At 33.7% G+C, this 72089-nt stretch overlaps 3 protein-coding genes and 1 non-coding gene across 4 annotated transcripts; 2 read left to right on the top strand and 2 right to left on the bottom strand.

Moving 5' to 3' along the window:
• Positions 1–49414: 49414 nt before the first annotated feature.
• LOC108453126 (RNA demethylase ALKBH10B-like) lies at positions 49415–54297 on the top strand. The gene is made up of 7 exons (XM_017751060.2): positions 49415–50510; positions 51967–52097; positions 52183–52300; positions 52740–52856; positions 52980–53095; positions 53182–53336; positions 53420–54297. The coding sequence occupies exons 1-7, from the start codon at positions 49970–49972 to the stop codon at positions 53904–53906; spliced, it is 1665 nt and encodes a 554-aa protein (XP_017606549.1). The 5' UTR covers positions 49415–49969; the 3' UTR covers positions 53907–54297.
• Positions 54298–54434: 137 nt separating this feature from the next.
• On the bottom strand, positions 54435–56082 carry LOC108453127 (uncharacterized). The gene has a single exon (XM_017751061.2). It carries the CDS (start codon positions 55981–55983, stop codon positions 54652–54654), a length of 1332 nt encoding a protein of 443 aa, XP_017606550.1. The 5' UTR covers positions 55984–56082; the 3' UTR covers positions 54435–54651.
• Positions 56083–60283: 4201 nt separating this feature from the next.
• On the top strand, positions 60284–61060 carry LOC128296656 (uncharacterized). Its single transcript, XM_053032095.1, has one exon. The coding sequence runs from the start codon at positions 60284–60286 to the stop codon at positions 61058–61060; it is 777 nt and encodes a 258-aa protein (XP_052888055.1).
• Positions 61061–63679: 2619 nt separating this feature from the next.
• On the bottom strand, positions 63680–63786 carry LOC128279942 (small nucleolar RNA R71). Its single transcript, XR_008270126.1, has one exon. It is a non-coding gene; the product is annotated as a small nucleolar RNA R71 (small nucleolar RNA).
• Between the last annotated feature and the right edge of the window lie 8303 nt (positions 63787–72089).

The following is a 72089-nucleotide window of genomic DNA, read 5'->3' as shown; positions in this document are numbered from 1 at the left end:
AATCATAAAGTCCATGATAATATGTTTAGATTGATGAATGTTGTATTTGTGATTAGTTAAGTTTATATTATATGAGCTTACTAAGCTTATTAGCTTACTTTGTGTATTTTTCCCATGCTTTATAGTGATATCAAGGCTAGCTCGAATCTGGGAGTCCTCAGGAACATCATTGTACTATCAAACATCTAAATTGGTACTTTTGAATTATACAATTATGGTATATGGCATGTATATGATAGATGTGGTATTTTGGTTGTGATCATAGCTGTAATATCCTAATTTTGGGCCTAGTCGGAATAGTGGTTTCGTGACCAAAAAATTCGAGATAGAAATAATTATTTTATGATTATTTTAAGGTATATGATATGATTGCATGATTGTATGAAAATTTCGTGAAGAAATTTTATGCATAAAGTGCTTAAATTGAAATTAGGGACTAAATCGAATAATTTGCAAAACTTGCATTCTAGAAGTTTCTAGTATGAAATTGTTTTGAAATATTAATTAGGAGGTCTTAAATAGAAATTTTACCAATTTCTAAGTCTATGGACAAAAATTGGACATGGATGGAATTTTTGGAAAGTTTAGTAGTAAGGGCATTTTGGTCATTTAGGGTAAAATGAATTAAAATACAAAATTAAAGCCAATTTTGCTCATCTTCAACCCCATGGCCGAATATAGCAAGGAGAAACCATGGCTAGGGTTTTCAAGCTTCCAAGCTCGATTGTAAGTCCGTTCTAGCCTCGTTTTTAATGATTTTACGTTTTTAGAGTCCCTCAGAGCTCAATTTAGCTTATGCTAGCAATAATTTAACCTAGGGTTTATATTTGGAAAAATACCCATAGGTGAAATTTGTGTATTTTGGTGTTTTATGATAGAATATGAGGTTTTAAATTATGTTAGACAACTTGTGCTACTCGGTTTTAAGTGAAAACGAGCAAATGGCTTAATCGGTAAAAATACCTAATAGTCATAAGTACATGTTAGAGTGAGAATTTGATGTTGCCATAGAAGGGAAAAATGATCAGCATGTCATAAAACATAAGAAGATAGGCTGAAGTTTAATTTACGAGCCTTGGGGAAAAAGTGTAAATATGCAAAAGTTTAGGGGCAAAATTGTAATTTTTCCAAAATATGATTTGGGGTCAATTTGAATAATGTGAGTCCTAATTAGACTATATTTTAAATGATAGAGCAAGGAAAACTAAAATTCGGGCTAAAATGGGGAAAATACCAAGTTGTGGACTTAAATGGTAAAAGTAGCCATTTTAGCATCACGAGGTAAGTTCATGTGTAATCAGTAGTAACATAATTGTCATTTTAAGCAATTTAATGTTGTTTATATGATATGATGCTGATTATTATCATGAAATATTATGCTTTGTGGTTATTGTTGAATAATATGTAATTATGTGAATTACTTGATGAGTATGAACTATCACCGAAGTATCAATTTTGATATTTCGTGGAAGATGGCAAAGATGTGTGATCGAGGAAAATGCCCGTTTGAACCTTAGGAATAGATTAGGATACAAGTGACATGTTACTAGGATGTTTGGGCATCCGAACTCGTTGAGTTGAGTCCGAGTTCACTTATGGATGCAAATGTCCGAACTCGTTGAGTTGAGTCCGAGTTCGTGAGATGTAACTAGGCATCCAAACTCGTTGAGTTGAGTCCGAGTTCACTCATGGATGCGAACGCCCGAGCTCGTTGAGTTGAGTCCGAGTTCGCTTATGGGCGGGTTACATAGTAGCTTGGCTACATATGTGGCACTTATGTGCAAACTTTCCATGTATCCGAATTATATTCCGATGTGTTCAACGGGTAAAGTTCTACTCAAATGGAGGAATACTCAAGATGAAAGGGACGTATTGGTAAGTGTTGTGAAATGAATACTTTGAACAGGTATGTACTTAACCCTCGGGTTGAAAACTTGATATAACAACAATATGGTAAGATGATAAATGAAAATGTGATATGAATGTCTTGGTGATGATTATGCAAATGATGTTTTATGTTTGCTTATATGGTTATGTTACTTGCTATTTGCATGTGAACTTACTAAGCATTTATGCTTACTCCCTCCTTTTCATTCCTTGTAGTGTTGACAAGCCAGCTCAGAAATCGGGAACGGTCGGAGGCATGCTCACACTATATCCGTATACCATCTTGGCATAATGGCTTGCATATTTTGAGTATGGCATGTATAGCATTATAATCATTTTGTATATATGGTCTTATGATATTGTTATTGAGTGGTATGGAAATGCTTGGTAATGATTAGCCATTGGAATGGCTAATCATGATCATATTTGGTGTTATGTATGCTAAATTACTAGCTAATCCATGGAAAACATGAAATAGGTAAAATTTACCATAAAATAGATTCAGACAGCAGCAGTGACATGAGTTTGAAAAAAATCACTAAAAATAGTAGAAATGGAATTAAATAATGAAGAAGTTATGTAATCGAAGCTTGATGAGTATATTTTCATATGGAAGAAGCGAAACAGGTATATGAGCTATATTTTATGAGATGTTTAAATTTTTGTGAAACAGGGCCAGAGCGATTTCTGGATCCCCTGTTCTGACTTTGGAAATTCACCATAAATTTTACAAAGATAATTAGAAGTCATGCTTTATATGTACAGATTCCTTATTGAGTCTAGTTTTATTAGAGACAAACGGCATAGTCATTGAAGCTCTGTACAGGGAGATATCTGATTCGTAATACAAAGAGGTCAGAGTAGTCGAACCCTGAAACAGGGGAGACTTTAACTAATAAACTGTACTAATTGGCCAAACCAAAAATTCTAGAAAAAAATTAGTAGATAGATATATGAGTCTAGTTTCAGGAAAAATTTACGGAATTAGATTTCAAGTTTCAGAACTCAAGATATGATTTTTAAAGCGACTGTGATGCAGTTAGCCAGCTTGTCTGGAAATTTTAAAATGAATTGTATGAGCTGTTTAATTAATGAATTAAGTCCGTTAACACCTCGTGTTCGACTCCGGAAACGGTCTCGGGTACGGGGTGTTACAATAGCCATGAGATTTGGCTTGTAAAAGATGTTAATATTGATATGTGTTTGTCTATTTGAAATGGCTTATAAATGTATATGTTTTGGTTTGTATATTTATAGCCATGAGTGATGGCTTATTTTGGTATGTTTTGGTATGAATGTGGTTATGGTTTATAATTGCTCAAATGGTTATGTAAATTGTGGTAAATGGACCATATTGTTTGATATATTTTTGGCATGTATTTGGCTAAGTAAATGATGGTGATTCGAGATTTGGAATAGGTGAAATTTTAATGATATGAATTGTGCATTTGGTTGATGATTTTGGCTGCCAAATTGTATGATGAAATGGTACCATTTTTCCTTGTGTAGGTACATTGAAGTTGGGGTGGCAAATTGGCCTTGCAAATAGCCTATTTTTATCCACACGGGTAGAGACATTGGCGTGTGTCTCAGCCACGTGTGACACACGGTCATTTGACATGGTCGTGTGTCCCCTGGAGTTGAAATTGAATTGAAGTCAGTATGCTCCACACGGTCTCACACACGGGCGTATTGTAACACCCCTAATCCATAACCGACATCAGATTAGGGTTACGAGGCATTACCAGACAGACAGAACATTTTAGACCCATACAGAATAACATATATTAAATATCATTAATACAGAGGCATTCATCAACAATTCATTTATTAATACGGTCTACGGTACCTAAAACATACATTTAAGAAAGGTCAGAACTAAAACGAATACATTTAGAATTTTCAGAACTTAACCAATTCTTTCAAACTGTTAAAGTCACATGCCCATGCGACTAGGCCGTGTGTCAGGGCACTAGACACGCCCATGTGAACCAGCCGTGCCAAAAATAGGTCCTATACTGACTTTTTCACATGGCCAATAGGCACGCCCGTGTACTATGGCCGTGTGATACTTAGCTAGCCACTGACTTTAGCCCACGGCCATATGACACGCCCGTGTGTCAAGACCGTGTGGTTCTTAGAAGAATACTACTTTTCTTACACGGCTACAAGGCACGCCCGTGTCCCCTGACCGTGTGGCACCAAGCAGGCTTGGTTTAAGCCAAATTTTCCACCCCTTTTTGGGTCCAATCCTACAAGCAATAATATACAACATTCATACCAAAATTTCCAACCAATTCCATGTTCAAAACATGCTTCATTATAACAAAAACATATTAGCTCATAAAACACTACAACCATACATCATTTGGCACCATCAACCAAATACCAAAACTATATACAACATTTCATTTGCTACCCAACTCCTATGGCATAATATATACACTTCAAAACTTATATACATAGACCTTCTAGCCTATACATGCCATACTTTAAAATATGTACACTTTCAAAAGTACCAAAATGAGATCGATAGTGTGGTGACGATCCTCGACTATCCCCGAGCCTTCAATAGCTACGATAACTGTAAAACAGATAGTAAACACATAAAGTAAGCTACAAAGAGCTTAGTAAGCCAAATACAATTGGTCTAACTACGAAAGTATATAAGTACAATTCAACCATAAAGATTCATAACCATTTCATAGAATAATTCATAAACTTAACTATGCTCCTTTGTTTGCATATATGTCATGCTTTATTTCCATACATATTTCACAGAGACAGAGTCTTTCATATTCAGAAATTTAGTACAATATAAACGTACCTGCATAGGTTATACATTTCATATACTCAATCTCAGATTTCGTACGCTATCATCAGACGGGTTAGAAACGATACAGATCTCATAAACAAGTACAATGCCGACATCTTGGATGTGGTCTTACATGTAATTCAATATCGATGACTCTGTCCCAGACAGGGTCTTACACGAAATTAGATACGATGCCGATGTCCCAAACATGGTCTTATACGTAAATCTCAATCGAAGCATATGTCCCAGACACGGTCTTACACGATGTGTCAGACAGATGTCAACTTTTTTTAGAAACATACAGAGCTTTTTAGATATTAACTTTACTCCAAAGATATTCATCAAGCACTCAAGGCCATCCAATACAGACTACAGTTTATATGTACAAAATTTATTTCAATTAACACATAATTGTAATTTGACTTACCTCAGACGGATTTCGTACGGAACGAGTTGACTATTAGATTATTTTAGACTTTCCTTGATCTAAGTTCGATTTTCTTTGTTCTTGATCTAATACAATACAAATTCAACCATATAATCATTCATTTCATTCAAAATAATCCATGAACACATATTTAGGGCCCTTTACATTTTAGCCCTTACATTTTCACACCTTGACAATTTAGTCCATTTTTACAAAATCACAAATATGTAAAATTCACCAAGACTATAGCTTGGCCGAATATGCATGGCTTCCATACCAGCCCAAATAACATATTTAATTAGCAATTTAGTCCTTTAAAATCTCATTTTCACAAATTAGCCCAATTAGCTCTATTTCATTAAAATTCAAAGACAAAGCTTATACATCATCTACCAAGCCTTCATAATTTATCCAAAAACATTTCAAAACTCATGATATCAACAATGGCGTCTCATGAAATCTTTAACAGAAACAGAAATTCAGACATGGGTTTTGAAGAACACGAAGCAACGATCACAGAAACATAGAAATTATCAAAAATCAATCAAAAGAACATACCTAATTGATGTTAGCAAGTGTCGAAAACCTAAAGCTCTTTTCCTTTTATTTTTCCTTTGATTTTTGACAAACATCCCGCATTATGAACACATTTCATGTTTTATTTTTATGTAATTATACATTATAAACCATTTTCCAATTTTGCCCTTTAATTAACAAAGAAAAATTCCATCCACTAATGTCCATACTTGTCCATGCATTAGTACAATGGTCCAATTGACATGCAAGGACCTTTATTTTAAAAGCCAAACCAAATAAGTGCTTTAACATTTAGCACTCAACTTTTACACTTTACGCGATTTAATCATTTTTCATAATTAAGCATAGAAACAGACAAATTAAATCACAGAAATTTTGTAGATATAAATTCACATATCTCAAACACAGAAAATAATATTAAAATATTTTTTAGACTTGAATTTTTGGTCCCGAAACCACTATTCCGACTAGGGTCAAAAATCGGACTGTTACAATTCTCCCCGCTTAGGGATTTTCGTCCCCGAAAATCTTACCGTTAAACAGATTCAGATATTGCTGTTTCATTGAATCTTCAGGCTCCCACATTGCGTCTTCAACACCGTGTCGATGCCACTTCACTTTAACTAACAGAATTTTCTTGTTTCGCAATTCTTTAATCTCGCGAGCTAAAATACAAATCGGCTTTTCTTTGTAAGTCATATCAGATTGAATCTCAATTTCAGAAGGGGATATCATATGGGACGGATCAGATCTATACCTTCGAAGCATCGATACGTGAAATACATTATGTATCTTTTCTAACTCAGAGGGTAGCCTCAATCTGTAAGCAATCGGTCTAACTCACTCAATGATTTCATACGGTCCAATGAACCTCGGACTCAACTTCCCCTTTTTACCAAATCGAAGTAGTTTCTTCCATGGAGATACTTTCAGAAACACTTTATCACCGATCTCAAATTCGACGTCTTTTCGTTTTAAATCAGCATAAGATTTTTGACGATCAGAGGTAGCCTTTAGACTATCTCGTATTATTTTCACTTTCTGTTCTGTTTCTTTTATCAAATCAATACCGTAAATCTTATTCTCACTGAGCTCAGACCAATATAATAGAGTTCTACACTTTCTACCATAGAAGGCTTCGTATGGTGTCATTTTAATGCTCGATTGAAAACTGTTATTATAAGCAAATTCAATTAAAGGTAAGTATTGTTCCCACACACCTTCAAACTCAAGAATACAACATCTCAACATATCCTCAAGTATCTCGAATAATGCATTACGATTGACCATCGGTTATGGATAAAAGCGATTGCTAAAATGTAATTTAGTACCCAGAGCATCTTGTAATTTCTTCCAGAATCGCGACGTAAATGTCGGATCTCTATCTGACATTATCGACAATGGCACACCATGCAATCTCATAATATCAGAAATATACAACTCAGCTAGCTTATCAAGCAAATAATCAAACCGAGTCGGAATAAAATGAGCTGATTTCGTCAAAAAATCAACTACAACCCAAATTGCATCTTTCTTTTTCAGAGACAGAGGCAAACTCGAAACAAAATCCATGGTCACTCAATCCCATTTCCACTCCGGAATCATAATCGATTGTAATAACCCAGATGGTACCTGATGCTCAGCTTTAACTTGCTGACAGATTAAACATCTCGACACAAAGTTAGAAATATCTCTTTTCATTCTCAGCCACCAATATAGTTGTTTCAAATCGTTATACATTTTCGTACTTCCCGGATGTACAAAAAATCTACTACTGTGAGCTTCACTCAAAATTATTTGAATCAAACACGGATTTCTTGGAACACAAAGTCTATTTCTGAACCTCAGAAAATCATCATCATCTATTCGAAATTCAAAATCAGAATCAAAATTACACTGAGTTTGTTTAGCCATAATCTCATTATCAACCTTCTGAGCTTCAATAATCTGTTGTAAAAACAAAGGTCTCGCTTTTAATTCAGCTAAAACTAAACCATCATCCATCAGAACCAAATGAGCATTCATTGCACTCAAAGCAAATAACGATTTTCGACTCAAAGCATCAGCAACAACATTTGCTTTTCCCAGATGATAATCAATCACAAGTTCGTAATCTTTTAACAGTTCTAACCATCTTCTCTGTCACAGATTCAAGTCTTTTTGCGTCATTAAGTACTTCAGACTTTTATGATCAGAAATCACGTGACATTTCTCACCAAATAGATAGTGACGCCAGATCTTCAAAGCAAACACAATAGCAGCTAACTCGAGGTTGTGGGTCGGATAATTCTTTTCATGCGGCTTCAGTTGTCTCGAGGCATATGCTATAACTTTTCCTTCTTGCATTAAAACACAACCGAGTCCATTCAACAAAGCATCACTATAAACAACGAATTCTTTACCTGATTCAGGTTGCACAAGTACGGGAGCTTCAGTTAACAGAGTTTTTAACTGATCAAAACTTTTCTAACACTTTTCAGAACATTCAAATTTTACATCTTTTTGAAGTAACTTTGTCAACGAAGTTGCTATCATAGAGAAATCTTTTACAAATCGTCTGTAGTAACAAGCAAGTCCCAGAAAACTGCGGACTTCAGAAACATCCCTCGGAGGTTTCTAATTCAAAATAGCTGAAATCTTACTCGGATTAACTCGGATACCAGAAGCTGATACAATATGACCCAGAAAACCAACTTCTCGCAACCAAAACTCACATTTACTGAACTTTGCATATTACTGTTTATCTCGCAGAGTTTGTAGCACTATTCTCAAATGCGTGGCATGTTCAGATTCATCACGTGAATAAATCAATATGTCATCAATAAATACAACAACAAACTGATCAAGATACGGTCTTGAATTGAAATCGGAGTAGTACCAAGTACTAATTCAATGCCAAAATCAACTTCTTGAATTGGAGGCAAACCCCGTAGTTCTTCAGGAAACACATCAGAGAATTCACAGACAACAGGCACTGATTCAACTTTCTTATCATTCACTTTTGAATCTAACCCATAAGCTAAGTAGGCTTCACAACCTTTCTTCACATATCTCTATGCTTTCATTGTAGATATCATAGCTGGCAGTCCATTCAGATCACTAGACTCAATTCGAATTATCTCATAATTCTTACACCTTAATCAATGACTTTTCGTTTGCAATTCACAATAGCATCGTGCAAAGTCAACCAGTCCAATCCCAGACTTATATCAAATTCGTCGAAAGGCAAAAGTATCATATCAGCAGGAAAACAGATATCTCGAATCAATAATGGGCAATTCTTGCAGACTTTATCAACCAAAACACTTTTGCCTAAGGGGTTTGATACTCTAATTACGAATTCAATAGACTCTACAAGCAAAGCCTTACTGTGCACTAAATTCATACAAATATAAGAATACGTTGATCCATGATCTATCAATGCAATCACAGAAGTATCATAGAGAGTAAAAATACCAGTAATCACGTCTGGAGACGAGGCTTCCTCACGAGCTCGGATAGCATAGGCTCTGGCAGGTGCTCTAGCCTCAGATCTAACAGCAGTATCCCCAGTAGCTTTTTGACCACCACTTGCGTTTCTCAAATTTCTGGAAGGTCTACCTCTAGCTGAGGTATTACTCGGTCTCTGATTCTGTACATTCTATTGCTCAACAGGTTCAAAAAAATCTCTTACACAATGATCCAGAGATCCACATCGAAAATAGGCTCGGTTATTCAATCTACAATTTCCTGGATGTCTTTTACCACAGTGTTTACATTCAGATCTCTCAGAACATTCCCAACCCTTGCAACAGAAGTAGCAGAAGTTCTGAAATTAGAATGCGATCTAGCTCGATCTCGATTCAAATATCCTAAATCAGCCTTTGAACGGCTATAATCATCTCGGAATTTCTTTGGCACAGACTGAAATAATCTACTCGAAGATCTCTTTCTAACATTTCTGGCTTCAGAATCAGCTTTTCTTTTCTCTTTACTTAATTCTTCAGCTTTACATGCTCGCTCAACGAGCACTACCATTTCTTTAATTTCCAAAATCCTAACTAACAGACAGATATCTTCGTTTAGTCCATCTCCAAATCTTTTGCACATTATTGCTTTATTCGATACACATTCCCGAGCATACTGGCTCAATCTTACAAATCTACGTTCGTATTTAGTAACAGACATACGGCCCTGTTTAAGCTCGAGAAACTCTTTACGTTTCTGATCAATGAATCTCTGACTGATATATTTCTTCCGGAATTCAGATTGAAAGAAATCCCACGTAACCCGTTCACTCGGGACTACAAATATTAAATTTTTCCACCAATGATACACGGTATCTCTCAGAAGTGAAACGGCACATTTAACACATTCCTCAGGACACAAAGACATTTCATCAAACACTCGTATTGTATTCTCTAACCAGAATTCGGCTCTTTCAGCATCATCATTCGTTGTAGCTCAGAACTCTTCAGCCCCATACTTTCTAATCTTATTAACCGGTGGTCTACTCAACTGTACCAAATTCACTCGTGGCATATCAGGAGTTTGAGAAGGATTAACCGGGGGTGGAGGTTGTTGTACAGTCGGTTTGGTTCTAATGTATTGGGTGAACCATTCATTTATCATCTGATAGAAGGGTTGCTTAGCCTCACCATCACGGCTACTCATAGCCGGTCTAGATTCAGCTTGCATCGTCCCTTGCGCGAGAGTAGGCGTATTGCTTTCTACATCATCAGATACAGCTCTATCGGGATCCATTTGCTATATAAAAGCACATTTCAAAGTCAGGAGTCATCACACTATCATAGATTCAGATATATGGCATGTATAGCTAGACTCACACACGCTATGGTAGTCCTAGAACCGACTAAACCATAGCTCTGATACCAATAAAATGTAATACCCCTAACTCTTAACTGACATCAAATTAGGGTTACAAGGACAGACAGAACATTTCAGACCCATACAGAATAACATATATTAAATATCACTAATACAGAGGCATTCATCAATAATTCATTTATTAATACGGTCTACGATACCTAAAACATACATTTAAGAAAGGTCAAAACTAAAACGAATACATTTAGAATTTTTAGAACTCAACCAATTCTTTCAAACTGTTAAAGTCGCATGCCCGTGCGACTAGGCCGTGTGTCACACACGGGCACTAGACACGCCTATGTAAACTAGCCGTGCCAAAAATAGGTCCTATATTAACTTTTTCACACGGCCAAGAGGCACGCCCGTGTACTATGGCCGTGTGATACTTAGCTAGCTACTGACTTTAGCCCACAGCCATATGACACGCCCGTGTGTCAAGATCGTGCGGTTCTTAGGAGAATACTGCTTTTCTTACAAAGCCACAAGGCACGCCCGTGTCCCCTGACCGTGTGGCACCAAGCAGGCTTGGTTTAAGCCAAATTTACCACCCCTTTTTGGATCCAATCCTACAAACAATAATATACAACATTCATACCAAAATTTTCAACCAATTCCATGCTCAAAACATGCTTTATTATAACAAAAACATATTAGCTCATAAAACACTACAACCATACATCATTTGGCACCATCAACCAAATACCAAAACTATATACAACATTTCATTTGCTACCCAACTCCTATGGCATAATATATACACATCAAAACTTATATACATAGACCTTCTAGCCTATACATGCCATACTTTAAAATATGTACACTTTCAAAAGTGCCAAAATGAGATCGTGAATGTGGTGATGATCCTCGACTATCCCCGAGCCTTCAGTAGCTATGATAACTGTAAAACAGACAGTAAACACACAGAGTAAGCTACAAAGCACTTAGTAAGCCAAATAAAATTGGTCTAACTACTAAAGTATATAAGTACAATTCAACTATAAAGATTCATAACCATTTCATAGAATAATTCATAAACTTAACTATGCTCATTTGTTTGCATATATGTCATGCTCCATTTCCATACATATTTCACAGAGACAGAGTCTTTCATATTTAGAAATCTAGTACGATATAAATGTACCTGCATAGGTTATACATTTCATATACTCAATCTTAGATTTCGTACGCTATCATTAGACGGGTCAGAAACGATACAGATTCTCATAAACAAGTACAACGCAGACATCCCGGACGTGGTCTTACATGCAATTCAATATCGATGCCTCTGTCCCAGACAGGGTCTTACACAAAATCAGATATAATGCCAATGTCCCAAACATGGTCTTATACGTAAATCTAAATCGAAGCCTGTGTCCCAGACACGATCTTACACGATGTCTCAGACAGATGTCAACTTTTCTTAGAAACATCAGAGCTTTTCAAATATTAACATATTATCATACCTTACTCCAAAGATATTCATCAGGCACTCAATGCCATCCAATACAGACTACAGTTTATATGTACAAAATTTATTTCAATTAACACATAATTGTAATTTGACTTACCTCAGACTGATTTCGTACGGAACGAGTTGACTATTCGACTATTTTAGACTTTCCTCGATCTAAGTCCGAATTTCTTTGTTTTTGATCTAATACAATACAAATTCAACCATTCAATCATTCATTTCATTCAAAATAATCCATGAACACATATTTAGGGCACTTTGCATTTTAGCCCTTACATTTTCACACCTTAACAATTTAGTCCATTTTTACAAAATCACAAATATGCAAAATTCACCAAGACTATAGCTTGGCCGAATATGCATGGCTTCCATACCAGCCCAAATAACATATTTAATTAGCAATTTAGTCCTTCAAAACCTTATTTTCACAAATTAGCCCAATTAGCTCTATTTCATCAAAATTCAAAGACAAAGCTTATACATCATCTACCAAGCCTTCATAATTTATCCAAAAACATTTCAAAACTCATGATATCAACAATGGCATCTCATGAAATCTTTAATAGAAACAAAAATTCAGACATGGTTTTTGAAGAACACAAAGCAACGATCACAGAAACATAGAAATTATCAAAAATCGGTCAAAAGAACATACCTAATTGATGCTTGCAAGTGCCAAAACCCTAAAGTTCTTTTTTTTTTTTTTTTCCTTTTATTTTCGGCAAACATACCCCATTATGAACACATTTCATGTTTTATTTTTTATTTAATTATACATTATAAACCATTTTCTAATTTTTGCCCTTTAATTAACAAATAAAAATTCCATCAACTAATGTCCATACTTGTTCATGCATTAGTACAATGATCCAATTGACATGAAAGGACCTTTATTTTAAAAGCCAAACCAAATAAGTGCTTTAACATTTAGCACTCAACTTTTACACTTTACGCGATTGAATCATTTTTCATAATTAAGCACAGAAACAGACAAATTAAATCAGAGAAATTTCGTATATATAAATTCACATATCTCAAACACAGAAAATAATATTAAAATATATTTCAGACTCGGATTTATGGTCCCGAAACTACTATTTCGACTAGAGTCAAAAATCAAACTGTTACACGTGTGACTGGCCGTGTGGTACAAGTCAGTATACCCCCTTAATTGGCACATGGCCTAGCACACGGGCATTCGACTTGGCTGTGTTACATAAGTCAGTATACCCTATAGGTTTAGCATAGCCTAGCACTCGGTCTGGGACACGGGCGTGTGTGGCCGCTTCGAACGGCACACGGGCTAAACACACGGGCGTGTAGTTAGCCGTGTAATCCAAGTCAGTATGTATACCCTGTTTCCACATGGCCTGAGACATGGGCATGTTTGGAGCTATGTGAGGCACACGGCCTATTCACATGGGCGTGTGACCCCTGTATGGTTGAAATTTTCCTAAGTTTCCAAAAGTTTTCATATGTTATCGGTTTAGTCCTGAACCACTTCTAAAGCATGTTTAAGGCCTCGTAGGCCCTTATAAGGGACAATATGATTGTGTTGAATGATTTATGAGAATGAATGCTTTATGTTTGATAAATGTTTGCTATATGCTATGAATTAATCGGTATTACCTCGTAACCTTACTCCAGCAACGGATACGGGTTTGAGGTGTTACAACAGCATCATGCAGCGATAGTCAATCCATACCCAGAATAACATCAAATTCCCGAAAGGGTAGCAAAATCAAATCAGCAGAGGATTCATAGCCTCTAACTTTCAGTGGACATTTACGAAAAACTAAGTTAACTATCACACTCTGACCTAGTGGATTAGTAAATTGAATATCATATTTAGTGGATTCAATAGGTAATTTCTTTTCCGTTAGTAATGCAGTGAAAATATAAGAATTAGTTGACCTAGGGTCAATCAATGCATACACAGTAATATCAAAGAGATAAAACATACCAGCAATCACATTAAGAGTAGCAGCTTCCTCTTTAGCTTGAATAACATATGTGCGAGCAAGTGCTCTAGCCTCGAGTAACCCCGACGTCTACTTTTCATAGATGTAGACATTTGCTTTTCATTTTGTTCTTTATTTTCTTTTAATTGTTTAAAACGATTTTGAAGAAAATGATCAGTCAACCCACACCTATAACAGGCTACCATTTAGCTCTACACTCGCCCGGATGATATTTTCCACATTGTCTACAACTGGGCTTCGAAGCATTTCGTACACTTCCTACGCTATTAATTGGTTTAGTAGGAACTTTGAAATCATGCTGAACAGATTTATTTTTGTTCGAATGCTCAGATGCTGAGGTAGCTCGACTAAAATCTTCTTTAGTCTTCTTTGCCGATGACACAGGAAATGACTTAGAAGAACATCTCTTTTGGAACTCTCAAATCATTCTAAGAAAATGACTTAGAAGAACATCTCTTTTGGAACTCTCAAATCATTCTATCTCGTTGTATCTTACGGTTGTACACTTCTTCTATTTTCTATGCATGATCAGATAAAACAAAAAATTCTCGGATTTCATTACCTCCGATCATCATTTAGATTTCATCATTCAGGTCATCTTCAAACCGGATACACATTTCTTCTTTAGTAGGCACAATCTCTCGGGTATATTTACTGAGATACACAAATTCTCTCTCATACTCAGCTACTGATTTATTTCCCTAACGTAACTCAAGAAATTCTCTCTTTTTCTTGACTAAATACCGTTTCCTGAAATACTTCTTTTTAAACTCAATCTGAAAGAAATCCAAGGAAATTTTCTCCCTCTGTACCACAGCTACTAATGTAGTCCACCAACTGTACACTTCCTCTTTTAATAATGAAACGGTATATCTAAGAAAATCATCAAGAGGGCAAGCCATTTCTTCAAAAACTCGTAAGATGTTCTGAAGCCAATACTCAGCTTTAACTGGATCATCATCTGATCTACCCTAAAATTCCTCAACACCACATTTTCTGATATTCCCAATCGAAATATGTCGACTAAGCTCAATCACAGGAGGATGTGGAGGTGCAACTGGAGGTATAACAGGTGGTATAATAGGGGGTGGAGGTTATTGAGCCGGATTTTTTACTTGCATAAACTTATTGAACCACTGGTTCATAAACCCAAAAAACATGTTTTTAAGTTCATGCTCTTGAACAAGAGGAATCGGAACATTACTACTCGTCCCATGATCAGATGTTGGTACATTAATATTAACCTCATCATTGTCAGCACGATTAGATCAGCCTAACATCTTTACAATCTATATGAAAAACAAAAGTTAGATATGATCCAACACATCATACTATCGTAGATTTATATGGCATGTAATTCTAAACATTTCACATTCTACATTCAGTCCGAGAATCGACTAAACCGTAGCTCTGATACCACTACATGTGACACCCCTAGCCTGTATCTAACACTAGAACAGGGTTACGGAGTATTACCGAATAAACAAAATAGTAAACCATTCAATTCATACATCAATGCAAACATAATCTAATTTCATTCAAATACATTCATAATGCCCCTTAATCGAGCCCTCAAGGCCCTAAAAAATACTATAGAACAATCTGAGACAAAATCAAAAACATTTGGAAAGTTTAAGAAAAAGTTAAAAATTTTGGACTGTAGGGGTCACACGGCCGTATGACTCACACGGTTAAGATACATGCCTATGTCTCAAGCCGTGTGACTTTCAAAATAGGGACACACGACCGTGTCCCTGCCCATGTTCGTGCCCGTGTAACTCTCTAACTTGGGTCACACGGTCAAGCCATACACTTTTGTGCCAGGCCATGTAACCTTCAAAATGGCTTCACACACCCGTGTGCCAAGCTATGTGCTTGGCCATATAACTTTCGAAAAGAAACCATTAAACCTACAGAGGGCACAGGGCCCTGTCGCTAAGTCACACGCTCGTGTCTTAGGCCGTGTGGATACAAATTTGCACAAATTCAAGCCATTCTCAATACCAAATCATGCAATCACTTAAAGACCTCTTGTACATATCATCAAGTATCAAAACCTGACCAAAACCTACATAAAATAGCTAGTTCAAAAGTCTAAGATCATTCAACCAATATGTCATACAAGGTACCTCAATTTTAAACATTCAAACATACCTACTCAATGTGAATTAATCAAGCCAAAAACATACCAAATCCACCTATTGTCTAACCGATGTACTCTCATTAGTACCACAAGTATATACAATTGTACATCAAAATAAAAGTTCAAACACAACTTATCAATTCATCAAATCCACACTTAACCAATGTACCTATCATAAATACTTCAAATACACATATCAATAACACATACCATTTTTATTTGCATTGTAACATCTACTTCATTCACATATGTCTTATAGTTAACAGTATGAACATAAGTCATACTTAACATTACACACATCTAAACCACTTATAATACACTCCTAATACATGCCATATAAACCGAAAAGAATGTTCCAAAAACTACCGAAATTAAGCTGATAGTGTGACTTGAGTGCCGATCCGATCGTCAACCTTCCGAGTATCTACAAAAACAAAGATTAACACAAGTAAGCTTTAAGAAACTTAGTAAGTTAGACGTACTAAAATGGTAAACCTTACCAAAGTAAATAAAATAATTTAAACAATAATAATTCAACCAAAAAGGTTTCCTGTCATCCAAAATCTCAACCGATAAATAACATATGTTCAATTTAATACTCAAATGAATACCGAATTCATCAAATTCATTAAACAAATTACCTTACCGAGATTTCAATTCGAAGAACGACTTGCGGATAAAAGTACATCGTCAGTCCAACCAAAACACACCAAATGCTCACACAAGCTAATCCATTCAAAACACACCAAATGCTCACACGAGCCAAACTAATCGAAACACACCAATGCTCAAAAGAGCTAGTCCCTCTGAAAAACAACAAATAGAGAGTATAACACGAAAGTTCGTAACAAATGCTGAACCTCAGTTTACTCAGATAATATAAATATACGTCACTTCAAAACCATCTATTCTCCAAACCCCCATAGCATTCCAAATCACGATTGTACTCTATCCCACGTTCAACCCAAACCGAGCATCAAATTTCAAAAGTATATCTCAAATAATCATTCATTATCAATAATTAATATATATTTGTCGTACCATGTTATTCTACTCAACAATTTGTAAAGATATGAAATTCTAAACCATATGAACTTACCTGGACTTAATTGTAGTAGTTGCAGAAGTTCAAGGACTATTCCGCTATTTTTTCCTTTTCCACGAATATCTACGGAATCTTGATCTAAAATGTAAATTTCTCAATTATCAGCTTACATTTCACATTTCAATCCATTTTACATTTAATGTCCTTTTATTTTTTAAATTTACACAATTACCCCAAACCTTTACAATTTTTGCAATTTAGTCTCTTAACACTAAATTCATCAAATTAACCATTTTTCTCAAGTCAATATTCTATCCAAATATACTAGACCCTTAAAAAGTCCTAATAAATACTAAATTCACTATCAAACCCTAAAATTTTGACATTTTCACAATTTAATCTTAAAATCAAAATCTAACAAAAATCACTTTACAAAATCATCAAACAATACAATCAAAATTCCAAATACATGGTATTCATTAAAAAAATTCAATATTCATCAATGAAAACTTCCAAAATTTTTAACAGAATAAAAAATAAAGGTACAGGCTAGTTGGACCTAGTTGTAATGATCTCAAAAACATAAAAATTACAAGAAATGGAGAAGAAATGTGCTCACATGCAAAACAATTTGCTTGGTCAATTCTCCTGGCTTGAGAAACTATGCATTTTGGCTATGGAAAGTAAAAAACGAAGAAGAAACCTATTTCTTTTACTTAATTTTGTTTTAGTTTCATTTAAGTTACAAGTTTGCCATTATAATCACCTTATTTTATCATTTTTCCTTTGTTTAACCGTCCAACTAAATTAGTTAGGGCTAATTTACTATTTAAGTCCTTCTTCAATTAACTTTCAAACTATGTAATCAACTAAATATAATAATTACTAAGTTTTGCACCTTTTATAAATTAGTCTTTTTCTTTAGTTAACTATTCAAGCATTAATATTTCTAAACCAAATTTTAATACGACTCTAATGACTCTATAAATAATCTAAAAATAATATTTACGAGTAGATACGACAGAAATTTATGATCCCAAACCATTAAAAATGAACTGTTACAAAAAACTTCAAATAAGAATTTACCTCTTGCATATTTTTTTCTTTATAAATTCCTTATGCTACTCAAAATTTACATGGTGGAAAATGTAAGGAAAACTCTGTAGAAATTTAGTGAAATTGTATTTGAGTAAATTTTCTTATACTCAAATAAATTTTATTTTTTCTTAAATTAGGGTTCTAAATTAGGAACAATTATAATTGTAATAATTCAACCATTATAATTTTAATCTAGAAATTGAAATTTTGGTTTGAGATTTAGGTACAGGTTTGTGCAAGGCTTTGCCAATGGATTCTCGATTTTTCTCTTATGTTGGATTATTTGAATTAAAGTCCACTCATTAAACAATTGACGGAGAAAAACAATTGGTTGGCGGCTTGAAAACATCATACGTCGGTTCAAATTAATCACAATGTCCAAGAACTTTCCCAAAGACTCTGCAATTTGGACAATTTCCCAAAGCTCGATACACAAGTGCTAATTTATTTCTATAAATGTCGGGACAAAAATAATTTTTTAGAAAAGAAAATAAGTGTGTCAAATTTGACATAGTAAGTAGGGCATCGCATTAGCCAATCATTGGTTAATCCATAGATCTAGGCCTTTAATTAGCACTCAACCCGAAGTTCACTTATAAATACTAAAGCTCGACTTAACCTCGTGTATGACTTCTTCATCCGTACTTGTATTCTACCATTATCATCTTCTACCTTATTTTCACTTTCTTATTCAAACACCGACTTAAATGGTTTTTTTTTTTTTTTTCTTAGTGTTTTTTCACATCACTCCTCAACCCAACTTGCCACAATTAAAGACATCGAGAAGGTATATGCGAAGTTTTGTTTTCTTCTGTTTTTTTCATTTTGGTTCAATCCATTTTCTCAACTTTTGGATTGTCGACAGATTTTGATTTTCAATTGAATCAGTTCGGTTGAATTAATTTAAAGAAAAATGATTTAAAATTCAAATTTATTAATGGCATAGAATCTCATGGAATGATATTTTATAAGCATCAATTGTACGATTGGGGGAGAAAAACATCATTGATTGAAATTTAAAAGTGGGATATCAAGAAACAAAACTCTGATTATATTATATATATAGAGTTGAAAGAGGTGGTCTTTAACCAAACACCAATACACATGCAGCTTCTATCATATGCCTTATTTGTGAAACGAATATTATTGAAGAAATTAAGATTATAAACAAAACCAAAGGCTGTCTGGTCTGGAATCCAATAGTAACATTGACACTTAACAATAATAAAACTCAACATTTAAGGAAGTTTCCATGTCCATTCATCAACTTGGCATATTCACCTTTTTCAAAGGACAAAATTTTTTTACTGCTTTTTTTTTTCACAAGTTCATAATTTTCAAAACCCAGATACTGAATCTGATACCCTTTATATTTCTCATCACCACCAAAGTCATCAAACTTTTGCTTCCTTTTTTCTCCCTTTCATCATGAAGAACAGCTATGAATGTATTGGTTTGTCAAAAAAAAAAAAAAAGAGAGAGAGAGAGAAATGATTTGCACTTTGTAAGCTGTGCTTTTTTGGTTTAGATTCTGGTTTATGGGGATAGGGAAAAAGAAGGGAATTTGATCCTGGAATCTTGATCTATGGCATCAGTTTGAAAAATATGACAAAAGTGATCCCTTTTTAACATGAGGCATTATTAATTAAGAATCATAACCTAAACTTGCCGTCTAAATTTTTCAATTTTAGCACATTAAGCCTAGCTTTGTTTTGCACATGATACACGGCAATTGATATAATATTATACGCTACCTGGTTTTAAAGTAATATGATAATTCTTTCCCACTTTCCTAAGTGGATTTATTAAGCTTTCGGCTAAGTATAAAACTGGTGTGTTTGCTCAGCTATCTTAAACAAGCATCTCTTGCCATTCCATCACCAAAAAAACCCTAGTAAAAAGAATTGTCCATTTCTTATCATATCAATGGAAAAGAATCAAAGCAGTTGCCCCAAAGTTGTGTTTGAGAAGATCTTTAGGTCAATCACTTTGGGTCCTGCTTTCACTACAATTCGTCGCATCTCCAACCGCCAACAAACACCATCTTCAACAGCTCGAAATTCACCACAGCCACCCAAACCTTCGAGTAAACAAGGATCGGAAGTTCCCATCAAGTTCGACTATACCACCGCCCCACCAACCGAGAAACCAAAACCAGTTGTTTCAGCTGGTAATGCTCATCAACTGGGAGGAAGTAAGTTGAAGCCTAGTGTAGCAAAGGGTAATGGGAAAAGCCAAGTCCAAAACCACGATGATATATTTGCTAAATTTATCCATGAAACAAGGCGGAAGATCACGTCACCGGAGCCGGACAACGGTGAGATTTCCCAGAAAGTGGGTGGACATGGACATGGACATGGTAGTGGTCGAAAGGATCATCAATTCTCGGATTACATAAAGCAGACTAAAAGGAAGATCAAGAGCACCTTGAGCAGCAAGGATAGAAGTGAGTCTTTCTTCAAGTGATTCAAATTTGACATGAACAAGGTGGAGATTCTATCCTATATATGTACCAAACTAAAAAGGTAAGATAAATAAACATTGATTATATTGTTTTGTGTGTGCCTTAATTCAGTTGATTCATGTGTGTAACAATGGTCTCTTTCTATGATTCTATCTCATTGTTATTGTTGTATGTATGTTTCTCACTCAATATATACATCCCCGTCAACTTTTCTATTCTACTTATCATTGGTTTAATAATTATACTCATGCTTTCCTCTTTTACCTTTGTTTATGATCTTGTACTCGTATGGAAAACATAGGGGATCAAATGAAGATAAATTTGTATAGAAGCTCCTCATATTATGCACTTTTAGCATGGATATTACATTTTTAAATAGTTTATTTGAAAAACATTCAAGTTTCGCAAAAGTTACCTTTAATAATTTTAGATGCTTTTTAAAAAAAAAACATTTTTTTAATAAAGCAGCCACATGATTGAAAATATACATTAGAAAATAAAAATGATACTAAAATTATATAAAAGAAATGCATTAAGACACAGATGTCCAATACAATGTTGAATGCAAGATGAAGAGTAACAGAATGGGCCTAAGGGTATATACAGAACAACATTCTTGGATTTGGGTGGCAGCCATTTATTATATTGTCCAAATTTCTAACTCTATGTAGGCCTGGACTGCGTCATTCAGGCCTCAACCCTTCTTTTAAACCACAGCCTCACCCCAGTATTCAACTACCAACCATTTGAGAAGCCTCTGAATCATGATGTTAGAGTTTTCGAGTTTCAATGCCAACGTCCTATAATTAAAAGCAATATATTTAAATTCAAACCCAACTCCACCAATAAATAGAAAATAGAAAAGAAGTTTAAATTAGTTTTATGAAATTATTAAAATTATATCAAATTATAATTTTGTTAAAATGATTATCTGAATAAATAAATAATCATGAATTCGAAAACAGCATAAATATATAAAAGTCGAAAATCTAACACCAACTTTTTCAACAATAGTCCCAAGATCATAAATCATATAGGGAAGCAATAAAATGATAAACATTTAACCTCTAACCATAGCACTTGATTGATATAAAATATGTTAGTATAAAAACTTCGGTGAAAAAAATCTCAAACATCCAAACGAAACTTAAACAGAAAAAGAAGAAATAGGATAAAGCTCCAAGGCATGTAGCAAGCCACTATCTTTAAGGTTATATTTACTCCCACCTATCTTCAGTGTGCAAATGAATTTCAAGCAAATTAACCTCGAGAATACAATGAAGCCAATGACTATATGCGTTTTGCACTGACGAGAATACTCCACTAAGCACTAAGCAATGTATAACAAGGAACTTAATTTCTACAAAGAATTTATAAAGTAACTCTTTATAGAACAATCTAATAATATTATAAATGAGTAAGGATAGGAAGAACTTTTGGAACTTGTAGGTGTGATATCTAAATGAAATTTCATTCCTATTTATTGGAATTTTCATGTCTCTTCGTAAAGACATCTTTGAATAAGTGTCTTTATTGATTAAATAAAAATAATAATTATTCATTTAATTTTATAACTATTCAAGCAATATTGCTTGAACAGTTATAATTATTTTTCAAAATTCAATAATATAACTTTTGACCAATAATTATCTTTTGATTAATTACACATATTCATTTACAGTTATTAAAATATTATAAATATTTGAAAATGTTAGAATCTTTACGCTTTAAAAACTTCAAATAAATCACAAACACCGTAAATAAAGAATTATATATATTGAAAAACTTTGATAAATTTTTTATTTCAGCAGACTCTCTCACTCTTTACTAAACGTAGTTAATCTAAAATATAAAATTATTTAATTTTGTATAATAAAATAAACTCATCTTCAAAAATGTGTACATGTATGGGTGTGTGAAATAGAAGCTAATTTAATTTTGGATCCAAAGAGACCGAAGCAAAAGTGGGTAATGTGATGTGATAGAATTGAGGTTTCATACATAGGCAGACAGTTGAAGTCCAATTGACGTGCTATTTTCATGGACGGTACAAACTCAGGGGAAACTTTATAATGTACTGTTAACTCACATTGGCAATATTACATATGCATAGTAGGCATTAGACAACTATCTTTATCAAAGCCAAGCACTTGCCTTTTTGTTTCCTTCCATTAAAGGGGTGAGCCTTTCTTTTATTTGTTAAAAGGTCCATTGTCCCACGCCCATATTTTTTTTATGGAAATTCCTATCTGCCAATTTTAATTTATTTCCCTTTTCTTCATGTTCTTTTGTTTATTTTTGTCATATTGCTCATCCAACGTCGGTGGAGAATCACGGCGTTGAGATTTTTTGAGGGGTTTAACTAAAATTTTTAGAAATTTTTACTATTTTTCAATTTTAATAGAAACATGATGGAATACATTAGAAAGCATTTAATAGTCTTTATCAAATGTATTTATTTTATATTCTTTATCATATGTCGTATTATTATTAATTTCAAATCATATATTGTGATTTTTATCTGCATCTATGTTTACTGTCAAATTTAATTTATTCCTTCGCCTTGTGTTTCAAACTTTTTTTCTCTTTTTCACATACTTTAGTTTAGTTTTATATTATTGTTCATCTAATTGTCCGGATCTTAACATTAAGATTTTTTGAGGGTTTAATTAATTTTTTTTAAATTTTGGGAAACTTAATGAGAATTTTTTTTAGATCTAATTAAAACTTTCAAAAATTTTTAAAGTACGATGGAAAATTGAAAAAAATAATTAAATTTTTTAAAAATTTTGAAAAATTTAATGAAAACTTTCAAAAATAATTGATGATCTATGGAAATTTTTCAAAAAATTTGGGTGGCCCAAGTCCCCCTCATCCCTCAAGATGGTCAGCCTCTGATCTTTCAAACCAGCTTGGGGTTTAAGATGATGATGAGAAGAAGAAGCAGCTTTGTATTTAAACCTTGCAATCAAGCGAGTGCGTTGGTTTTGGATTAGTTGAATCTAGATCGAGATTTAAAGTTTTCTAGGTTTTTTCAAATAGGTTTTTTTTTTAATGAAAAAAAAAAGACAAATTACATAAAATCAATAGCATAAAAGCATTATTTGTTTTATATTCTTATAGAACGTCCAAGATTTTCTTAGAAGCCTCATAAAAAATCTGTAGACTTGACTTCCACTCTAAACTAAGTTTGACTAATCAATCTGTAACCAAGTTGTGTTCTCTAAGCACATGTCGGAGCTTCAATTGCCATTTAACCATCATAACTCGTTGAGCCTTTCTAAGCATAATGATACCTAAATCCTTCAATCCAAAATCATTCAAGGCATGAATTATCTTAAGATTATCAGTTTGAATTGTGACCCGTTTGTACCCTATATTTTAAATTTAATTCATTTCGTGTTTAGGTCAATTTCAAATTTGAATCATTTAAGATTATAAATATTTCATATTTAGTGATTCGATTTAATTTAATACATGAATATTTTGAATTACATCATTTTAAATTTAATTTATTTGTACTTTTTACTCATATTTTTGTTTCATAATGTTCAATTTTTTATTTTAAAATAAAATAAAATCAAAATTAAATTTATTATAAAATGAATAATTATCATAAATACTTTTTGAAATAAAATATAACAATTTAAATTAATTAACCTGTTAGAATTAAGTGACCCAAATTCTTATTTAAATAAAATACGATGGAAAATAAAATAAAAGTAAAATCCATATAGAACTAGACTTCTTTTATTTTATTTTAGAATAAGGTTTTAAACCTTATTAAACTCCATCTATTTTATATTGATTAGATAAGGTGTTTCAATCCTACTAGAATATGGCTTTGCAAGCCTATAAATAGACATAGTCTATTCCTCTTGTATTTGAGTAAAAAAATTTTCGACATAGTGAATTTTCTTCTCCTCTCGCCTGTGGTTTTTTTTCCGAAAGGGTTTCCACGTAAAATTTATGTGTTCTTTATTTTATTTATTTTATTCTATTTTATTTTTCACAAATTGGTATCGAGCTTCCGGTTATTCATCTCGATCACGGTAATGGCGTCTTTGAAGTATGAAATTCATTGTTGGATCGCAACACCGATTTGCGTTGTGGCAAATTAAGATGCAAGCGCTTCTTGCACGATGGATCTAGAGGATGCCCCGCTAGGATAGATAAGATGCCTTCGACATTAACAGATGAAGAGAAGAAGCGTAAGGATCGAAGGCATTAACACAATTACATCTCGCATTTGTCCAACGAAATTTTGCGGGATGTGATGAAAGAGAAAACTGCACGCATTATGGAAGAGGCTAGAACAAATATGTATGTCGAAAACTCTAACAAGCAAGTTGCATATGAAGCGGCGTCTTTATGCTCATCGTTTGGAGGAAGGTGCGTCAGACACGAACACTTAATGTTGTTTAAAGAAATTCTCTCAAACTTGGAGGCCATGGAGGTTCAAGATGATAAGGAAGATCTAGGGTTGATTCTACTTTGTTCGTTGCCCCGCCTTATTCAACCTTTAGAGACACGATTTTATATAGCCATGAGTCTCTCACGCTTGATGAGGTTTATGATTCTTTAACCTCGTATGATAAGATGAAGCATCTTGTGGTTAAACCCAACTCTCGGGAGAGGGTCTCATTGTTCGTGGGAGACAAGACCGGAATGTTGATGATGATCGTGGTAGAACACGTGAACGGAATCCTCGTGGTAAATCTAAGGGTAGATCGAAATCTTCAAACAGAGGTAAAACTTGCAACTTCGCAAGAAGAAAGGGCACATTAAATCGAAAGTGCTATAAGCTACAAAATAAGATTAAAAGGAGGTGCGAATCAAAAGGGAAAACAAATGAAAATTCGGTGAAGTCGATGTTGTAGAAGACTACAGCGATGGTGAACTTCTAGTTGCTTCACAATGATTCTAAAGTGGCGAGTGGATACTTGATTCAGCTGCACCTTCCACATGAGTCCCAATCGGGATTGGTTTACAACTTATGAAACAAAGATTCAAGGTGTTGTTTTGATGGGAAATAATGCTTCATGTAAAATCGCAGTGTTGGAACAATTAAAGTTAAGATGTTTGATGGAGTTGTCGAACACTTAGTGACGTGCGGCATGTTCCGAATTGAAAAGAAATTTAATTTCGTTGAGTACTCTTGATTCAAAAGGGCATGATATACACAACTGAAAGTGGGGTTTTAAAGATTTCCAAAGGGTCCTTGTTGTGATGAAAGGGCAAAGAAAGATTGCCAAGTTATATGTTTTACAGGTTCTATCATATCGGTGATGCAATTGCCGCTTCCTCTTCCTTGTCGATGATGATATTACTAAACTTTGGCATATGCGCCTAGGGCATATGAGTGAGAATGGCATGGCGTAATTAAGCAAAGAGGACTTCTTAATGGGCAAGGAATTTGCAAACCGAATTTCTGTGAGCACCGTGTTTTTGGGAAGCAAAGAGAGTTCGATTCACTAGAGGAATCCATAACACGAAGGAAACGTTGGAGTATATCCATTCGATCGTGGGGGCCGTCAGAGTGCCTTCGAGAGGTGGAGCTAATTATATGCTAACCTTTATTGATGATTTTTCCGAAAAGTTTGGGCGTTCTTCCCGAAGCGAAAAGCGATGTGTTTTCCACATTTAAGTCTTGGAAAATTATGATTGAAAACAGACGGAAAAGCAGATAAAATACCTCCGCATGCATAATGGCTTAGAGTTCTGCTCGATGAGTTTAATAGATTGTGCAAGTCGGAAGGATCATGAGACACTTGACATTCATCATACTCCACAAAGAAACGGCGTTGCGAACGAATGAACGAACGATCATGGAGAAGGTTCGATGTATGTTGTCAAATGCCAACTTATCAAGTCATTTTGGGCGTAGCGACCTCTCATCGCATGTTTTTGATCAACCGATCTCCATCCGCTGCCATTGAGAAAAGACTCCACAAGAGGTATGGTCCGTAATCCCGCTAATTATTCCGATTTAAAGATTTTTGGGTGTCTCCGCGATGCTCATGTTGATAATGGAAAATTGGAACCGAGATCCATTAAATGCGTTTTCTTGGTTATAAAGTCGGTGTAAAAGGCTATAAGTTATGGTGTCCTGAAAATAGAAAAGTTGTGATTAGCAGAGATGTTGTTTTTGATGAAACCGCTATGCTACCTAACTTATCTCTTAAAGACTCTTCCAATAAAGAAAACCAAAAGCGGTGGAGCATCGACAATACGTAATCAACTCCTCAAGCCAAGACAAAATTGAGAATAGAGTTGCTTCTTCACCGCAATACTCTATCGCCAAAAACAGGACAAGAAGAGAAATTAAACCTCCAAAGAAGTATGCCGAGGTTGATCTAGTTGCTTATGCTTTAAATGTGGCTGAAGATATAGATGCGAATCAAGAGCCATTTAATTATTCGAGGCGATTAGTGTGAAGACTCGAAAAGTGGATGTTTGCTATGCAAGAGGAGATGGAATCACTCCACAAAAACAGAACATGGGATCTTGTAAAACTTCCTAAAGGTAAAAAGGTCATTCGTTGTAAATGGGTGTTTAAAAGAAAGAAGGACTCAGAGTTGAAGAACCCGGATATAAAGCAAGGCTTGTTGCAAAGGGTTACATCAAATTCCGAGTGGACTTCACAGATGTGTTCTCTCCAGGTTGTTAAGCATAGTTCGATTCGAGCTTTGCTTGGTATTGTTGCCATGCATGATTTGGAGCTTGAGCGGTTAGATGTAAAACGCATTTTGCATGGAGAACTTGAGGAAGATATTTACATGCAACAACCAGAGGGTTTTATAGTCTCAAAAAAGAGGACTATGTTTGCTTGTCAAAAAGTCCCTTTACGGTTTGAAACAATACCAAGACAAGGGTACAAGAGGTTTGATTCCTTTATGACTTCTCATGATTTCAAAAGAAGTAGTTTTGACAATTGTGTCTACTTTAAGAAAAAAAAGTTGATGGTTCTTTTGTGTATCTACTTTTTATGTTGATGACATGTTGATAGCAAAGAAAAGATAAAGAGAGATAAGAAAGGTTAAAGCCCAACTAAGTGAAGAATTTGAGATGAAAGATTTAGGACCAAAGAAAGAAGATACTTGGTATGGAGATTCTCGAGATAGAAAAGCAAGTAAATTGTACCTAAGTCGGAAGGGTACATTGAGAAAGTTCTTTGCGTGTTCAATATGCAGAGTGCTAAGCCCGTTAGTACTCCTTTAGCACCCATTTCGGACTTTCATCGGCCTTATCTCCTCAATCGATAATGAGATTGAGTACATGTCACATGTTCCATACTCTAGTGCAGAGGATCTCTCATGTATGCTATGGTTTGTTCACGCCCGATTTATCATATGCGATCAAGGCAGCTTAGCGATACATGGCGAATCTCGGTAAAGAACACCGGAAAGCGCTTCAATGGATTTTAAGATACTTACGAGGCACTACTAATGTTTGCTTACAGTTTGGAAGAACTAAAGATGGAGTTATAGGGTATGTTGATGCTGATTTTGCTGGAGACCTTGATAGAAGAAGATCTCTCACGAGTTACGTCTTTACAATCGGAGGTTGTGCAATTAGTTGGAAAGCCACTTTGCAAACTACATCGCTTTGTCTACCAATCGGTTGAGTACATGGCGATTCATCGAGGCTTGTAAAGAAGCTATTTGGTTGAAGGGACTATTTAGTGAACTCAATGAAGACCTTCAAATCAAGACAAGATTTTGTGACAATCAGTGCCATCTTTCTTACAAAAGATCAAATGTTTCATGAGAGAACAAAACACATTGATATTCGGTATCATTTTGTTCGTGATATTATTGCTCGTGGTGATATTGTTGTGAGCAAAATTAGCACTCATGAAAATCCTGCAGATATGATGACTAAGTCACTTCCTATAACCAAGTTTGAGCATTGCTTAGACTTGGTTGGTGTTCATTGTTGAAGTTAAACCCTTAAGGGGTTTTTGGAAGAGGTGAAGAACTTGTTTATTGAAAGTTCGCAATGAAGAACTTGTTCATTGAGAATTTGTGTCAAGGTGGAGATTGTTAGAATTAAGTGACCCAAATTCTTATTTAAATAAAATACGATGGAAAATAAAATAAAAGTAAAATCCATATAGAACTAGACTTCTTTTATTTTATTTTAGAATAAGGTTTTAAACCTTATTAAACTCCATCTATTTTATATTGATTAGGATAAGGTGTTTCAATCCTACTAGAATATGGCTTTGCAAGCCTATAAATAGACATAGTCTATTCCTCTTGTATTTGAGTAAAAAATTTTTCGACATAGTGAATTTTCTTCTCCTCTGCCTGTGGTTTTTTTCCTAAAGGGTTTCCACGTAAAATTTATGTGTTCTTTATTTTTATTTATTTTATTCTATTTTATTTTTCACATAACCTATAATATATAAAACGCTTTTGAATTGACAAAAAATAGTTATTATTTACCTAATTTTAAAATTATTATAAATATCTTATTGTTAATAATATTTTAATCTAAAATTTTAATATTTTTATTTTTTGTAATATTTATTTAATCTGAATTTTTGATATTTTTATTGTTAATAACATTATCCAATCTAAAAGTTGATATTTTTATTTTTATTTTATGATGAGATATGAAATATATTATAATTTTTTTAGATTTTGCATTGTATTTTGATAATTTTTATCACTTATTAATTTTAATTATGAAAAAAAGGTAATATATATTTTAGTAAGTTTATTTTATTTATGATTTGATGTTGAAATCATGTGATATAGTTTCAGATTGCATATTTTATGAGGATAAAAACGATAATTTCAAGTTTTTTTTTTAGCCATCAATATAATTTCAATTTACAAATCATATATATACAATAATAATATGAGGTTACAGGAAAAAAATAGTTATGTTTGCATTACAGTTTTTGAGACATTATAATCTCCACTTGAAAACGCTTATTTACAATTTGAATGAATTACTCCTTTACTCCTTACTTAATATTTTTAAATTATTTCGTGCTTTTTATTTAATATTTTTTTACAAATTTGCATGTGTTAAATATAAAATTTATTTTAAATAAATTATCTTTTTATTTTAATATTTTACTTAATTAGATTAATTTTAATATTATCATATTAAATGAATGAATATTCAATTCTGAAACTTAAAATATAGTTTTTTTAAAAAGACATATATTAATAACATTTATATTTTTAAAATATAATTAAAGTTTGTTACATTCATTGATCAAAGTAGAGTAAAGATAAATAAAAAAGCACAAAAATCAAATATTAACAATTTTGGTATTAGAACTAATTAATTTAATAATATATATATAAAATAAATAACCTATAAGAAATTATTAATGATACTATTTAAATTATAATATATAATATGAATATTCATACCATGATGAAATTTAGTATTTTTTAATATTAAATAAAATTAATATAATTGATTAAATATTTTGTAATTAATTTTTAAATTTTATTAATAATTTTAAAAAATAAATGAAGAAATAAAATTTTGTTTAAAAATTTAGAAGATTGAAAAATCTAGCATGTGAATTAGAAGAGGAGGAGGAGGGAAACCCGTGAATGTCTCAACAAAAAGCTAATAACATTAAGAGATAATAAAAAAATATTAGTATGGATTTGTCAAATAGTTTTCATTTTTAAAATTAAGTCAAATATTAAATGAATATAAGCAAAGAAATAAATAATAAGAGTTTTCCAATGATTTCTTAATAAATGATGAGCTTACAATTTTAATTCATCCTCAACATGTTTACTACCAATGTCGCTCTGCCAAAACAAAAATCTTCCTTTTCTAAATTTATATTCTAAAAAAAATTTGAAATTAGGGTTTTGATTACAGTCCAGTCACGTTTTGTAATATTAATTTTGTTTATAACTTGTTATCTGTTAAACCTAATCCAAACTATGATGCAGACATGCACGCACGCTTTTGCTCTCTTTCCATGCCTGAAACCTCCCCCAAAAAAAAAAATAATAATAATAATAAATCACCTAATTTTCAATTTAAAGAATAGTTCATCAATTTGAGAAAAAAAATTATAATTTATCTTTAGGCTTTTAATTTCACTTTTCTTTTAATTTGGTATTTATGATTTTTTCTCCGATATGATATTTAAACTTATCAAACATTACACTAATTAGTTTAATATTCTAACAATTTTACTTTTTATGACGTAACAGAGGTAATAAATGTATAACCAATATAAGGCAGATGACATGGAATGCTTTTCTATTTTAAATGTTCAATTACTTTTTATTTAATTTATTTGACTTTTTTAATCTTACATAATAAAATTTTTTAGTTTGGGGTTTTAGAACTCTTGTTTTCTTTTTTCAATATCCATTTGTTAAGCCTATCTCTAAGCATAATTTTTAACATAAATTTCCTCTAATACCAATGATATTTTTTAACACAAATTTCCTACTGAAGAGACAACATTGCCCAAAACTATTGGCATAGAACATGCACAATTCCTGGTTCCTCAAGCACTTCAATTGCTTTTTGATAGAATTGCTATCAATGAGAGGCAGATCAATGACCTCAAAGCACGCAACAATCAACTATTGGCCATGAAGTTGAATATCTTGACAGGTTCTGTGATCACTTTGCAATCATTGAATAAAAAGAGGAAGTAGTGTGTGAATATGATGGGGGTTTTTGTGCAATAATAACCACAAACTTAGAATTCTAATTCTTGTCATTTTGGCATGATGATTCTTCTGCTCACTCAATCCAATAATCTTGTACTCTTACCCTTACATGTTTTAAATCACATTAACAAACTTGTGCTTAATGCTTACGTTAATGAATATTGTTTTACTTAGGGGGAGAATATGTAACTGTGATGATTTTATTTTGCCTTATATATGTTTTATTCAAAATTTGCTAATGGAGGAGATTGCTGACACATTAGGAGGCAAGGATAACTTTTGTGGCTATTTCTGTGGTTAAAACTAGGGGTCAGCAAAATCCGATTCGATTTAAAAAACTCAAAAAAAAATTCAAATTTTGAATTAAATAGTTCGAGTTATTTGAGTTAATCAAGTTATTTAGATCAACTCGAATAAAAAATTAAGTTTTTCGGTTTAACTCGAATATGAATTACACAATTCGAGTTATCCGAAAATCCGAATAAGGAAAGACAACATTATGTCATTTTGATAAATGTTTACCCATTAAGTTAAAAGGCAAAATCATTATATTGTTCATGTAGTTAAATACTCTTGTACTTTGTCTACTAGTTAAATAATCGGTCCATCTAAACGCAACATTAAGTATAAATAATAGGATTTGTTAACTCGATTCGATTTGACTCGAAATTTTTTTACTTGATTCGATTCGATTTGAAAAAATTCAAATTGAGTTCGGTTGCTAAAATAGGATTTGTTAACTCGACTAACTCGAAATTTTTTTACTCGATTCGATTCGATCAAATACTCACCCCTAGTTAAAACAATGGCCATAACTTCAGCCATTGTTTCATTGCTTTACTTGTTTATTTTAAGAGTTGACAAATTTTAGACTAAAAACATTGTTCTATCTGTTTTGAATATATTTGGACAAATTAAAGCCCAAAATATGAAGACCAGTTGAATTGAAATTGAAGACTTGAAGATTGATTTCTTGCAAATTAAGACTAGTTACTTGCGGAACAAGTTAAGTCACTTTTTATGATTGAAAACTTTGGATTACACCGTGACTCTTATGGAATTATTATCCTATATTGACTTTTAGCTTTACTTTATAGCAAAGTGATTGGTCTATGACTCTTATATAAGCAAAACTTAAGTAGTATATAAACTTTTATCTAGGTTAAAGTAACCGAGAGAGACCGAGAGATTAAGAGAGCACAAATTTGTTCAAGTGAGGAACATTTTATGTGTGCATTGTTTCTGTAAGCAATCAAAAGAGTCTCTTGAGTTGCAAAACTAAGCTTTTGAGGGAGAACTTAATAGGAGAGTGATCTTAGTCTTTATACAATAGTGAGGTCGCTAAATCAGTAAGAGTTAACACGGTATTAAGACTTAAATTATTGGTTCTACTATGAGAAAGATATGGATTATTGCTCTAAGCAAAGCTCCGCAGACGTAGATTGAGGTCGAACTGCATAAACAATCTCGGTGTTCTTTTTTTTTTGTTGGTAAAATCAATTGATGGGGTAGAGGGATCCCTCTTTATATAGTATACTGGAAATGGAAAAAAATTAAAAAAAAAGTGTGTGGAAGGGGGTTTCCCCAATTTTTTTAGTATCATTTCATTTTTTTCTTGGTTTTCTTTTTTATCATCTCTTAGCTTTTTTCTTAACCTGATTATTTTTAGTACCAGTTCATTTTTTCCCAATTTTCTTTTTTTATTGATTTTCTTGTTTATCATCTCTTAGCTTTTTTGTTAACTCAGTTTTCCAATTGTGAATACCCGTTAAAATAATTTTCACCTATTAAATTATTTTTTCACATATTAAAACAATTTTAACTTGATAGTAGTGCTAGTGATAGTGAAAAAAAAATTCACTGGACAGTTAGAATTGTTATTCCATATATTTTGATAGTGAAAATAATTTTTTTAGCTTAAAAACGACCAATTTTTAATGAACTGGAAATTTTTTTTCATAGTTATTGTAATTCTAATTACGTGATAATGATACTAACTATAGGTGGAATAATCACATGACATAATGGCGGTCATGGGCTCCCCATATTTTCTTCTTCTTCTTCTTTTCTCAGTGTTTTTCAATTTTATTTTTTTTTCACTCTACCCTACTCCATTAGCTCTTTCGCCCTATAGCACGCACTTTCAACATCCCTGCTATACCACCTTAGCTCAAAACACTTCCATCATCATGTCTTTTATTCCTTCCATTTTTTTTTTTTTGTGTTGTGTGTTGGAAATTTCAAGAGAAAGTTTTATTTGTGTTGGTGTGTAAGGGAGAAATTGTGATAGTTTTAAGGTATGTTTAAGTTCACAGTGATGCGTGGAGCTTGGAGACCCACACATTTCGTTTGTCGTGTGGGAAGTGCACCATCAACCTGGAAGACCTGGCATTGCAACTAAGGCTCCTAGTTGGCAGTGGTTATGCGGTCACGGGTTCAAGTTTTATGCCACCAGAAGAGGATGATTTATAAACCTTATACATAAGTTTGAAATCATAATCATAGGGAAAAGTTAAGGGGCTTTCTAGTATAATCAACTTATTCTTTTTCCTCATCTCCACCAAAGGCAGTATCCTTGACCTCCCTGTGTTTGAAACTTGTGCCAAAGTTGGGCGCAAGAGGACTTTCAGGGGGAGTGACTGTGATGGTGGAGGAAAAGCTGAAACTGGATTCGGGGTGGTAGCGATTGTAGTTACTAACGAGTTTTTTAATCAAAATAATCGCTGCCACCCCAAGTCGAGTTTCAATTTTTCTCCAATGCCACAGTCACTCCTCCCCCTGAAAGTCTTCTTGCTCCCTACTTTGTCACAGGTTTCGGACACAGAGAGGTTAAGGATACTGCCTTTGGTGGAGATGAAGAAAAAAGAATAAGTTGATTATACTAGAAAGCCCTTTAGCTTTTTCTTATGATTATGATCTCAAATTTATGTATGCGGTTTATAAAGCATCCTCTTCTGGTGGCATGAAACTTAAACCTGTGACCACATAATCATCGTCAACTGAGAGCTCGAGTTATAGTTGAACTTGTGGTTGTATAACCACTATCAACTGCAAACCCTAATTATACTTGAACACGTGACTATATAACCACTATCAAACAGGAGCACGAGTTGCAATGCCACATCTTCTAAGGTGATGGTGCGTTCCCTACATGGCAAATGAAATGCGTGGGTCTCCAAGCGTCACCGCATCGCTGTGAACTCAAACATTCCTTAAAATTGTCACAATTTCTTCCTTACACACCAACACAAATACCAATTTTGAACACCAAACGCAAAAAAAAAAAAAAAAAGAATAATTTATTTCCTATTTTCTCTCATTTTGAACATCGATATTTTTTTCCACTACTAACAATCACAAGTCTTTATTCATTTTTCTCTTCTCTTCAATAGAAAAAATAATTCAAACAAAAAATCAAAAACTTCAACATATAAAGATTTTGCATCGGGGATGGGATATATATAGTTTGGGTGGTGCCGCCTGACAAATCAGTGACATCCATTAATTTTTTTTTCACTTTCATTAATTCGTTTTTCATTAATAAAAATTTCCAATGCTGCCTAACAAACCGATGATACCCATTAAAAAATATTTCTTTCATTTTTTTTCCTTACTTATATTTTCACGGTTATTTTGAAAAATAAATACAGGTGTTGTCTGACACAATGACAGCACTAAAAATAATTCTTTTTCTTTAAAAGGTGATGATAGACTGTTAAAAATAGGTCATTTTCTTAAATAATTTTTTATTAAATTTATTTTACTAAAAAGCCAATTGTTACAAAATATAAGTCAAAAAGTAGTATTAAATAGTGAAAAGTGCAGGTGCAGTTGCAGTCATAATTTCATGTGCATTTCCCTGATGAGGGTAAGTCAATATGTTTATATATTAGGACATCAGTTTTAACTCTTAAAAATTATAATTGGGAAATTAATTGATGTAGCAATGCATCAGCAATCACATGTATTTATTTTAATGCAAATTAGTTGGTTGATGTTACCGCAATTTTATTTTTTCAAGCTTAAAGTCAAAACCTTTTTTCAACTATCTTTGGCCCTTACCAAAAGCTGGCCCTTAAGAAGAGACCTTCGTTTAAGGGTACGGACCTTGGAATATTTGTGCTCTGCTTGGCTATTGGTATTTTTTTTTTTTGCAATTTTACTTGTGTCATTTTCTTAACCTTAATTTCAATCAATTCATACTGGTTCAACTGTAGGTTTAAATTTAAAAATTTATTTTAAATTTATGAGAGTTTGAATAAATAAATATTCAGTTAAAAATGAGTTTAAGACAAAAGTAATTTATTTAAAATATAGGTTCGGTTTAAGCTAATAATATTATTTTTTATTTTATATATTCTACGTAAATAATAGTAAAGTTAATATATATATATATATATATATATATACTATTGCTAAATATTAAATAAACATAAATATATTTTAAATATATAAAAAAAATATGAATAGATCTAGACAGAGTTGGATTAACTGCTTACAAATATAAGTTAATTTTGACAAAATTTAAAATCTATAGTTTAGGTTCGATCGATTTTAAGTAACTATGTATAATATCTATACTATTAATAAAATCTCGATCGAGTTGGTGTCACGAGTCAACGGGCACCAACTCAGTAAAAAAATTCCAAAAATAACCTTCTATAATTAAAATAATTCATATTATTTGAGGCTATTTTAGTCTTTTCATTTTGACAAAAACTAATAAAAATATACATATGTGAGATTTGAACACACACCAATTGCATTAATAAAACCTTAAATTTACCACTCAACCAAAGTTTTATTTTAATATGTTTTATACATTTTGTTTTAATATACGCAATTTATTATCTCCATAAGTTGTATATATTAATATCTAACTATATTTATTATTATTTTAACTTTTGACTTAGTTGGTGTCGCCCTCAACCGGGTCACCAACTTAGTTAGGAAAATTGCAAAAATGTCCTTCCGTAATTAAAATAAGTTATGTTACTCAAGGATAAGTTAATCTTTTATTTAATAAAATAAATAAAATACACATTGTGAGATTTGAACTCGATTCAATTGGATTAGTAAAACTTTTAATTTACCCTCAACTAAAGCTCTATTTTAATTTTTTATATTTTAATTTTATTATGCACACTTTATTATTTCCATCAATTGTATATTTATCTATACTATTAGTTAAGCTTACTTGGTGTCACCTCAACCGTGTCTCAAACTCGATTAGGAAAATTATGGAAATGCCCTTCCATAATTAAAATAATTTATATTACTTGAGGGTATTTTAGTCTTTTTATTAAAAACAATAAAAATACATATGGTGGGATTTGAACCCGAAACAATTCTACTAATAAAATTTTAATTTACCACTTAGCTAAAGCATTATTCCAAAACAATTTTTTACATTTTAATTTTATTATGCACACTTTATTACTTTCATTAATTGTATATTATATATACTTACTATTATTTAAACTTTTGACTGGGTTGGTGTCATCCTCAACAGCGTCACCAACTTGGTTAGGGAAATTACGGAACGAAAATACCTTTCCCTAATTAAAATAAGTTAAATTACCTGAGAGTACTTTAGTCCTTTTATTTAAAAAAACAATAAAAATACATCTGTGGAATTTGAACATAAATTAATCGCATTAGTAAAACCTTTAATTTACTACTCATCTAAAGCTTTATTTAAATAATTTTATACATTTTAATTTTATTATGTACACTTTATTACTCAAGATTGATGACAATACAATGATAAATAATTTAATCTAAATTTTTAAAATTTTAATATCATTCAATTTTCATATATTATTACTAATTAGTTTCAAGTCATACGTTTCATTACTTATTGTATGTTATTTTCAACACACATTTATGTTCTATATTTGTGGTTTCCACACGCATACATGATTGATAAGATTTTCAGTATTAATAATGTTGTTAATTGAGTTGGTGTCACAAGTAAACTCAACACTAACTAACAATGGTTGACAAAACCATGATAAATAATTGTAGTGCATTTAATGTATTTATGTGTTTAGATTTCGTTATCCTCGTAATTTAATCTAAACTTTTTATTTTAATATCATATATATATATATATATATATATGTGTTATTATGATTAATTAATTTCAAAATATATACTTTATTGTTAAATACGTATTTATATTCTAAAATGGGATGAAATCCAAATCCACCAAAAGGACATGGAATGGTAGTTCAAAATTGAGAATCATGAGAAATGGTAATTGTAAAGGCATGCATGAAAATGTCAAATTCACCCACAAAAAGTGACATCTTTTTTAAATGAGCAAAATGCCTATGGCTTCCTTTTTATACCCACAAAACCTAACCTAACTTGCACGCTTTTCTTAAAAAAAAAAAAAAATTACAAAATAGGTTTTCATTAAATGCAATCACAAGAAAGTTTATTTTCATTACTGTCTTCTTAGTTCCAATCAAAAAATGTAATCTTTTATTTACAGTTTGAATTCCAAACCAAATATTTCTTTCAAACACTTTCCAATGATTTTTTTTAATTGTATAGAGATTAAATTGATTATCTAATGGTAAAACGACTAATTTAATATTATCTCTATAATAGAAGGATAATGCTATATATATTCATCGTTTAAGCATGCTATCATTTTATGCCATTTTGTTAGATGTATAAGTAGATTTCCTCTCTCAACATTTGGATAATTTCGAATTTTGGAGTTGTTATTGTAAGAAGAACTTTATTCGAGTACTCGCCTCAGCTTGAATAGGCCTTGGCCCCCTTAGCTAAATAGGCAAATTGCTTTTTAGCCTCTCCTAAAAATTAAAAGATTCAATTCAAATTTTTTAACCTTTGATTAAATGAAAAAAAAATCATAATTTTAGCCTTTTTCAAAAACTAATAATTCAAATTTAGTGTTTTCAATATCCCCCAATTTTATAATCTTTTAATCTCATCCCCTTGAGTCTCAAATGATAATTGTTATTACATGCTTATGCTTATTAAATTGAGTAATTAGAGCTGTTTCCTATTAGGGCTCCAATTAGACTGGATTTCGAATTTTGTAACCATTAAAGAAAAAAAGAGTTGAGAAGTTCTTGTAAAATAATGTCTAAAAAATGTAAAGAAAGGAAATTAATTGGGTTGCTATCTATAAAATACAAAAATTAAAAATGATGAAAAAAGAATATGTTCCTTCTTCTTTTAAAATTGAAAATGGGGATTATAGGAAAGCCATGTGGCACCTTAACCTATCTCATATTAGCTTTTCTTATTGCCATGATGGTGGGAGGAAATCTCATTTGCTCATACATTGAATGGTCCATACCAATACATGTGTCTTAGTTGTCCAGATGATTCTCTAATCTCCCACACCTCCATAAAGTAAAACCCCAAACCACTTCAAAAGTGTGACTGCAAGAGGATGGTCCTTCACTTTTTCTTTTCAATCTTGCTTTGATTCTAAATTATTATTTTTAATGAATATCTATAAATATCCATTAATTTTTATTTTATTAAACTTTTATTGGAATTTAAAAATAAAATATTATTACTTTTTTTAGGGCACCTTTTGGATTCCACTAAAATTTCCTTGGTGTATAGTTGAGTGATTAATTTTTGTGTTTGGACATTTACACAATGGTGATTACACCTTTATTTTTCAATTGGAGGTCCCTCTTTAATATTAATAATCTTTTTCTTCTTCCATTTTTATCTTTTATCATTAAAATGTTTTATAATTAAATTTAAATAAAATAATTTAGTTATTTTAAAATAATAAATCGAGTCATTTCAACTAAACAGATTGAACCCAAGGCAGGCCTAAATTTTTAAAAAAACTAAATCTAATCCAATGTAATAAATGTAACACATCTACTATTTTTTGTTTGGCGATAAGAAAAAGAAGAAAATATAATCAATTAAACTAAAAGAAAGGAACTTTTCGTAAATAACTGTTGCCTTCCCTCCCTATTAAAAGCTATTTTGGTCATTCAATCTTCTGCCTCTCTATTTTTTTCTTTAGGAATATATTTAACTGCCCAACTCTTTACATTCTTTAGAAGATTGTGAATACGCTTAATTAACATCGAGCTACAGAGTTTGAATTTAAAACTTGAATAACTTCAATAGCTTTTAAACTTTTTTTTGTTTGTATCGACACTTTATTATATTACTTTCCTTATATCAATGACAAACCTATAAAATACTCAGCATCTAAATGTTGAACCATTACTTTTAATTTTATTAATTTCACCGCTAATTTTTTTTTTTTTATTCCACTTCAATAACTTCATTGTTTTATCCAAAAGGAATCTAAATATCTGCTAAATAAGTAGCAGTTTAAAAGAAAAAAAAAAAAAAAGATTGTAGTTTTAAAATTACAAGATAACATTTCCTAGGGTTTGAAAATGGATTCTTCTCTCATTCTTTTTCTTTTATGGTCTAGAATGTTATCTCTGGAAGCTAAGGGTAAATATAAATTTTAAAATAATTAATATTTAATACAAAATTGGTTAAGGCTGAGTAAGATACTTTTTCTTGCAGACATGAAAACAGACTCATGTTTGATTTTTCATCATCAATGACATAACAATAATGTGTGTAGGATTTGATGTCGACTGATGTGAATACTAATTAATAATACTTAGAAGAGTTCTAATTGCAAACAAATTTTGAAATAAAGGATATATGTTTGAAGTGGTTGCAATTGACTTTTCAATAGTGACAATTACTTTGGAAGATCGATGATGCCATAGTGTCCATCCAATATTACTTGGCACCACCTTTTGAAAGGACTTTGAGCATGGACCTCTCATGTTCACCTTCCCCTTGACTTTACTCTTGAAAAAGGTAATTGGGGGAATTCAGTCCCTTTGTGGGTGGGAAATTGGAACCCACTTTTTGTGTGTGTGTGTTAGCTTCATTAGAGATTGCAATTTTGTATCGCTCCATTTATCCCTCGATTTATGAAGATTGTGGACCATGTTCCACCATAATATCTTTTATAATGCTAGTGTTAATGTCCTTTGGTGCATGGTTTGAGTTCATGCAGAGAAGAAAAATGTTTAAAAGACCAAAAATTAAGAAGATAAAAGTGAATAGAATATTTAGATATAATAAAATTTTGGAGTAAATTTATTTACAGTTGGATTATTTAATTCGGTTTTAAAATTTGAACTTAATATTTGAGATATTAATTAAATTGATTTTTTTAGAGATGAAGAGTGCTTACGTGTATTTAGTATCACACTGTTATGAATTGAACTCTGATTTTGAATTTTAAATTTCACAAATTTTAGTGTACATAAGTAAAATTAGTTTAAACTCAAATTTAAATATGATTTCTTTTTAAGAACAAATCTAAGTGTAAAAGAGTTACTTGTTTATGCTAAAAACAATTGCATCTATCTTTGATATCACTTTCTTGGATGAATTGAACTCCGACTCTAAATTGTAAGGTTGGGAAAGGTAAAGGTAGGTGGGCACAAGAGCAAGATAAAGCACAATTGTTTTACTTGCCATCCTCAGCTTGTCTTTGCATCTTGCCTGAAAATTTAACCACATCTTTTTTTTTTTTTTTTGGTTTATTTGATTCTCTTATGGTCCTAACATAAATTGAGAATAGTATAAAGCTATAAAGTCCTTTAAAGGACAAGTTAGCTAATGAAGAAGGCATAAAAGAAAAGGAAAAGATGGTTCGCTCATCTTTTTATCACCACCCTTTTATTCATTCTCTTACAAAGAGTAAAGTGACATAAGTTCAACTTTTAAAGCAAGACAGCTTCTTGGTCACACTAATATGTTTTTTATTTTAATTAATTAAAAATAAAATGAAAGAATTATAAGAAATTAGGGCTTAGGCTTACAAACAACAAAAGCTTGACTTTTTTTTCAAGCATATTTTTATCCATTAAAAATGTGAAAAATAAAATAAAATAAAATAAAATAACACACAAATTTTATGTGGAAACCCTTTCGGGAAAAAAACCACGGGCAGAGGAGAAAAAAATTCACTATGTCAAAAATTTGAATCAATACAAGAAGAATAAACTATGTCTATTTATAGGCTTGTAAAGCCATATTTTAGTAGGATTGAAACACCTTATCCTAATCAATATAAAATAGATGGAGTTTAATAAGGTTTAAAAAACCTTATTCTAAAATAAAATAAAAGAAGTCTAGTTCTATATGGATTTTACTTTTATTTTATTTTCTATTGTATTTTATTTAAATAAGAATTCGGGTCACTTAATTCTAACAATCTCCACCTTGACACAAATTCTCAATGAACAAGTTCTTCATCTCGAACTTTTAATGAACAAGTTCTCCACCTATTCCATAAAACCCCTTAAGGGTTTAACTTCAATAATGAACACCAACCAAGTCTAAGCAATGCTCAAACTTAGTTATAGGAAGTGACTTAGTCATCATATCTGCAGGATTTTCATGAGTACTAATTTTGCTCACAACAATATCACCACAAGCAATAATATCACGAACAAAATGATACCGAACATCAATATGTTTTGTTCTCTCATGAAACATTTGATCTTTTGTAAGGAAGATGGCACTCTGACTGTCACAAAATACTGTACTGATTTGAAGGTCTTCATTGAGTTCACTAAATAGTCCCTTCAACCAAATAACTTATTTACAAGCCTCAATAATCGCCATGTACTCAGCTTCAGTGGTAGACAAAGCGACTGTAGTTTGCAAAGTGGCTTTCCAACTAATTGTACAACCTCCGATTGTAAAGACGTAACATGTGAGAGATCTTCTTCTATCAAGGTCTCTAGCAAAATCAGCATCAACATACCCTATGACTCCATATTTAGTTCTTCCAAATTGTAAGCAAACATTAGTAGTGCCTCGTAAGTATCTTAAAATCCACTGAACTGCTTTTCAATGTTCTTTACCAAGATTTACCATGTATCTGCTAACTGCACTAACTACATATGATAAATCTGGACGTGAACAAACCATAGCATACATGAAAGATCCCACTGCACTAGAGTATGGAACATGTGACATGTACTCAATCTCATCATCTGATTGTGGAGACAAAGCCGATGAAAGTCCGAAATGGGTCGCTAAAAGTGTACTAACAGCTTAGCACTCGCATATTGAACTCAAAAGAACTTTCTCAATGTACCCTTCCGACTTAGGTACAATTTACTTGCTTTTCTATCTCCGAGAATCTCCATACCAAGTATCTTCTTTGCTGGTTCTAAATCTTTCATTTCAAATTCTTCACTTAGTTGGGCTTTGACCTTTCTTATCTCTCCTTTATCTTTTGCTGCTATCAACATGTCATCAACATAAAGAAGTAGATACACAAAAGAACCATCACTGTTTTTCTTAAAGTAAACACAACTATCTAAACTACTTCTTTTGAAATCATGAGAAGTCATAAAGGAATCAAACCTCTTGTACCACTGTCTTGGTGATTGTTTCAAACCGTAAAGAGACTTTCTCAGCAAGTAAACATAGTCCTCTTTTTCGGAGACTATAAAACCCTCTGGTTGTTGCATGTAAATATTCTCCTCAAGTTCTCCATACAGAAATACAGTTTTGACATCTAACTGCTCAAGCTCCAAATCATGCATGGCCACAATACCAAGCAAAGCTCGAATCGAACTATGCTTAACAACTGGAGAGAACACATCTGTAAAGTCCACTTATGGAATTTGACTATAACCTTTTGCAACAAGCCTTGCTTTATATCTGGGTTCTTCAACTCCTGGAGTCCCTTCTTTCTTTTAAACACCCATTTACAACGAACAGCCTTTTTACCTTTAGGAAGTTTCACAAGGTCCCATGTTCTGTTTTTGTGGAGTGATTTCATCTCTTCTTGCATAGCAAACATCCACTTTTCTGAGTCTTCACAGTTAACCGCCTTAGAATAATTAGATGGCTCTTGATTCGCATCTATATCTTCAGCCACATTTAAAGCATAAGCAACTAGATCAGCCTCGGCATATTTCTTTGGAGGTTTAATTTCTCTTCTAGTTCTATTTTTGGCGATAGAGTATTGTGGTGAAGAAGCAACTCTATTCTCAATTTTTGTTCTGGTTTGAGGAGTTGACTCTGTATTAATCTGATGCCCTACCTGCTTTTGATTTTCTTTATTGGAAGAGTCTTTAAGAGATAAGTTAGGTAGCATAGCAGTTTCATCAAAAACAACATCTCTGCTAATCACAACTTTTCTATATTCAGGACACCATAACTTATACCCTTTTACACCACTTTATAACCAAGAAAACGTATTTAATGGATCTTGGTTCCAATTTTCCATTATCAACATGAGCATACGCAGACACTCAAAAATCTTTAAATCGTAATAATTAGCGTGATTACCGCACCATACCTCTTGTGGAGTCTTTTCTCAATGGCAACGGATGGAGATCGGTTGATTTAAAACATGCAGAGAGGTCGTTCACCAAAATGACTTCGTAAGTTGGCATTTGACAACATACATCGAACCTTCTCCATGATCATTCTGTTCATTCGCTCGCAACACCGCTTTTGTTTGTGGAGTATGACGAATCGTCAAGTGTCTCATAATCCTTCGACTTACACAATCTATTAAACTCATTAGAATGTAATTCTAAGCCATTGTCTCAGACGGAGATATTTTATCTGCTTTTCCGCCTGCTTTTCAATCATAATTTGCCAAGACTTAAATGTGGAAAACACATCGCTTCGCTTCGGAAGAACGTCCAAACTTTTCTGGAAAAATTATCAATAAAGGTTAGCATATATTTAGCTCCACCTCTCGAAGGCACTCTGGATGGCCCCCACAAATCAGAATGAATATACTCCAACGTTCCCTTCGTGTTATGGATTCCTCTAGTGAATCGAACCCTCTTTTGCTTCCCAAAAACATAGTGCTCACAGAAATTCAGTTTGCAAATCCCTTGCCCATCAAGAAGTCCTCTTTTGCTCAATTCTGTCATGCCATTCACACTCATATGCCCTAGGCGCATATGCCAAAGTTTAGTAATATCATCATCTGACAAGGAAGAGGAAGCGACAACTGCATCACCAGTAATAGTAGAACCCTGCAAAACATATAACTTGGCAATCTTTCTCTGACCTTTCATCACAACAAAGGACCCTTTGGAAATCTTTAAAACCCCACTTTCAGCTGTGTATCTATACTTTTTTGAATAAAGAGTACTCAACGAAATTAAATTTCTTTTCAATTCTAGAACATGTCGTACGTCACTAAGTGTTCTGACAACTCCATCAAACATCTTAACTTTAATTGTTCTAACACCTGCGATTTTACACGAAGCATTATTTCCCATCAAAACAACACTTTCAGACACTGTTTCGTAAGTTGTAAACCAATCCCGATTGGGACTTATGTGGAAGGTGCAGCCTGAATCAAGTATCCACTCATCGCTTACTTTAGAATCATTGACAGAAGCGACTAGAAGTTCACCATCGCTGTAATCTTCTAAAACATCAGCTTCACTAGAATCTTCTGGTTGTTTTCCCTTTTGATTCGCAGCCTCCTTTTTAATCTTATTTTGTAGCTTATAACACTCAGATTTAATATGCCATTTCTTCTTGCAGAAGTTACAAGTTTTACCTCTGTTTGAAGACTTTGATCTACCCTTAGATTTACCACGAGGGTTCTGTTCCTGTGTCCTACCACGATCATCATCAGCATTCCGATCTTGTCTCCCACGAACAATGAGACCCTCTCTTTGAGAGTCGGGTTTAACCACAAAATACTTCATCTTATCATACGAGGTTAAAGAATCATAAACCTCATCAACTGTGAGAGACTGCGGCTATATAAAATTGTGTCTCTAAAGGTGGAATAAGATGGGGGCAACGAACAAAGTAGAATCAACCCTAGATCTTCCTTATCATACTGAACCTCCATGGCCTCCAAGTTTGAGAGAATTTCTTTAAACACTGTTAAGTGTTCGTGTACAGACGCGCCTTCCTCCAAATGATGAGCATAAAGACGCTGCTTCATATGCAACTTGCTTGTTAGAGTTTTCGACATACATATTTGTTCTAGCCTCTTCTATAATGCAGCGGTAGTCTTCTCTTTCATCACATCCTGCAAAATTTCGTTGGACAAATGCAGATGTAATTGTGTTAACGCCTTTCGATCCTTATCCTTACGCTTTTTCTCTTCATCTGTTAATGTCGAAGGCATCTTATCTATCCCTAGTAGGGCATCCTCCAGATCCATCTGTGCAAGAACTACTTGCATCTTAATTTGCCATAACGCAAATCTGGTGTTGCAATCTAAAAGCGAAATTTCATACTTCAAAGATGTCATTACCGTGATCGAGATGAACAACCCGGAAGCTCTGATACCAATTTGTGAAAAATAAAATAAAATAAAATAACAAACAAATTTTACGTGGAAACCCTTTCAGGAAAAAAACCACGGGCAAAGGAGAAGAAAATTCACTATGTCGAAAATTTGAATCAATACAAGAGGAATAAACTATGGCTATTTATAGGCTTGTAAAGTCATATTCTAGTAGGATTGAAACACCTTATCCTAATCAATATAAAATAGATGGAGTTTAATAAGGTTTAAAAAATCTTATTCTAAAATAAGATAAAAGAAGATAAAAGAAGATAAAAGAAGTCTAGTTCTATATGAATTTTACTTTTATTTTTTCATCGTATTTTATTTAAATAAAAATTCGGATCACTTAATTCTAACAAAAACAAGAAAAAAGTTATAGTTGAAGTTGTGATATTGAACACTATCAAGTGTCCATTATTAGAGTAGCGAATAACATGATGATTTTGTAATAAATTGAGATAGGTTCCATGACAAGACATCTTTTTTCAACTTCAAATTACACGTATCTGTCCAATGGATGTATTTTCATTACATTCCCAATTTCTATATACATATTTATGAAAATCTAAATAACGATAGAAACGAATCAAACTAAGCCTGTAAGATTTCATTCCCTAATTATTCTACATTCAACAACAATTGGTCAATCGTGTAAAGAATTGTAGTTAAAAAAGGATTTGGTTTTGAACTTTGTGTTATTTTGATGGTAAATATTTTTGCCGTTTTAAATGTGATTTTGGTTAGAGCCGTGTTATTATTAGGAATTTTCTATTTTTTTATTTTAATATTATATTGTAAAGATGGATGCAAGGATTTATTCTAAAAGTAAGTATCCAATGCTAAAATAAACAAATGAAAGACCAACCAATCATGAAAGCGAATGTAAATGGCATGATATTTTAAACTTTAATAATTATTATGACAAATTAAAAAAAAAAAAAAAACAACAAAGAAGACCTAATTAAGGTTGAATCAAGCAGCATAATCCATGTCATCCAACAAAAATAACTTGGAAACAATTAAGGAAACTTCTTATAACTTTTGATTTATTAGATTTGGGAATAAGACAGCTCAACTTATTTTTTTATTAGCTGCAAAACTTTGTAATTTTCTAGTCAAAGTAGTACAAAATCCCCTATGATTGCATTTTAGTTTTTATTTTCTATGGATAAATTAATTTTTATATTTTGATCAATGAGGAAAATAATTTATCTGTTAAAATTGCATCATTAAATATTTATATTGGTGTTGAACCCTCGCTTTTTACACATTTATGTAATTTGATCTCTGCTCTCTTTATTGGAAGAAAATTAAAAATTTGAAACTAATAAGACTAAAGGGTCAACAAGGACTTAACAATTTTAAAAAATCAATTAAACCCTTTTAAAATTTAAAAAAGTATAAAATTTTAAAATTATAAATTTTATTAAAAATAAAAATACCAACCCAATAAAGAGTAGGGTCAATTTTTTTTAAATCTTATGACCATTAGATTTTAATGGATTGGGATTGTTATTTTTAATAAAATTTTTATAATTTTGTTTATAATTTTATGAGTTTTTAAAAATAATTTTAAAAGAGTTTAATTGATTTTTAAACTTGTTACTAAGGGTTTTTGACCTTTTAATCTTACTAGTTTAAAAAATTCTAATATTCTTGCAATAAAAAGTAGAGGTCAAATTGAATAAGTATATAAAATTTGAGGATTAAAATTATTATTATATTTTATATATAAACACCAAAATTAAATGAAGAGACTATTTTTCTCAGTTATCTAATATTCAGTGATTAATTTACTTATTTTTTCAATAAAAGGTTAAAATACAATAAAGATATAGTAATAAAAAAAAAAAAAAAGAAGAAGGAAGAAAACAGTAGCGGGCGGTAAAAGAGAGTGTGTGGCTTGTGATTAGTGGGGGAGGCATTGTCCGTAAATATGTTGGTTAGTTTGGTTCGGTGGCGCACAACAATGGCTGGAGAGCAGGCGCGGAGGGGTTCCTCACTGACCCTTCCCTTGATGGGTCCCGGCGCACCTTACATTCTCTGGTGTATTAAATATGTGCCAACAACGGAGGGTCCGTCGTTAAGTGAACCCCACCACCCTCCTTATAACCAACTCTCTCCCTCTCTAAAATGATGAGAACGTGGAGTGTTGGACCCACACAACATTGCCCACCTTTTGTTTGTCGTCAATGTCCATCATTTTTGTTAGCCCGCCCCCCTTTGGTTCGCCAACTTGCTTCGGTTGGTTGGTTCCTCCTCTATTCACTAACATTTATGAAAAAAATAATAATTAAAATATAAAATAATTTCAAATGTCATATAACACAAACATATAAGAACATGGCATGTCATCTTCTTCACTATTTGCATCCTTTATATTCCCACGTGTTTAATTATAATAGGATTGATTGCAATGTGAGTAAAATGAATAAAAAAACATATGATATATTTTTGATTTTGTAGATAATTAATATACACATCTTTAATTTGGATTGAAGTAAATAATGGGATGCTATAGGAGTAGAGGCCAAGTAAGATAAACGTGATTGATTTATTAATGTCTTAAGATGTTAATTAATCATTTAGGTGTAAAAGCATGGATGCTGTTTCTTTACTTGTCAAACTGGTAGTACCATTAAATTATATTTCAAACATATATGGTAAATAAACATCTCCAATATTTTTGGAGGATGAAATTCAAAATATAAATATAAGGAGAAGATGAAAGGGGGATTCACATATCTAGATTGTAAATGGTGGATCGCGTTTATTAATTGTACCAATACAAGGAAGTAAAGCGGTAAATTTAGCATTTTTGGACCTACCCTGGCGCAGCCCTAGTTTGGTTTGTTAGGAAATTCAAATCTCAAATTAATTTCTACAATTCAACAGACTTTTAATGTTGGAATATCAAAATGACCAATTACTTCAATTTGAAACTTTCATTCTTTTTTACCAAAAATAATAATAAAGAAATTAGGTATCCGAATCAATTTGTCAAATTTAGGACAAGAATATTTCTTTCTAGACCCTCTGAAAAATTATATAAAAGGACAATGAAAATTAAATTACATTTACTATGCACTTTGAAATAAATAATTATCTTTTTGATTTTTGGAATGTGATTTCTTTTTGTAAATAAAAAAAATTCGATTGATAATGCAGATTTGAAATGATTGAAACGTACTATTCTTCTATTTATGAATTGAGATAAATATGATCAAAATGAACTTTCTAATTTATTTTGAATAAGAAAAAAGAATGACGGATGCCCTACGAATGCCATAATTATTATTATTATTATTATTTTTGATTTGATTAAGTTTGACTTAAACCATAAGCCACCCTCATCAAAATTGAGTAAATCTAGTTTTAATTAAAAATTTGATAGTTAATGTAACCAATAATTTTCGCAATAAAGATGTAAATTAGGGAATGAAGCAAAGAAATGATTTTTATTTGCGTTTGTAAAGTGATGTGAAATGTTCCATGGGCATGTGCTAATGGTACTTGTTTTTGTTTCAGGTGGTTGCGTTGGACTTGGGAAAAATAATCAAATATAGAAAAAGATTTTGATTTTTTTTTAACTCTAAAAAAAGCATAGTCAAAACTCTCAACCTCTCCTCTCCTACTGTATTTATTTTAAAAAAAAAAAAAAAGAGAGAGAGAGAGTGTGTATGGTGTTCCCCCAAAGTAAATGTAATACTGGTTAAGGTGATATCTTTGTATTTAGCCATAGAAGATGGTAATTACTCAGCAACATTTAATATTATTCATTCACGGGGTGGAATGGTAATTTCACAATGACTACAGGGTTTTGGAATTTCCATTCCTTCCACTTGGTTAAGCCACGTCACCATCTCCATAGGCTGCCATGTCACCACCTTCTGGGTGGGCACCCACACGTACGGACAAGTCACTCCCTTAAAGCTCCTCAAAATATATAACCCTCTGCCTCTTCTCTAACACCAATACAATAATAAAAAAATACAAAACAAAAACCCATATTGTAGCTTCCACCATCTTGCTTTCAAAGTCTTGTTTTCATTCTCTCAACAATATCAACTGAAATATCGGCCGACAGGTGTTTCTCCCAATACTCAATCTTCGGAGCATCCGGAGAGCCCAGAAGAAAAGTTGTTTCCGGCTTCCTCCTATTTGGTCAAATTAGTAAAGGGAAAGGGTGGACGGTAGAGATGCCAATGGCGGCGGGGGCAGCGACGCCGAGGGAAAGGGTTCAAGCTATGGGACCAGCAGCGGTGGTACCGATGATGCAAGCTGTGCCGGCTGTTGCTGATGTTTTGGCCAAGGACACGATCATTTCTTGGTTCCGAGGGGAATTCGCGGCGGCCAATGCTATCATCGATGCTCTTTGCGGTCATTTGGCGCAGCTTCAAGGAGGGGGCGGTGAAGGATCCGAGTACGAGGCGGTGTTCGCGGCGATCCACAGGAGGCGGTTGAATTGGATTCCGGTGTTGCAGATGCAGAAGTACCACTCCATTGCTGATGTGACGGCGGAGCTGAAACAGGTGACTGCCAAGAAGACCGGAGGAGGAGATGGAATTGGCAAGGAGGAAGTGGAAGGTGGCGGTGGCGGAGGAGGAGAAGACGGCGGTTGTTTGGATGATGAGAAAGAGGAGGAGAAAGTCGCCGAGGAAGTGGTGGAAAATGAAGCAAATGGGGAAGTTGGTGGCGAGGAAGAAGAAGATTCCCCTGACAGTGACATTACTGATTCAGGTAACCTCACGACTAAAAGAAAAAAGTGATTTTCTATTATAAAGTTTGATTGTTTTTCAATTATATACATATTTACATTGATTACGATTTGTTCCTCTGTTGAACTCATTTCTGTTTGATCCTCTGGATCTTGCCTATTTTCTGGGTGTTTCCCTGTTGGAATTTTCAACGGAAAATCGGGCCAAGTTACTGGGATTCCTACGACACTCACTGTGCTTGAAGAAAACAAAACTCTGGCCTTGGTTCTGTTTTCTTCCATTATTGCCAATCGATCAGTTTGGTTACTTGAATTCTTCAAATTTGCTTTCTTTCTTCTTTTTTCCTTTTTTATCAACCAACCAAAAAGACAAGAGAAAAATGTCCCCTTTTTTTGTCTGTTCTAATGGCAGAGAGGCGTAAGGCATTTGAATCTCAATTCTTACGGTGTTTGGTCAAGCGAGAAATTGAATCTCTTTATACCCTTCTTTTTTTCTTTCGTGTAAAAAGGCGCAATCATTTTCCTTCATTTTCCATGTAACCAAACAAAATGATGTATATTTCCAGGTTTGATCAGATATTCAACGTTTCCAGTGCCTTTTCAAAATTTTCTCTGACTTTGAATTCAACGTGGGGATTAGATCATGATGCAGGGTTTTCATTAAAAAAGTAAAAATTTCCGCCCTTTTTCTATAAGATTCTTCAAACTCACGGTTTCCTGGTAAAAAAACCAAAAGAGATGTCGTACTTTTCACGAGATCAAAATTTCCCCCTTTTTTAATTAAAAAGGTGATCTTTTATTAATATGTTTTGCATTAAAAAATGTTTTTAATGATGAAAGAGTAATAGTACAGTAGTCATATACGGTAGGCATGTTCCCGAGGTTTAAGCGACGAGTTTGAGGATTTCGAGGCCAAAACCTTAGAAAAAAACAGAGAAAGGGTTCGGCTGATTCAGTTTTACAGTTAATTTGAGTTCTCCGCCCGGGGATGGTTCCAATGATTTTAATGGTTAGGCGGCTTCTCATCTCAACTGTCTAATCCTCCAACTTTTGCATCATCATGATATCACGTGGACCGTGCTGTTTGCTTGGGGTTAGTTGTAGGAGGGGATTCACCTGAATTTCTCAACTAAACTTGCTCGACTCGAGCTGAGTCGACTCGGTTGACTGAGTTTGCTTTTCCCTGGTCATGTCGCCCTTTTGAGCGAGCGATCCAATGATGATCGAATTGAATTCCACGACAGGAAAAAAGGAAAAAAAGAGAGTAAATTTGGTATTGTTTGGAAAGCAGGTTATGGTATCCGACATGAGGACAAGCTGCAGTTTATTCTGTCCTTTTGATGTACCTATCCAAACCTTTTTGTTCCAACTTCGAAATTAGTGTTCTAAAGGCCAATTTAATTAAAAGATAACACAGCTAAGTCCTACGTTAGAACTAATATTATTTTTTTAATAATAATTCAATAAAAAAAAATGAAGGGTCACAGGAAATTCAACATGTTGAGGAAAACATCGACATTTGTTCTAACCATGAAGAATGTGATGCACGCCCTTCTCAAATCAAGCTGACGAAAGGTTTTTCTGCCAAGGAACATGTAAAGGGCCACATGGTGTGTTCATTTTTTTTTACTTATTTACTGATACCTGTAATAAGATATCTCGTTTTTTATTTATTTACCGATATCCGTAATGCAGGTGAATGTTGTGAAAGGATTGAAGTTGTATGAGGACGTGTTCACCGAGTCGGAGATGGCTAAGCTGAGTAACTTGATGAGTGAACTTCGATCTTCCGGCCAGAATGGGGAATTGTCAGGTGCCATCCCACTTTAAAGCCTTGCCGAATTGAGCCTGTTTTAGAAATATTATGATGAAGATTTGAAATAGTTATCCCTTCTGTTGTAGCTTAGTTTGAAACAGGTATAGTTTGATTCATGTTTCTGCTTGATGAATTCAATGATTACCATAACTTATACTGGCTGTAGCCAAGTACTTCAAAAGAGGTCAATTTAGTTTTAGGGGTTTAGATTTGAAGTTCGTTGGGGGTGCGTTACGTGTTTATACAATGGTTGGTTGCCTTTTTCCTTTTCTTGTTTCATGTTTTAACAGGTTACCATCTTAAAGAATTTGTAGTGTGGATTGTTCATTTCATTAATCCGCAATTGCTTGTTTCAAGTGATATTCGACGAGAGACGTTTTGTCCGAGTCTCTGTTTAATCAACTTCCTACTGATTCTGCTTTTCTGGATGACTAAGGTGAGACTTTCATTTTATTCAACAAACAAATTAAAGGAAACAAGCGAGAGCTGATTCAGTTCGGTGTTCCGATTTTCGGACACATAAAGGAGGAGCCGACAAGTAACAACCAAACTAGTAAGGCCCACCGCTGTGATACAGTGGTTCTGTTTGGTTTCTCTGGTTTCTTAATTTGTTCTTGATCCCTTGTGAATACTGTCAAGTACCTTTAATCAGCCCTTTCTTTCTAATGTTTTACAGTCAACATCGAACCGATTCCTGCTCTGCTTCAAGATGTCATAGAGCACTTGATCCAATGGCAACTTATACCTGAATATAAGAAACCAAATGGCTGCATCATTAACTTCTTTGATGAGGTATACTTTTTTCACCTTTCTCGGCTATTTGTTCTGCGTACAATATCACCTAGGATAGAAGTTGTAGTTATGTTCCTTTAATGCAGGATGAATATTCACAACCTTTTCTTAAACCACCACATTTGGAGCAACCTATCTCCACTCTTCTCCTATCTGAATCGACAATGGCTTTCGGTCTAACTCTTACGAGTGATAGTGAAGGGAACTATAGAGGGCCACTCCAACTTCCATTGAAAGAAGGGTATCTCAAGAGTATATTCATTTGATTTGTCCTTCAGATTGGGCTGTCTCCCTCTTATCTTGTATTTTACTGTTGTTCTACAGGTCTCTTTTAGTTATGAGGGGAAATAGCTCTGACATGGCAAGGCATGTGATGTGCCCGTCTCCAAACAAGAGGGTCAGCATTACCTTCTTCCGAGTCCGGCCCGATATTAATCATCAGTCACCGCCAACTACTCCCCAGTCTGGTGCCATGACTCTATGGCAACCAGGAGTACCAGGTCCATATGCAATGTCAAATGGAGTTCTTAGTGGCTACGAGGCACTTGATACAATGCCAAAATGGGGAGTCCTTCGTGCTCCTGTTGTCATGCTAGCGCCTGTGCGCCCAGTGGTAGTGAGCCCCAGAAAACTTCCTCGTGGAGGTACAGGGGTCTTCTTGCCCTGGACTATGGGATCAAAAAAACACACCAAGCACCTTCCACCGCGAGCCCAGAAAGGAAGAATGCTCGCATTACCTTCTGCTGTCGAAACACACGTTTCAGAGTCTACTTCTGAACCAAGCAACAATCTCAAAGGGAAATTAGAGTAAGTTAAAGCTTAAGGCAACAGCCCTAGGGCCAAAGCAACATGAATCCTCATACTTCTCGCTCTGAAAGAGCATTTACTTACTGTACAAATGCGGCTCAAGTGCTGTAATGTTTGTTTTTCCCCCTTTTTTTTTTCTTCCCTCTGCAAGTTTAGATCCTAGCCATTATTACAATACCTGTTGAACATCATGGTAGGGCTTTAGAGGTAGTTTGAGCTTTAAGTTTGAGTGTGAATTAGCTCTACTGACGACTTCCGGGATTTTGTATCAAGTTATCCAAGTTATTTATATTTTAATCTTCTTTTACAGACAGATGGTATTAGTTTACTTTTTGGTTATGTAATTCATATCTTTACCATCTATAAAACTGATATTTTTGTTCTTTCTTACCAAAGCCAGGCTTCAACATAGCATCATCAAACCTGGAACTGGAAATGTTGTTTCCCCACCTCATGTAGCCCTGCATAAATTACGAACAGGCAACCAGAGTATTTCATGAATGGTTCTGGAAATAAATGAAAATCATATCAATTATGAACATTTATTTCTTCAATTTCATTTCAATCAAGTGTTAAAAGCTACACAATCATAGAAGATAATTTGCGTTTCAAATGAAAAAGGAAAATGAATCCTCCGCATTATAAAACACTTGCAGGGGACAAACAGTAGAATGCTTTATATGCAGATGAAATGAATTCTATGGGTAACAAACATCAACAATTTTCATCAAGCTTTAACCGGTTTGTCATCAATCTTCAATATCCCAGCTCAAATCCTCATCTTCTTCTGCAGTACTAAGTCGCTTTCTCAAATCAGCTCTATTTGAAATTGAGTTACCACCATGAGTCGCTTTCATATCATCAATGCTACTGAGATCCTCGATTTCATCCCACCCAGGATCCTCCTCACCAGGCATTGAAGGGCGGCTTGACAAACCATTGTCATTACTGGATTTCTTACGATCATCTTGCTCTTCGGGAGCTACTTTCTCTACTGATTTCGACACTGAATTTTCCTTGGATACCCCATCATCCTTCTCTGAATTAACTTTCTCGGTCACCACATTGCCAAAACTTGATTTTTCATCAGCATGTCCCTTCTTTTCTGCATCATCACTCTCCACTCTCAGTTCCTCAACAGGATTCTTTTCCTTATCCTTCTCAACTTTCTCAACTTGCTCCTTATTCGCTGGAAAATCACCATTAGATTCCAAATTCACAGCTTTTTCTTCCACAATTTCATCATCTTTCTTCAAAATCGGGTTCGACCCGACATTTTTAACATCCACCTCTTCATCATCATCGTCATCAACATCCCAACTCAACTCCTCATCCTCATCGTCCCTTGAAATTGCTCTCTTAACAAGCTTAACCCTCATATCCTCTGCTAGCTGAAGCTTATAAACCCTATAAAAATACCTACACCAAAACGTCTCTTGATCAATCCCATCTGAAACACCACCAACCCTTTTATAAATACTCTCTATTTCCCCATTCTCTTCCATCAATCTCTCAACGTCTCCCTTCTTATCTTCCAAATTGAACCCTGATTTCCACTTCTTATAATCCTCGAAATCCTCCGGCTCTTCACCGTAAGTACTAATATCTCCTTGAATTGCCCTTAATTGAGCATCGAATCGGCTGTACCCTCTCGAGTTCAAACCACTTTGAGTACTGAAACTTCTGCTATTGCTTTCGGAGGAAGGTGAATCAGATTCGTTACTGGCAGCTAGGATTACATCTCTGCCTTGATTGATGATCTGAACCGTTCCTTTTAAAACTGTGCTCCCTAACTCGTCAATTGCGTGCCCAACGTTGCCTAACGAGCCTTGCGCTACCTCAATTTCATTTTTCAGGCCCGTCCCGAATTCCTGGAGATCGCGACGGTAGACTTCGATTACGGATTCCGATCTGCTCGCAATCGTTTTGACCAGATCGCCGAAGCTCCACCCGGTAGGGTTGGAATCGGACTGCTTAGGAGGGGAATCGGGAGCAGAGTCTTGGTCTTTCAGGGAATTGGATTCAGATTCGGGATCAGGAGGGTACGGATCGTCCGCGAAAATTGACTTGAAGAAATCCATTAAGAAAAGTTAGGGTTTATCTCAGGATGGGGATAAGAATTGATTAGGAATTTGGGGGTCTTTTTCGGCAAGATGTGAAATCAAACGGCAGTTGAAAATTATAAATTTGAGGGAAGAAAGGCATAATTCCGATTATAGTCCTTCAACTATGTTAACATTTGAGATTTAATTTTTTATTTGCCATAATTTAATCCTATACTTTTATAACGTTACTATTACTTAATTATAAAACAATATGGAATTTCTTTAATTAATTCATCATGCAAATTTCTCCGCGCATTAAATAGTTTTTTTTGAGATAACAAGATATAACTTAGTATTGGCTAAATTACTCATATATGTAAAAAAGAGTTTTTTTTTTACTTTTTTCGAAAATTGAAGGAATAGATCGTTTTTAATAAATAAATAAATAATTTTAATTTTTATTTTTAATTCATCTTTTAATTAATAATTTTTATTTATAAAATCAAATTATAATTATGTAATTTATAATAAAAATATATATTTTACATATACAATGTTAAAATATTTGAAATTAATAATTTCTTTATATATCATACAAACATCAACTATTCTTTTTCATATATTTTTCTTTATATATAATATTTATATGTCAAATATTTATTTTCTCCATGGTGGATATGGTGATTTCTAATATTATAAAATGAAATAATTATTTCAAATATAATTATTATTTTTATATGTAAAACATTTCAAATCTCATTGTTTTTCCATCTACATTGTGGGTATGATATTTCAAATATTTTATATGTGCAATATTTCAATTTATCATTTCAAATGTCATTATGTTTATATGTGAAATATTTAAATACACATACAAATATATATATATATATATATATATATTGTAACAAATCTAATTTTTAATAGTGTCGAAACAATAATTCAAGATCACTAAATCTTAAAATGAGTTTTAAAATTAAATAAATAAATACCTATGAGTCAAGAGTGATGGAGGAAGAATTTTTGGATTAGTGAATTTTGTGATTTTAAAAGAAATTAAAAGTAAATTGGGTCTAAAACGAGGTATCGAGACCTTGAACTCATAAACCGAGTCATAAATATTTTCAAAAATATTAATGGAGTATCATTGAAATAGTATTAAAATTTTGTTAGAAAATTTTAACATTTGGATAGCCAATTGGTTAAAAAGGGCTAAATTGAAAAAGGTACAAAATTAGTTAATTAGTGATTAAAAAGCTTAAGTAACTAATGAGGAGGGTTTTAAAAGGCAAATAAACCCAAATAAAATGGGCTGGACGATTTGGGCATAAGAATTAGCAAGAAAATAAGGAGAAACAAGGGCAAAATTGAAAATTTTGCAAATTAAACATATAAAACAAAGAGTAAATTGAAAATCTAGAGATATCTTCACAATTCATCAGCAAAAATGCCATAGGAGGTCTGGAAAAAGCTGGTTTTTTCATATTTTCATATCATGTGAGTTCAATTCTTGCTATTTCTTTAAAATTCTTCATGATTTATGCCTTTTACAACTCGGTCCTACTATTAAATTCATTAGTTTTGATTTAATGGATGAAATTGAAAGTTACCATGGTTGAGTACTGGAAGTTTATGATGAATAAACATGGGTTTGAAGTTTTAATTTTGTTAAAAAAATGGGTATATTAAATGTTTTTGTTTAGAAATCGATTTTTAGGACTTAATTGTGAAAAGTTGAGTATTAAGGTTTGATGCTGAAATTCTGATTTGAAAAGGTTGTGAAGTAGTTTAAGATGATAGAATAAAATGCTAATTGAGGAAAAATCAGCTCAATTGGGGGGTGAGTTGAGCAGGGACTAAATTGTAAAAATTGTAAAATTTCAGGTAAATATGTAATTTTAAAATTTGAAGGGCATAAAGAATGAATTGAATTGGAATTGAAGTAGATGCTGATGAGTAAATAATTTTATATTCTAGATCAAGTTCGGAAGATAAACGAGGAAAATGAAAAGTTGTCGAATAGTCCCTGAAATATTACAACTTTTACAAATTGGCTCAGGTAAATTCATATGGTTGAATTGTGCGATAATTTGTTAAATTAGAAATGATGTGATGTCATCTACATGTTGTTATTGTATTGTTAATAATGTGAAACATTATAAAGATTGGATTGGAAGTTCAAATTGAGGAAAACGTAGGATTGGGTACGTTTGTGTTGTAACAAGTGATGAATTGACGGATAAGACCATGGTTAATCCATGGCAAAGTTATGATACATAGGTATGGTATTTTCCATACTGATCTATGATATATAGGTATGGTATTTTCCATACTGAGCTATAATACGTAGGTATGGTATTTCCCATACCGAGTTGTGAAACGTAGGTATGATATTAACCATACTGAGTTGTCAATCGTGGCATTGAGTAAACGACGTACTCAAATCCGTAAGTCGTCCCTTAATTTGACATGTGTGGGTAAGTGATAGTTGAGGTTAAGTGTTGAACTATGAATTGATATTTGGGTATTGAGCTCAATTGAGTGAACTCATCGTTTGAAATTGTATTTGGCAGGAATTGAATATTTAATATTATTTATTGAATTGTTTGTGAATCTTGGTGAGATTGTTAATATGAATCTATGAACTTATTAAGCCCCTAACGCTTACTTTTTGTGTTAATGGTTCTTGTAGATTTGCGTGATATCGATGGATCGGATCAACACATCAGGAAACACTATCTAGAGTTACACCGGTAGATTTTGAATACAAATTTTGATTTGTATGGCATGTATAGGACAGGGTTGAAGGATGTAGTTTTGAAGTTTGATATTTGTATTTCTAAATATCTATGTTTTGAAGCTATTTTGGTAAGGTAATGAGTGAAACCATTTTTACAAATTAGAATAAAATAGTAGTATTATGGTATGTTGGTAGATGAAAAACTTGTGTTTTGGTTGATTTGGTTGATTGATTTGGACATATTTGTGTATTTAAAGGTTATGTGCAGATGAAATATAGAAAGGGTGAGAAATGTGGTCTTAAAATGGCTTATTATCGTCCATACGGGTAGACACACGGCTTGCCCTATGGACATGTGTTGTAGCTGTGTGTCCCCTGCACCTTAAAATTTAGAAGCAGAATGCTCTGAATTAAGCACAAGGGTAGAGACATGGGCATGTGTCTTAGCCGTGTAGGTAACATGGTCTTAGACACGGCCATGTGATTTGACCGTGTAAAACCTGCACTTAAATTGTAAAATTTAAAATAACCACATGGCCTAACACACGGGCGTGTGAGCCATGTATGTGTGAAAAATTTTGTATTTTGTGAAAATTTCTCTAAGACTCCGAATAAGTACCGATTCGATTCTAATATTCATATTGGGCCTCGAGAGTCCATTTAAGAGATGGTTTGAATGTTTTCATTTATGAATGGTAAATTTGAATCAAGATAGTTATACATATTCAGTTATCCTCAGTAATACTCTGTAACCCTATTTTAGCGGCGGATATGGGTTAGGGGTGTTACATTTATTGGTATCAGAGCTTAGGTTTTGTTGACTCTCAGAACAATTGTGATGAGTAAAGTATTTAGAAATACATGCCATGTAAATCTGTGATAGTTTGATGTGTATGATCCGATCTAATTCTTATTATTTTTATAGATTATAAAAGATGCTGGATAGATCTGAACGTGTTGAACAGAAAGAAGCTAACAGTAGAGTGCAGACTTCATAACAAGGAACGAGTAGTGATGTTTCAATTTTTTTGATGCGAGAACAAGAACTTAAAAACATGATTTATGGAGTTATGAATCAGTGGTATATGGAAACTATGCAAGAAAGAAGTCAGGCTCAACCACCTCTACCCCCTACTGCACCACCTGTGGTACCCCCAGTTGCTCTTTCACCTTCTCCAACAACTGAATCCAGTAAATGTTTTCCGATTGAAAAGCTCAGGAAGTTTGGAGCTGAGAAATTCTGAGGTAGATCGGATGATGACCTTGTAAAAGCTGAGTGCTGATTACAAAGTCTAGTAAGAATTTTTAAACAAATGGCTTGTTCCCCAGATGATTATCTAAGATGTGCCGTCTCTCTATTAAAAGAAGAAGCATACAATTGGTGAGAAACTGTGGAAACGATAGTACCTGAAGAGAAGCTTACTTGGGAATTTTTCCAGAGTGAGTTTAAAAAGAAATATGTGGGTAAAATATACCTAGACAAGAAAAGAGAGAATTTCTCGATCTATGACAGGAAAATCGAACGGTGGCCGAATATGAAAAAGAATTTGTATACTTGAGAAATATGCTCGAAATATCGTGTTGATTGAAGAAGAGATGTGTATTAGATTCGAAGAAAGACTGAATGATGAGATAAGAATGATAATTGGAGGCGTAGAAATTCAGGAATTTATTACTTTGTCAAATAGGGATAAGAAATTGGAGGAGGTGTATAACAGAAAGATACAAAGAGATAGAAGAAATAGAGAATCATTCAAGAGGAGTTCTTCTAAAACGATCTCAGCTGCTCTAGTTAAAAAGTTTAGAGATGATTTTAGCCAACCTACTTCAACTCTTGAAAGATCGGGTAAAAGTAAAATAACTGAGCGAAATGGGGGAGTAACTATTAAACCTGTAGCCAGTGTTAGCAGTGTACAAAATTCTCCCAAGCCAAGATGCAAAGAATGTGGAAGATTTCATAGTGGTGAATGTTGGGGCAGAACAGGAGCTTGTTATAGGTCTGGGAGTACTTATCATTTTATTCAAGACTGCCCCAAATTGTTAAAAGAAGAAGAGGAACAAAAAGAGAAACAAATGGCTACCCCTCAAAAGGTTAAATGTTCGAGTCAAAGTAGTGCAACGGCAACTGTCTGCTCGAGAATGAGTTCTGCTGCTCGATTAGAAGCTCAAGCACCTACACGTACATATGCTATTCGAGCAAGAGAAGAGGCTAAAGCCCCAGATGTGATAGCTGATAATTTCTATCTTTTTAATGATTTTGTGTATGCATTAATTGATCCTGGATCTACACATTCTTATATTTGCACTGCATTAGCATCAGAAAAGAAACTATGTGCAAGTTACAAACCCATTAGGACAAAGTGTGTTAGTTAATTTAATATGTCGAAATTGTCCATTGAAAATATAAGGTTGTGAATTCCCTGCTGATTTGATATTGTTACCTTTTCGAGAATTTGATGCTATTTTGGGAATGGACTAGCTAACAAAACATGATGCTATAGTGAACTATCGAGAGAAATTGATTGATTTGAAAAACAAGGCAAGAGAAGTAATTTCGACTGAGTTCGAAAATATAAAGTAATTTTCAATTCAAAAATTGGTACGGAAAGGTAATGAAGCATATCTGGCTTACATCCTTGATACTCGAGGTTTTGGACCAAAGCTAGAACAGTTTCCAATTGTCAATGAATTTGCTGATGTCTTTCCTAAAAAATTGCCAGGTTTGCCATCAGATCATGAAGTTGAGTTTGTGATTGATGTAATCCCGGGAACAGCTCCAATATTTATAACATCGTACAGAATGACATCGACGGAATTAAAAGAGTTGAAGATTCAGTTGCAAGAATTATTAAATAAGGGGTTTATCAGACTGAGTACATCTCTTTAGGGTGCACCTGTTTTGTTTGTGAAAAAGTGATAAACCGTAATTTATACATATTTTTATCCCATGCTTAGCACATTTATGGATGATTTCTCCTTAGATTTGGTGAATTCGATGTCCTAATCCTTTAATTTCATGTTTTATACTTAGGTGAGCATAGGAGAGTAAAAAGAGCGAGAAACGGGCTGAAAACGGAAAATCAACACGGCCTGGACTCCCTCACACGGGCGTGTCACACGGACGTGTCCATTTGGCAAGATCGAAGAACGACTTATATGGGTAGACTACACGGCCGTGCCTATTCAATAGCCTTGATCGCGGGTTGGAGTAATCGCACACGGGCGTGTCCTAGCCGAGCCCAAATTTAGTCCTATTCGAAAAAGGCCAATTTTTAGGGCTCTTAGGCATTCAAAATCCTATTTAAACACCTGAGGAGGCACTTAGAAGGGGGACGCAGAGTAAGAAGTAAAGAATTACTCAAGGAAAGCCGATTGATCCATCTCAAAAGCCGGATTCATCATCAAGACTGAAGATCTCCCTTCAAGTTCCTTCAGGAGTTTTGGGTTTTCTTATGTTTTGTTATCTTTATGCTTTTGAGATGTTTTCTTTCATAAGTATGAACTAAACCCCCTAAATAGCTAAGGGGAATGAAACCTAAGACAGATCTTTTTATTATTATCTGAATTGTATGATAAATATTTGACTTGTTCTTAATTATGTGTTCTTAATTCTTGTTTTAATATTTTAGGATATTGATTCAAGTTAATGCTCTTATTCAGAGGAGGAATAGACCCTGTCTAAGAGTAAAATTGTCATAATTAAGTGGATTTGATTGCGTGCCTAGAGATAGTGTGACAAGATTTTGCCGGATTAGGGTGAAACCTAATAAGGGAATCCATAGATCGAGTTAATGCAATTCTAGGGTGTTAATTAGAAAGAGATTTCAATTATTCAACCTAGGGTTAGACGTTATTAGTCTCGAGAGAGAGAATAATATAACTTAGGGATTTCATGGATCGAGTCAAATGAATAAATCGTCTGATTCAGAGTCAAATAACAAGTGAATTCTAGGTGGATTTTTCCTTAGATATTGTCTTAATCAATCAAATTTTCCCAAAAGTATTTTCCCAAATTTTCTTTCTGTGCATTATTAGTTTAGTAGTTAGTTTAGATAACCAAACCTTTTAATTTTTAGGCTAGATAATAAAAAGGAAGTAAATACTAGTACTCGTGGTTCCTTTGGGTTCAACAATCCGGTCTTGTTGAACTATACTCTTGTTCGATAGGTGCACTTGCCTTAATCGTGATAATAAGTTAGTCTCAAGAACGATTCATTCATAAATCTTTAAAACCTGTTGCAAATGTCACGTATCAAGTTTTTGGCGTCATTGCCAGGGAACTAGGTTATTAGAAATGCTTGATTTTTATTACTTTAGCCATTTTATTTTTATTGCAATTCAAATTTTATTTTTTATTTTTATTTTTTAAATTTTCTTTTCTAATTTTTCATTTATTTTCTTTTGATAGGTTTTTCTAGTTTATGACCAGAAGAAACTCGTCAGGACTACTACTTTTTGACGGTAAGATTGACCGTACAATTCACAGAAACCGAAAAAAATAAGGTAAAGCTTAAAATACACAGTGGAGGAGTAAGAGGACGATACTTCAACCACAACCAAGGAGATGGCTGAAAACCAAGAAAATCCACTACCTCCTGCGATTGCTGCTAATCAGAATCCTGCTTCGCGTACTATACATGATTATGCTAAACCTTCTTTAACGAGAACTGAATCGAGCATAGTTAGGCCTACTGTTGCTGCAAATACTTTTGAACTGAAACCTAACACCATTCAAATGATCCAACAGTTTGTTCAATTTGATGGTTTGCAGGACGAGGATCCCAACGCTCACTTGGCAAATTTCTTAGAGTTTTGCGACACTTTAAAATCAACGACGTTTCTGATGATGCCATTCGCCTTCCATTGTTTCTCTTTTCGTTGAAGAATAAGGCTAAACAGTGGTTGAACTCATTACCACGAGGGTCAATCACTACTTGGGAACAAATGACCGAAAAGGTTTTAATTAAATATTTTCCGCTGGCTAAAACAACTAAGTTGAGGAATGACATTTCTTCCTTTATGCAAATGGATCTAGAAACACTCTATGATGCATAGGAGAGATACAAGGATCTTTTGAAAAGATGCCCTCACCATAGGTTACCACTTTGGCTATAGGTTCAGATGTTTTACAACGGTGTGAACCCCTCAACGAGGCAACTCATCGACATAGCCGCCGGTGGAACTTTGAATAGAAAAACACCTGAGGCGGCTTATGAATTTATTAAGGAGATGTCACTGAATAACTATCAGTGGCAAGTTATGAGGATAAAGCTGACGAAAGCAGCCGGTGTTTTCAACCTCGATGCAGTTGCTATGCTATCTAACCAAGTAGAACTCTTAAATAAAAAGATTGACAGCTTGTGTGGTTCTACTCAGGTACATCCAGTGATGAGGTGCGATTCGAATGGAGGAGGAGGAACAAGTCCAATATATGGGTAACAATAATTCTAGACCCCAAAATAACCCGTATAGTAACACTTATAATGCAGGTTGGAGGAACCATCCTAATTTCTCATGGGGTGGCCAAGGGAATCAACGACCATCACCACCTCTAGGCTTCCAACAACCACCCTACCAACAAGAGAAAAAGCCGAACCTTGAGGAGATGCTAACAAAATTCATCTCAGTGTCAGAAACTCATTTTTAGAATACCGAGATAACACTTAAGAATCAACAAGCATCGATCCAAGGGTTCGAAACTCAAATAGGTCAGCTCGCTAAATTGATATCTGAATGTCCACAAGGTAGCCTGCCGGTAATACTAAATCTAACCTAATGGAGCAAATTAATGCAATTACCATTCAAGATGCAGAAGAGTTTGTTGCACCTGAACTAGAACCGAGGCAAGAAACTGTGGTAAGTAAAGGTAAGGGTGAGGTGGACCACAATGACCAGAAATCGGTAAGTAAAGAATACAAACCTCGTGTGCCATACCCAAACGTGACAAGAAAAGACCGCACAGAAGAACAATTTGGTAAATTCTTTAAATTATTAAAAAAGCTACATATTAACTTACCGTTTATTGAAGCTCTTTCGCTGATGCCAAACGTAGTCAAATTCTTAAAGGAGCTTTTAACAAATAAACAAAAGTTGGATGAGGCGTCGCATGTGGAGTTGAATGCAGTTTGCTCAGCCATTCTACAGAATAAGCTACCCAACAAATTGAAAGACCTAGGGAGTTTTACGATTCCTTGTTTAATTGGTAGTTTAGATGTTCATAATGCATTGGCTAACTTAGGGGCAAGCATTAATGTTATGCTTTATAAAATGTTTAAACAGCTAGGTCTTGGGAAACCCAAACAAACTAGGATTAGTATTCAATTGGCTGATAAAACCATTAGATTTTCTAGGGGTATCATAGAAGATGTTCTTGTTAAGATCGATAAATTTATATACCCAGTAAACTTTGTTGTTCTAGACATGGAAGAGGATAATAATGCACCTTTGATTTTAGAATGACCCTTTTTAGTGACTGCTAGAACCATTATTGATGTTAGTACAGGTGAATTCACACTTCGTATGGGAGACGAAAAAATTACCCTTCAAGCTCGTAATTTGAGTAACACATCAAAAATTAAAGGTGGTTGCATAAATCATTCTACTAAAACTGACCATGTGGTGCAACCTACTTTGCAGGAAATAAGTTCGAAGAACCTACACGAGCTATGTTCAAGCAATATCAAAAGACCTATCTATGAAGAACGAAGGCTACAAATCGAGGAGCTAGATGAATGGCAGACACAGAAATCGAGAACACTCGATAAATTGAAACCAAGCCAGGACGAGCTCAATACCTCACCAAACCAACTTAAGGTTGGAGACAAAGTACTACTAGATGCAGCAGATCCTCGCATTACCACTTCTGAACCTAATGAAGAAATTCTTCTTACGGTACTCAGTATTTTCCCATATGGTACAGTAGAGGTTATTCATCCCAAATTCGGTACTTTTAAGGTAAACAATGCTCGTCTCAAACCTTATGTTGATAAAGTTGATAGCAGGGATAATGAGTGTAAACTCCTCACACCACCTTGACGATGCAGAAGAGAGGTTAGTCGAGCTTAGACTATGAATAAACACTTCTTGGGAGGTAACCTGAGCACTAACAGTAACGATTTATTTAAATTCTAGTTTTTCACATCTAACTTACTAACTGAGTCTTGAAACATAGGGTTTTCCCATCCACACGGCCAGGTACACAGGCATGCCGTAGGCTGTGCATATACCACGGGATGCAACACAGCCGTGCAATACGACCGTGTGAAAATAGAGCAAAAACGTTTCCCCAACACGAGATCCGATAAAGTTGCCACAACTGTGAGACGTGGCTGTAGGTAATCCTGCCAAAGTAACACAGGCGAGAGACACAACCGTGCCCACCGACCATGGTCGAGCTTGTCAAAATAACACTGGCGTGTGCCTGCATACACCAGAGTGGGAGAAGCGAACGAAGATTGACATGGCTGTGCAACATGGCCGTATACACCAATGCGTCCAATTTCAAAAACCACGAAATGCACGGGCTGAAATGACGGCACATGGGCGTGCCCCATGGCCGTGTGCCTCAATTTCTCTATAATCACCTATTATTTATTTTATTTTTATCTTTATATTTTCAAATTACTTTTTATTTCCTTTTAATACTATTTTATCTTAAGTTTTTACAATTTTTAGTTTTGGCTATTTCATTACGAGTAATTATGCTTCATTATATTCCCTAAAAAGTTCTTAATTCTATCACAGTTATAAAGAGCTCCAAAGCTCATCATCGCATAGGAACTACAAACTCTACTAGGAAAGGTTCTCCACGACTGCCATGTCCTGGTCGACCACGACCATAGCTACTACCAGATATAATACTCTTTTGGCGAAGGACTTATGGATTAATGAACATCTACCACCACCGGAGTATCCTCCTCCACCCTCATCATTGCTTTGGCCGATTATTCTCTATAACTCCAATTCAAGGAATTCATTCATCATTCAGGAAGTTGCACTTCCCTCTCTATCTTATGATTATATATTTATCTTTTTCAATATATCTATCTTTGTACATTGAGGGCAATGTACATCTTAAGTGTGAGGGTTCTTTTATATCATCATTAGAAATCCTTAAATTTTGTCTTATTCTCACGTGAATCACTCATATCACTATTAGAATGAATTTTAATTAATTTATGATCTTTATCAATATGTCTTGAATTAAAACATAGGTATTTTTGCATTGATTGTTTAAACTTTAAGACATTAGGGAATCAAGCATGATAAGTTGATTTTTGAAGAATTAAAAACTTTTAGGTTGTTTCCCTAAATTTAAGTATTATCGTGAGTTGAAATTCACAAGTTTAAACATCAAAAAGCCATAATTTTTTAGAGATCTTGAGATTTTAGAGCATATTTTATTTCGTTCATGCTCACTTTCATTATGAGTGCGTAAGTTTTGATTTGTTATTCTAGAACTTGCTTGATTATGCATGTCAAGACCACACCATTTGAGTTGATATGTCAAGATGATAAAGGCACTTAGGAGCCTACCTTCATAATCAACCCTTAGTGAACCCATTTGAGCCTAACAAGCCACTAATTGATTTACCCTCAATATTAACCTATAACCCATTATTGTTGAAATCCCTTAATTTGATCCCTATTTTTGTCGAGATTTGATTTGAACTAATTGCTTAGCTATGTTTTGTTTCTATATGTATTTGAAAAAAAATACTTACATACATATTAGTAGTAATTCATCATTTTTGAGCTTGTGTGTTAATTCCATATTCTGAGAAAAAGCTCACTTGTATTCAACCGATGACTAGTTATTTTTCTAGCTAGGTAATTTTTCAATTCAATCTCTATTCTAACCTTTTCTTTTAGCTTTTGACCACATCCCCTAACCAAAGCCACATTACAACCCTTTAAAAGACCTTTTTGATTGATGTATCAGCTCAATATATAGTGGTGGAGATTTGATTTTCAAGCAAGCCTATGGTAATAACTTTTCATGTTAACTAATGAGCGCTTTTATTGATGTCCTTAAACACCTTGAGTGATTTGAGTGAATCGTTAGTGAGGATGTTAAACTCTGTGATATTTTGATCAAAGGTAATTACTTAGATGAGGGGAGACACCTATGTTTTCGTGATAAAATGCTCAGGTTGGAATGTTTGAAACTTTGACGTACTTTTAGTTGAATTTTCAGTGTATGAATACTTATGGATTATTTTGAGATATTATTGATAGGGATTATAAATTGAGAAGAATTTATTTTGATTGTGAGTTGAGGATTTTGCTTGAGGACAAGCAGATGCTTAAGTGTGGGGGTATTTGATAAATCGTAATTTATACATATTTTTATCCCATGCTTAACACATTTATGGATGATTTCTCCTTATATTTGGTGAATTTGATGCTCCTAATTTTTTAATTTCATGTTTTATACTTAGGTGAGCATAGGAGAGTAAAAAGAGTGAGAAACGGGCCGAAAACGAAGAAAATGGACCCACATGGGAAATCAACACAGCCTAGACTTCCTCACACGGGTGTGTCACACGGTCGTGTTTGGCAGGATCGAAGCATGACTTACACGGGTAGACTACACGGCCATGCCTATTCAACAGCCTTGACCACGGGCTGGAGTAATCGCACACGGGCGTGTCACATGGACGTGTCCCTGCCGAGCCCAAGTTTAGTGCTATTCAGAAAAGGCCAATTTTTAAGGCTCTTAGGCATTAAAAAGCCTATTTAAACACTTGAGGAGGCACTTAGAAGGGGGACACAGAGTAGGAAGCAAGGACTTACTCAAGGAAAGTCGATTGATCTATCGCAGAAGCCAGATTCATCATCAAGACTAAAGATCTCCCTTCAAGTTCCTTCAGGAGTTTTGGGTTTTCTTATTTTGTTATCTTTATGCTTTTGAGATGTTTTCTTTCATAAGTATGAACTAAACCCCCTAAATAGCTAAGGGAAATGAAACCGAAGATAGATCTTTTTATTATTATCTGAATTGTATGATAAATATTTGACTTGTTCTTAATTATGTGTTCTTAATTCTTGTTTTAATATTCCAGGATATTGATTCAAGTTAATGCTCTTATTCAGAGGAGGAATAGACCCTGTCTAAGAGTAAAATTGTCATAATTAAGCGGAGTTGATTGCACGCCTAGAGAAAGTGTGACAAGATTTTGCCGGATTAGGGTGAAACCTAATAAGGGAATCCATAGATCGAGTTAATGCAATTCTAGGGTGTTAATTAGAAAGAGATTTCAATTATTCAACCTAGGGTTAGACGTTATTAGTCTCGAGAGAGATAATAATATAACTTAGGGATTTCTACGGATCAAGTCAAATGAATAAATTGTCTAATTCTGAGTCAAATAACAAGTGAAGTCTAGGTGGATTTTTCCTTAGGTATTGTCTTAATCAATCGAATTTTCCCAAAAGTATTTTCCCAAATTTTCTTTCTGTGCATTCTTAGTTTAGTAATTAGTTTAGATAACCAAAACTCTTAATTTTTAGGCTAGATAATAAAAAGGAAGTAAATACTAGTACTCGTGGTTCCTTTGGGTTCGACAATCCGGTCTTGTCGAACTATACTCCTATTCGATAGGTGCACTTGCCTTAATCTTGATAATAAGTTAGTCTCAAGAACGATTCATTCATAAATCTTTAAAACCTGTCGTGAATATCACGTATCAAAAAGAAAGATGACTCATTGAGATTGTGTATAGATTACAGACAGTTAAACAAGGTTACGATCAAGAACAAATATCCTTTGCCCCGCATTGATGATTTGTTCGATCAGTTGAAAGGTGCTGTCGTGTTTTCAAAGATAGATCTTCGATCCGGGTATTATCAGTTGAAAGTTAAAGAATACGACGTGCCGAAAACTACTTTCAAAACTCGGTATGATCATTATGAGTTTCTAGTAATTCCATTTGGTTTAACTAATGCTCCTGCTGCATTTATGGACTTGAGGAATTAGATTTTTCAACCTTATTTGGATAGATTCATGGTTGTATTTATTGATGATATACTAATCTATTCAAAAACAGAGCCCAATCATATACAACAGTTGAAAATTGTGTTACAGACCTTGATAGAGAAGCAGTTGTATGCAAAATTCAGCAAATGTGAATTTTAGCTACATGAGGTTGGATTTTTGGGTCATATTGTTTTAGCTAAAGGAATTCGAGTAGACCCAAGTAAAGTATCAGCAGTGGTAAATTGGAAAAATGTGAAGAATGTAACTGAAGTGCGAAGTTTCCTGGGATTAGCATCATATTATCGCTGTTTTGTTAAGAATTTTTCAATGATTGCTTTGCCGATGACCTGACTACTTCAGAAGAATGTTGAATTTAATTGGACTAATGAGTGTCAACAAAGTTTTGTCCAATTAAAAATGATGTTGATAAAAGATCTAGTTTTAACTCAGCTAGAATCGGGTGTGCCGTATGTTATATATAGTGATGCATCTCTAAATGGTTTGGGTTGTATGTTAATGAATCAGGAAAAGTTGTGACTTATGCTTCTCGATAGTTAAAACTGCATGAAAAGAACTATCCTACACATGACCTTAAATTGGCCGCAATTGTTTTTGAGTTAAAAATTTGGAGACATTATTTATACAGCGAGAAATATTACATATATACGGATCATAAAAGTCTGAAGTATTTGATGACCCATAAGGAGCTGAATTTGAGTCAGATATGGTGGCTAGAGTTGTTGAAAGATTATGATCTTGTTATTGATTATCACCCGGGGAAAGCTAATGTGGTTGCTGATGCACTTAGTCGGAAATCATCATTGTTTGCACTACGGGCAATGAATGTTCATTTGTCTGTTGGTAAAGATGGTTCAGTATTAGTAGAATTGAAAATGAAATCTATGTTTCTTCAATGGATTCATGAGTTACAAAATGATGATCCAAAACTGGTGCTGAAACGACAGACGATTCAGGATAATTTGAGTTCGAAATACAACATTAATGATAGTGGTATGTTATACTATCGTAATAGAATTTGTGTTCCGAATAATTCAGAATCGAAAAATGATATTCTTGCTGAAGCTCACAATAATATGTATGCTATTCATCCGGGCAATACAAAAATGTATTGTGATTTGAAAAGAATGTATTGGTGGCCTGGTATGAAGCCATAGATCTGTAAATTTGTTGTAAAATGGCTAATTTGTCAGCAGGTGGAAGTAGAGCATCAAGTGCCAATGGGTTTGTTACAACCTATTATGATTCCTGAATGGAAATGGGAACACATTACGATGGATTTTGTATCCGGCTTACCTGTGACTTCGAAAAAGAAAGATTCAATCTGGGTTATCGTTGATAGATTGATAAAGTCGGCACATTTTATTTCAGTCAGAACAGATTTTCCATTTGAGAAGTTAATGGAATTGTATATCTTCGAGATTGTGGATTACATAGAGTTCTAATATCTATTATTTCAGATTGGGATCTGATATTTACTTCGAGATTTTAGAGTAAACTACAGAAGGCTTTGGGTACCAAGTTAAATTTCAGTACTATTTTCCGTCCTCAGACTGATGTACAATCAGAGAGAGTGATTCAGATCTTAGAAGATATGTTGAGATGCTGTATACTTGAATTTGGAGATAGTTGGGAAAGGTATTTACCTTTGGTTGAATTTGCTTATAATAATAGCTATCATTCTAGCATTAAAATGACTCGATTTAAAGCTCTTTATGGTAGAAAATGTAAGACTCCATTGTACTGGTTTGAATTGAGTGAGTCCAAGTTAGTTGGGGTTGATTTAATCTGAGAAATCGAAGAAAAATTTCGAATCATTCAAGACAGTTTAGAAACTGCTTCAGATCGTCAGAAGTTATATGCAGACTTAAAGAGAAGAGATATACAATTTACAGTTAGTGATCCAGTGTTCCTAAAGGTTTCACCATGGAAGAAAGTGTTATGATTTGGGAGAAAAGGAAAACTAAGTCCAAGATTCATTGGACCATATGAGATTGTGGAAATAATAGGTCTAGTGGCATATCGGTTAGCTTTGCCTCCAGAACTTGAAAAGATTCATAGCGTATTTCACGTATCTATGTTAAGACGGTACAGATCAGATCCTTCCCATGTGATTCTTCATATGGAAATTTAGCTTCAACCTGATATGACGTATTCAGAGGAACCAGTGAAAATTTTAGCTCGAGAAGTTAAAGAATTACGAAACAAACGGGTACCATTAGTAAAAGTGTTGTGGCATAGACATGGTATGGAGGAGACAACCTGGGAAATAGAGGAATCAATGAAATCACAGTATCCGAACCTATTTTCAGGTAACAAATTTTGAGGACGGAATTTCCTAAAGGGGGAGAGTTGTTGATGCGTCGTTGAGAGCACCAAAAATATCCTATTCCCTGTAAATAGTAA

The sequence above is a fragment of the Gossypium arboreum genome, chromosome 8 (genome assembly GCF_025698485.1).
Source record: "Gossypium arboreum isolate Shixiya-1 chromosome 8, ASM2569848v2, whole genome shotgun sequence".
Lineage (NCBI taxonomy): Eukaryota > Viridiplantae > Streptophyta > Magnoliopsida > Malvales > Malvaceae > Gossypium > Gossypium arboreum.
This window is presented reverse-complemented; position numbering and strand designations above follow the sequence as displayed.

What these genes read in the sequence shown, in the direction of transcription:
- LOC108453126 (XM_017751060.2), top strand. Translation starts at nt 49,970, where the DNA reads ATGCCAATGGCGGCGGGGGCAGCGACGCCGAGGGAAAGGGTTCAAGCT. An exon ending in CCAGAATGGGGAATTGTCAG is followed by an intron (nt 52,301 to 52,739) that starts GTGCCATCCCAC and finishes TGGATGACTAAG; the next exon opens with GTGAGACTTTCATTTTATTC. An exon ending in TCATTAACTTCTTTGATGAG is followed by an intron (nt 53,096 to 53,181) that starts GTATACTTTTTT and finishes CCTTTAATGCAG; the next exon opens with GATGAATATTCACAACCTTT.
- LOC108453127 (XM_017751061.2), bottom strand. Translation starts at nt 55,983, where the DNA reads ATGGATTTCTTCAAGTCAATTTTCGCGGACGATCCGTACCCTCCTGAT.
- LOC128296656 (XM_053032095.1), top strand. Translation starts at nt 60,284, where the DNA reads ATGTGTATTAGATTCGAAGAAAGACTGAATGATGAGATAAGAATGATA.